This window comes from Lucilia sericata, unplaced genomic scaffold (assembly GCF_015586225.1).
Source record: "Lucilia sericata isolate MDLA Ls3-8-SP2 unplaced genomic scaffold, ASM1558622v1 Contig000004F_arrow, whole genome shotgun sequence".
In the NCBI taxonomy this organism is placed as follows: domain Eukaryota; kingdom Metazoa; phylum Arthropoda; class Insecta; order Diptera; family Calliphoridae; genus Lucilia; species Lucilia sericata.
This window is the reverse complement of record NW_023994045.1, coordinates 308,490-380,578: the sequence shown is the minus strand read 5'-3', so window position 1 is coordinate 380,578 and position 72,089 is coordinate 308,490. Positions and strand designations below refer to the sequence as shown.

At 33.2% G+C, this 72,089-nt stretch overlaps 1 protein-coding gene across 1 annotated transcript; it reads left to right on the top strand.

Moving 5' to 3' along the window:
- The first annotated feature begins 29,700 nt into the window (after positions 1–29,700).
- Positions 29,701–61,365, top strand: LOC119600408 (probable serine/threonine-protein kinase mkcB). The gene is made up of 2 exons (XM_037950615.1): positions 29,701–30,099; positions 61,321–61,365. The coding sequence occupies exons 1-2, from the start codon at positions 29,701–29,703 to the stop codon at positions 61,363–61,365; spliced, it is 444 nt and encodes a 147-aa protein (XP_037806543.1).
- The last annotated feature ends 10,724 nt before the right edge of the window (positions 61,366–72,089 follow it).

Sequence of the window (72,089 nt, the reverse complement as noted above, 5' to 3'; positions counted from 1 at the left end):
ATTCTAAAGCTATAGGGGTAAAATTCGACTTGAATAAGTTTTGTGTACATATAAATCATTCTACCACTTTTTTCTCGGGTCGGTCCATTATTGGTCATAGCTTCCATATAAGGTCCACTTCTGAGAGTCACTTAAACACACATATTTCATTGTCAAATAAAGTTAATTTGAGAAAATTCAAATAGGTCTACTTCAAAAAATCCCTTAAACGCACATATTTAATTATCAAATAAAGATATCTTGATAAAATATGATTTGTGCACATATGAATCACTCTGCCCTTAATTGCTCATAGCTCCTATATAAAGTCCACTTCCTAAAGTCACCTAAACTCACATATTTCATTGATTAATAAAGCTATTGAAGTAGAATTAGATTTGATCTTTTTCTGCATAAAAATCATTATACTAAATTGTTTCTTGATCAGTCCATAATTGGTCACAACTCCCATATTCTGTGTATAGCTACATCATTCTATTAAAATGTTTTCGAACTGGCGTATTAATATACATTTTTTTGGACCTAATCAAAATTAGTTCGACAAAAATTTTGGCAAGTTATCTAAAAATTAGATAGTTAGATGGGTTTCAATAAAAAGTAGCTGGTGGAGGGTATTTAAGATTCGGCATAGCCGAATATAGCACTCTAACTTGTTTGCATTACATTTTATTTTTATAAATAAATTTGTTACCAAATTTATTTACAGACATTTTTCCTAATAATTATTTTATTTAAAATTGCTTTTCAACAATTATTAAAATTGTGAAATTATTGTTTTTTAATAAATCGCAAAAATCCACATAGGTTTGTTTTGTACCCAATTTAAGAACGGAAACAAAACACACTTATGCTTAGTAGGCAAAACCGACTTTAGTTAACAAACATAAATCAATATGTAAATTAGTATATAAGAAACAATTTTGAATTAATAAAGCGCATTTGATAATTACACCTCATCAAGCCGTGTTTTTTTTATTGTTTTAAAATTACGTTCTTTTAATTGGCGCAGTCGGTAGGATTCGCGATATAAGTACAAAAGATCTTATATACGTTAAACGTTTAATCGCGAAAAGGAAAACAATAAAAAAAATAAAATATTCTGCGATTCCCACGGGACCCTCCAGAATAAGCGACAAAGTAGTCGAAAAAAAGGACTAATTCAAAAGCTGGATACTTTTAATTATGTCCTATAATTTTTAAGTGAAATTTAAGAAAAAGAACAATTTTGTAATCCCAAGGACTTTGTAAAAAGAAAACTGAATATTTTCTGCTACAACCGGGAGGAATAAATAATAATAAAAAAAAAGATAGTAAAAAATTAAATTGATAATTATAAATGTGAAAAAATTGAATAGAATTGAAAATAATTAAAATTTAAAATTATAAAACTAATAAAAAATTTCCTCAGGACTTTGTAGATAAAAAAGGTTTAACATTTTTACTACAACCAGGAATAAATTAAAAAAAAAATAACTGAACTGAAAAAAAAACAAGTTAGAGTGCTATATTCGGCTATGCCGAATCTTAAATACCCTCCACCAGCTACTTTTTATTGAAACCCATCTAACTATCTAATTTTTAGATAACTTGCCAAAATTTTTGTCGAACTAATTTTGATTAGGTCCAAAAAAATGTATATTAATACGCCAGTTCGAAAACATTTTAATAGAATGATGTAGCTATACACAGAATATGGGAGTTGTGACCAATTATGGACTGATCAAGAAACAATTTAGTATAATGATTTTTATGCAGAAAAAGATCAAATCTAATTCTACTTCAATAGCTTTATTAATCAATGAAATATGTGAGTTTAGGTGACTTTAGGAAGTGGACTTTATATAGGAGCTATGAGCAATTAAGGGCAGAGTGATTCATATGTGCACAAATCATATTTTATCAAGATATCTTTATTTGATAATTAAATATGTGCGTTTAAGGGATTTTTTGAAGTAGACCTATTTGAATTTTCTCAAATTAACTTTATTTGACAATGAAATATGTGTGTTTAAGTGACTCTCAGAAGTGGACCTTATATGGAAGCTATGACCAATAATGGACCGACCCGAGAAAAAAGTGGTAGAATGATTTATATGTACACAAAACTTATTCAAGTCGAATTTTACCCCTATAGCTTTAGAATTCAATGAAATATATGCGTATAAGTGATTTTCGGAAGTGGACCTTATAAAGGAACTATGACCAATTATGGGCCTATTCGGGAAACATTTCGCAGAGTAATTCATATTTGGACAAAACATGTTTGTGTCGAATTTTATCAAGATAGCTTTATTTGATAATGAAGTATGTGCTTTTAAGTGATTTTCGTAAGTGGACCTTATATGGGAGTTATGACCAATAATAGACCGATCCGTAAAAAATTTTGTAAAATGATTTGTACGTACACAAAACATATTCAAGTCGAATTTTATCCAGATAGCTTTAGAATTCAATGAAATATATGCGTTTAAGTGATTTTCGGAAGTGGACCTTATATGGGAGCTATGACCAATTATGGGCCTATCCAGAAAAAATTTCGTAGAGTGATTCATGTTTAGGCAAAACATATTTGTGTCGAATTTTATCAAGATAGCTTTACTTGACATTGAAATATGTGCCTTTAAGTGATTTTCGGAAGTGGGCCTTATATGGGATCTATGACCAATTATGGACCGATCAGTAAAAAATTTTGTAGAATGCTTTGTATGTATACAAAACAGATTTGTGTCTAATTTTATCCCGATAGCTTTATAATTCAATGAAATATATGCGTTTAAGTGATTTTCGGAAGTGAACCTTATATGGGAGCTATGACCAATTATGAACATATTCGGAAAAAATTTCGTAGAGTGATTTATATTTCGACTAAACATATTTGTGTCGAATTTCATCAAAATAGCTTTAGTTGACAATGAAATATGAGCTTTTAAATGATTTTCGGAAGTGGGCCTTATATGGGAGCTATGACCAATAATGGACCGATCCGTAAAAAATTTGGTAGAATGATTTGTATGTACACAAAACATATCCAACTCGAATTTTATCACAATATCTTTATTCATCAATGAAATATATGCGTTTAGGTGATTTTCGGAAGTGGACCTTATATGGGAGCTATAACCAATTGTGGACCGACTGAGATCTGCGTTGACAGTATAATTTCTGTTCATATTATATTTACACGTACAAAATTTCGTGTTGATACCGATATATTTGAGGGAGTTATTAACGATAAACTAATTTCCGGGAATATATAACTTTGTATGGGGGCTATGGGAAATATTGGATCGATTGTAAAGATTTTGAATATAATTGATCACTACCCTGAAAAAATAATGTGCGACAAAATTCATCGAAATATCTTTGGTAGTTTCTGAGAAAACTTCAAAAGAATTATGAAAAAAACGTAATTTTTTTCGAGGTAGTCTGAAACTTTTACTCATAACTTTTTACGATGTGAACTGATTTTGCTCATTTTCAATACCAAACTGCTTAAGATAATAATAAATATTTTGGGTGAATTTGGTTTATTTCCTTTGCTTAGTTTTAACGTGAGCGTGTTTTACACAGACAGACAGACAGACAGACAGACAGACGGACAGACGGACAGACGGACAGACGGACATAGCTAAATCGACTCAGAATTTGATAAGGACCCAGAATATATATACTTTGTTGGGTCTTAGATGAATATTTCTTGGTGTTACACACGGAACGACAAACTTATATATACCCTCTATCACCACTGATGGTGGTGGAGGGTATAAAAATATATGTAATTAAATAGAATTGACAAAACTGAAAAAGAAATATATATAAACGTGAAAAAAAAACAAGTAAATTGAACAGTGAAATTAAATAATATTAAAAAAAAAACTAGAACCCAAAGGAAAGCTTAATAGTGAAGGAAGGCTCAAATCAACAATCAGCTTACAACATTGCATAGACGGAATAAAGAAGGAACCAACATAAACAGACAACCAAGAGGATCAACTTATCACCATTTAAAAAGTAAGACTAGTTCCTAAGAAGAAATTAAAATATCTAATTAATATAAGAAAATTATTTAAATGAATGTGATAGAGGAATTCGAAAAGGAAATCGAATTTCTCATTGAATTGTACATTGTAAATGAAAAAGATAGGGACAGTTTAAGAGGACTCTTAAGACAGTTAACACTTATTGAGATAAAATCACGGAATAAATATCTAAGGAATAAGAAAAAATCAGGAAGACCAATAAGAATATAGTAAGGGTAAATAGGAGACTCATTTTAGAAAAGTTTGAAAAATTTATTCATAATGACAGAAGAAAATCAAAAACCTTCAGTTAGGATTGACCCATTAAAATATTTAAACCAAATTCCGGAATTTAGCGGTGATTATCGTGATTTACAAACCTTTATTAACTTGATAGATAGGGTCTATCCCATACTTACTGTTTACGACGAACCTTCACAATTACTTTTCTCAGATATAATTAAAAGCAGACTTACTGGAAAGGCAAGAGAAGTTATAGAGATCAATTGCCAAGTACAATCATGGAGAGATATAAAGACCGTACTACATAATAATTTCGGGGACAGATGTGGACTTGAGGAACTGTTCGATAAACTAAAAGGTACAACCTTCAAAACTAACAGTGTAGAATTTTATAATGAAATAAAATAAAGACTTATAAGTCTTAACAATAAAACAATTATGACAATCGGTTCCGGACCAGCGGCAAATGAATGTGCCAGAAATAACATGAAAACTGCCTTAAATGTGTTTAAGGAAAAGATTCCCGAACCTATGCGTACAATTCTAACATGTAGGAACCCCCAGACCCTTGAAGTAGCAATGGAAATACTATTCCAAGCTGGCTATGCGTACGTCACATCAACAAACGAAATATTTCCCAGCTATGGAAAACCACCGAACAAAATAGGACATAAAAATCGACAAACATACCGACAAGTTGGTAACAACAATTCTAATAATACAAAGATTTTTAACAATCGAAACACGCAACCACACTTTTCATATAATCAACCAAACCCTCGAAATCACTATCGGAATGACATTCAAAATATCTCAAATAATTGGGAAAGAAGAGACTATCGGAACTCTAATCATAACGGACAAAATCAACAACAAAATAACTGGAATCCTTTCAGACAACAGGACAGACAAAATATACAACGTGACAACTATTTCCCTAGACCTGAACCCATGGACGTAAATAACATTGAGACACCAATTAATCGCAATCATCCTCAAGGTGAAAATTTTCGATTTTCTGCCTCAAGGTAGCTCCTTACATAAAAGTGGAAACTAAATTAGGACACCTCAAACTAATTATAGATACAGGTGCAACTAATTCAATTCTGAATCCAAATATATGTCATCCTAAATGGATACAGAAAGTTCACCCTATCCCTATAAAAACATTGCAACACCAAATAAATATTAATGAAAAAGCAAAAATCCCTATTTTTAAGGAATTCGGTAGAGGAATTGACACAATGGAATTTTATATAACTAAATTTCATGAATATTATGACGGACTTATAGGAAACGATTTACTTAGACCATTGAAAGCTAAAATTTGTTATGAAACAAATACGATAAATGTAGGAGGAAACACATTACCTCTTCTTGTTAAAAGCGAAGATGAACAGGAAACCCAATATAATAAGGACGACGAGAATTATATTAGGGAATTAAATGAAAATGAAATAACAAAAACGGAAACCTTGGAAATGGAAATTAATTTTGCGTCAGATTTTAGATCTATTAATGATCAGATTCGAGTAGAACACCTAAATGCTGAAGAAAAATTACAATTGTTAGCAATGATAAATAAGTACCATGATCTTTTCTACCAAGAAAATGATGGACTTTCATTTACATCCGCTATAAAACACAAGATCAGGACGACAAACAACGTTCCTATATTTAGCAAATCATACAGGTATCCATATATTCATAAGAATGAAGTAGAAAAGCATATCAAGGAAATGCTCGACAACAACATAATTAGGCACAGTAACTCTCCTTACTCTGCACCTATTTGGATTGTACCCAAAAAGTCAGATGCAAGTGGAAAAACAAAATGGCGACTTGTCGTTGATTACCGCAAACTAAATGAGGTAACTATCGATGATAAGTACCCAATACCTAATATAGATGAAATTCTAGAAAAACTGGGAAGATGCCAGTATTTTACAACTTTAGACCTTGCAAAAGGATTTCATCAAATAGAAATTGATGAAGAGGATATTCATAAAACTGCCTTCAATGTAGAAGGAGGACATTATGAATTTTTGAGAATGCCTTTTGGACTGAAGACAGCCCCAGCAACATTCCAAAGATTAATGAATAATGTTCTTAGAGAATACATCAATAAAATCTGTCTAGTTTACTTAGACGATATAATCATATTTTCCACATCACTGCAGGAGCATATGAATTCTATTAAACTTATTTTTGACCGTTTAAAGGATGCAAACTTGAAAATCCAATTAGATAAATCTGAATTTCTTAAGAAAGAAACAGATTTCTTAGGTCATATAACAACGTCAGAAGGGATTAAGACAAACCCAAAGAAAGTTGAGTGCGTTAAAAATTTCCCTATTCCAAAAAATACTAAACAAATTAAACAATTTCTTGGCCTTACTGGCTATTACAGGAAATTTATCAAAGATTATTCATTAATCGCGAAACCCATGACGAAATATTTGAAAAAAGACACAAAACTTAACTTGAATGACCCTGAATATGAGAAAAGCTTCAATACCCTTAAAACTTTACTAATTAATGACCCAATACTAGCATATCCTGACTTTACAAAAACATTCACGCTCACTACTGATGCCAGTAACTATGCGCTAGGAGCTATTCTTTCACAGGACAACCACCCAATATGTTTCGCTAGTCGTACTCTCAACACACATGAAATAAATTATAGCACAATAGAAAAAGAATTATTGGCCATTGTATGGGCTACAAAATATTTTAGGCCATATCTTTTCGGACGCAAATTTCTTATAGAAACAGATCATAAGCCGTTAACTTGGCTTTTTTCAATAAAAGAACCCAACTCCAAACTTGTAAGATGGAGATTAAAATTATCGGAATTTGACTATGAAATAAAATACAAGAAGGGAACTAAAAATGGCAATGCCGATGCCTTATCTAGGATTGAACCGGAATCTGTGAGCATAAATGCGTTAGAATCCAGTAATGTAACAATAAGGGAAACATCATCACCAATCAACATATTTAAAAATCAGGTTATTATAACAAAGGCAACATCAGGATCACTAAGGATTAGAAACAAAACAATTTTTGGAAATAGAAGAAAACATATTTATATGAAGGAACTGGACAGTGAGACCGCTATTACATTACTCAAAAATCATTTTAATCCATCAAAGTTAAATGCTATTTTAATTGAAGAAGAGTTTTATCCAATTTTCAAAACAACGTTTGACGAATTATTCGCAAATAATCAAAATTTTAGGATCATAAGATGTTTCATCCTTACAGAGGACGTGGAGAATGAAGAACTACTTACGGAGAAAATAAAAAGGGAACATCTTGATAAAAACCACCGAGGTATTCAAGCAGTATATAAAGAATTGATAACTCGCATATACAACCCGCATTTGAAAGAAAGAATTACGCAGTTCATAAACAACTGTGAAATATGTAACCTGGAAAAATATGATAGGAAACCTCCAAAAATACCATATAAAATTACGGAAACCCCATCTAAGCCTCGCGAAATTATACACATAGACGTATTTTACACTTTAGAGAAGAAACTTTTTATGACAGCAATTGACAAATTTTCTAAATTCGCACTAGCATTCCAGATAAATGGAAGGAATTGGACAGAGTTCAAATCCAAATTATTACAAATAATTAACACATACGGAAAAATAAACAAAATTATAGTAGACAATGAACTCGGATTCAAGGCTATACCAATGCAACAGTTCTTAAAGGACGAAAACATAGAAATCCATTATACCTCTAACAGTAATCACACATCAAACGCAGATATCGAACGACTACACAATACCATTAATGAACACATACGGTTACTAAGACACAATAGCAGAAATAAAGACGAAACTATGGAAGACAAAATGACAAGGATAATAGGGTTCTACAATAATACAATACACAGCACTACAGGTATTAAGCCGATTGATTTCCTAAATGGTAAAATACATGAAGACAAATATAAGGAAATTCACGACCTAATAAACCAGAAAAAGGAGAAATATATACAGAAATTGAATGAATCTAGAAAAGATATAGAATTAGAAGACGGAACAAATTATATTAAGGAGATAAGAGGTGGTAAGAACCACACAAAATATAGGAAAGTTAACGCAAATAAGATAGATAACGACCACTTACAAACTGTAAAAACTGGACACAAATATTACAAAACCCATGTTAAACCTAGAAAAAAATATCAAGACAGAAATAACCCAACCATAATATCTAAAAAATAATTTATTTTCAGATGACGACTTGGATCATAATACTTACACTAATCATGACAACTAATGCACAATACTTAGATATTCAAGACTTGACATACAATAATGGATATATCCCAATCAAACTGGATGAAATTAGACCAATAGAAACATATTCTAAGATAATACACATTATTAATGTTACCATGTATGAGGAAACCCTTAGATTAATTGCTGACAATGTAGCGATACTTAAAACAACCACGACAGATACAAAAACACTACTGGACACTGTTGACAAAAACTTTGCGATACTTAAAGCCAAAATTGCTAACTTAAGCCCACAATTTAGAAGAAAGCGAGGACTAGTTAATTTGTTAGGAAAAGGTTTGAAAATTATAACAGGAACAATGGATAGCGAAGACGAGGAACATATAAATTATTCATTAAAACAACTTTATGAAAATAATGGGCTCTTAACCAACACTATACATAACTTGACTCAAATAAATAACTTCTTTTCGGATCAGATCAAAAATATAACAGACCATATCAACATACAACAAATTCACGTGGGAAAATACTTAAACCAATTTAAGAACATTTTTCAAAATAAAATAGCAACATTAGAGGACGAAATATTGTTCATGCAACACATTTACCAAATTAATAATGATATAGCACTTTTACGTAATCATATCGACGACATAGGACAAGTGGTATTTTCAAGTAAATTAGGAATTATTCCGACAGACATTTTGACCCCAAAAGAAATGGACCTTATAATAGACTTTGACAGTTACGTTAATATAAAAACTTCCGTTGCATTACATGATGGAAATATATTATTAATTTTTAAGATACCATTATATTCACAGAACACACTTAGTAAAATAACTTTCGAACCGATTCCAGATCCTAAAAATAAAACACTAGCTTTAGAAACATATACAGTACTTATTGATCATAACAAGAATATTTATCAATCAATTTTTAAAGATAATTTGGAGAAAAATTTGATTAGAATTGAAAATAAGTGTATACAGAATATTTTAGAATTTAAAGAGGCAAATTGTTCAATGAAAAATTTTGAAAACGAAGATGTAACAGAAATACTTCCAGGATTATTAATATTTAAAAATTATGAACAAAATGTTAACCATAACTGTAATAACAACAATAAACTACAAATAAAAGGAACCTTTTTGATAAAATTTGAGAATTGTAATATAATAACTAAAAACAAAAATTTTACTAATGTTAATTTAAGAATCAAAGATAAAATAATCCTTCCAAACATTATAACGAAAATTAGAAGTAATGAAAATGTAACTATTAATGATTTGAAGCTAGAAACAATATATCTTAAACAAATAAAGTATGAAGAAAACCTAAACAATATACTGTATCATGATAAGAAAACAAAAACTATAAGTTTTAGTATTGATATAATAATTATTTTATGCATTATTATCTTAATAAATATATATATGTTAAGACCAAAACAAATATTTAATGTTTCGTCGGAGCCTCAAGCTAACGGTGGGGGTGTTATAATGTCTCCCATTATTCCCCTAACACGAGCCAACATAATATAAATAACTACTTACATTGCAACTTTTTATTTTTTGCATTACATTTTATTTTTATAAATAAATTTGTTACCAAATTTATTTACAGACATTTTTCCTAATAATTATTTTATTTAAAATTGCTTTTCAACAATTATTAAAATTGTGAAATTATTGTTTTTTAATAAATCGCAAAAATCCACATAAGTTTGTTTTGTACCCAATTTAAGAACGGAAACAAAACACACTTATGCTTAGTAGGCAAAACCGACTTTAGTTAACAAACATAAATCAATATGTAAATTAGTATATAAGAAACAATTTTGAATTAATAAAGCGCATTTGATAATTACACCTCATCAAGCCGTGTTTTTTTTATTGTTTTAAAATTACGTTCTTTTAATTTTTAAACTCATTAAGTTTTTCCAAAAATACGTTAAAAACATTGATATGTGAACATAGTATTATACATTAAAGTTAACTAAACTAAATTTATATAATAAACGTTTAATACAGGGGTGCCCAAAAGTTCCTTAAGGAAAAGTAAATTCCAAAACATTTAAAGAAAAACATATTTTTATACCCTCCACCACCATCAGTGGTGATAGAGGGTATATATAAGTTTGTCGTTCCGTGTGTAACACCAAGAAATATATTCTGGGTCCTTATGAAATTCTGATTCGATTTAGCTATGTCCGTCTGTCCGTCCGTCTGTTTGTCTGTCTGTCTGTGTAAAACACGCTCACGTTAAAACTAAGCCAAGGAACCATCAGTGGTGATAGAGGGTATATATAAGTTTGTCGTTCCGTGTGTAACACCAAGAAATATATTCTGGGTCCTTATGAAATTCTGATTCGATTTAGCTATGTCCGTCTGTCCGTCCGTCTGTTTGTCTGTCTGTCTGTGTAAAACACGCTCACGTTAAAACTAAGCCAAGGAAATCAACCAAATTCACCCAAAATATTTATTATTATCCTAAGCAGTTTGGTATTAAAAATCAGCAAAATCGGTTCACAACGTAAAAAGTTATGAGTAAAAATTTCAGAATACCTCGAAAAAAATTACGTTTTTTTCATAATTCTTTTGAAGTTTTCTCAGAAACTACTAAAGATGTTTCGATAAATTTTGTCACACATTATTTTTTCATATCAGTGATCAATTATGTTGAAAATCTTTAGAATCGATCCAATATTTCCCATAGCCCCCATACAAATATTCCCGGAAATTAGTTTATCGTTAATAACTCAATCAAATATATCGGTATCAACACAAAATTTTGTACATGCAAATATAATATGAACAGAAATCATACTGTTAACGTAGATCTCAGTCGGTCCACAATGGGCCATAGCTCCCATACAAGGTCCACTTCCGAAAATCACCTAAACGGACATATTTCAATGATGAATAAAGCTATTGTGATAAAATTCGAGTTAAATATGTTTTGTGTACATACAAATCATTCTACCAAATTTTTTACGGATCGGTCCATTATTGGTCATAGCTCCCATATAAGGCCCACTTACGAAAATCATTTAAAAGCTCATATTTCATTGTCATATAAAGCTATCTTGATGAAATTTGACACAAATATATATAATCTAAATATAAATCACTCTACGAAATTTTTTCCGGATAGGTCCATATTTGGTCATAGCTCCCATATAAGGCCCCCTTCCGAAAATCACTTAAACTCATATATTTCATTGAATTATAAAGCTATCGTTATAAAATTCGACACAAATATGTTTTGTATACATACAAATCATTTTACAAATTTTTTTACGGATCGGCCCATTATTGGTCATAGCTCCCATATAACCCCACTTCCGAAAATCACTTAAAAATATATATTTCATTATCAAATAAAGCTATCGTGATAATATTCGACATAAATATATTTCGTATAAATATAAATTATTCTACTAAATTTTTTCCGGATAGGCCCATAATTGGTCATAGCTCCCATATAAAGTCCCCTTCCGAAAATCACTTAAACGCATATATTTCATTGAATTATAAAGCTATCGGGATAAAATTCGACACAAATATGTTTTGTATACATTCAAATCATTTCACCAAATTTTTTACGGATCGGTCCATTATTGGTCATAGCTACCATTAAAGGCCCACTTCCGAAAATCACTTAAAAGCACATATTTCATTGTCAAATAAAGCTATCGTGATAAAATTCAACACAAACATGTTTTGTCTTTATATGAGTCACTCTACGAAATTTTTTCCGGATAGGCTCATAATTGGTCATAGCTCCCATATAAGGTCCACTTCCGAAAATCACTTAAACGAATATTTTTCATTAAATTCTAAAGCTATAAGGATAAAATTCGACTTGAATATATTTTGTGTACATATAAATCATTCTACCACTTTTTCCCCGGATCGGTTCATTATTGGTCATATAAGTCCCACTTCCGAAAATTACTTAAACGCACATATTTCATTGTCAAATAAAGTTATATTGATAAAATTCGACACAAATATGTTTTGTCTTTATATGAATCACTCTACGAAATTTTTTCCGGATAGGCTTCCATAGAGGGTCCACTTACGAAAATCACTTAAACGCACATATTATAATAAAGCTATCTGGATAAAGTACGACTTGAATATGCTTTGTGAGCATATAAATCAATCTACCAAATTTTTTCCGGATTGTTCCCTATATGGTAATATTTCCTTCAAAAAAATCACTTAAACGCACATATTTCATTATCAAATAAAGATATCTTAATAAAATTCGACACAAATATGTTTTGTGTAAGGTCATAGCTCCTATACATATAAAGTCCACTTCCGAAAATCACCTAAACGCACAAATTTCATTAATTAATAAATCTATTGTAGTAAAATTCGACTTGAATTTTTTTGGCATATAAATCATTATACGAAATTTTTTCCTTATCGGTTGATAATTGGTCACAACTCCCATATAAGGACCATTTCCGAAAATTACTCAAATGCACATTAACAATCAAAATTATCGGGATAAAATTCGACATAAATGTGTATTTTGTATATATAAACCATTCTACGGATTTTTTCTTCCGGATCGGTCCATAGGTTGTCTTAGCTCACATATAAGGTATACTTCTGAAAATCACTTAATACCACTTAATTCGTAATTAAATGATTATATCCGGATAAAATTCAAAATGAGTATGTTCTGTGTACAGATAAATCATTATATTAAAATGTTATCAAACTGGCCTATTAATATACATTTTTCTAGACCTAATTAAAATTAATTTGCCATATGCATAAATGTTAGTACTAGGGTGATCGACTCGATTTTTCAACCGGTTTTTTCTGCTTTACCAGTGTCGGTTTTTTCTTAATGTTGATTTTTCGAATATCGAATAACCCGGTTTTTTCACTTTTTAAAAACCGGTTTCGGATACTTTTATTTGCTTTGTATTCAAAGATTATTTAAATGAAATTTTTAACTAAATAATAATACAGCTAAATTTTAAAAATATTTGAGTCGAGGAACTAGCGTATATTTTTCTAAAGCTCCTTTGGTTAAACTTTTTTGATTTTCCTAATTTATTAAAAAAATTTATTTGTAAAATTGATAACTGTTTGATAAAATTTTATCAATCTTAAGATTATATTCCAATTACAATAATTAATTTACGGCTGAAATTTTATGGAAGTGTTGGAATGCCTATGCAAATTTCCTAAACAGGGCTTTTAAAATAAGCTAGGATTTCATAGTACCTTATGTTTAACAGAAGTGTCCCACTTTTTTCCTAATTTTTTTATATTAATGAAATAATGTAAATCAGACGACTAGATCTACAGTTATAATCTTTTAAACTGTTAAAAATCATTTCGGGCCATGTTTTATTAATCAAATTTAAACATAAACATTAAGTTTTTCAAATTAAAATATATTTTTTTATTTATAATGAAAAACCGGTTAACCGGTTTTTTCTGAATTTGAAAAATATCAACCGGTTTTTTTTAAATGTCAACTATTCGAACTATTCGAAAACCGGTTTTTGGAAAATGTCGAATAATCGATCACCCTAGTATTTAGTTACACACCCATTTCGACAATTTCAAGAATGCTAGTATGCACCCAAGTTGGACAGCTGACAGATCAGATAGATCAGAAAAGTGAGACGAACCCAGCGCCTGATGACGGAGCGATTCCAGGGCCGGGCAGTTACACAGAAGATTAGTAATTGTTTCCTCCTCTTCTTCATTTTGACAGCTCCTACAAAAGTCATTATATGGAATACCAATACGTCTAGCATGGTTTCCGAACTTTGAATGACCGGTAAGAACTGATAACAGAGCGCTCAGATATATTCTATTTAGCCCTAAACTGTAAGATGTTTTATGAGAATCCATACGAGGCCACAGTAACCTAGCGATCGAGCAAGTGTGCTCCTGAGACCATCGTTCCTGAGCTGAATTAAAGCAATAATCAAGTATTTGTTTCTTGATGACCGCTAAGGGGACACCACAGAACTGGTCTATATCCATTATGGTCATCCTCGTGCCGGCTTTTGCCAAAATGTCAGCAGTAGTATTGCCAGTTATATCCCCGTGTCCTTTGACCCAAACGAGGGTAATTCTTGAATGTCTCGCCATCTCGTTTAGAGACGCACGGCATTCTTGGACAAGTTTTGATGTAGAATACACACCTATCAGGGATTTGATAGCGGCTTGACTGTCAGTATAAATTCGGATATCTCTGTTGGATATCCGATAGTACCTAAGCCAATTAGATGCCTTTTTTATAGCTGAGATTTCAGCCTGTAAAATAGTACATTCGTCGTTGAGTCGAAAAGAGATTTTCGTCCCGAATTCTTCAATGAATATGCCACCGCCGACACCTTTAGTTGTTTTAGAGCCATCTGTATACACGTTAAAGCTTTCAACACTTTCAGGTGCTAATTCATTATAATCACAGATTAAACTATACCGGAAGTTCCTCGAAATGCACGGTTCCGGAATATGGTAGTCAATAGCATGATGTAGGTTTGGTAGAAGATCTACAATCTTTGCATGACCTCTGGAACCGTAGTTCCATCTATTTGTAATACTTAGTCTGGCTGCAGTATTCATTGCCAGTTGTTTAGCAAGAAGATCCACAGGCAGCCAGGTCAGCATGGCAAACAACGCTTTACTGGGCGTAGTCCTTAGTACACCTGTTATAAGAAGAGCAGATTGTCTCATAACTTTTGTGAGAATATTTCTGTTAGATGTTTTGTCAAGTGCATACCACCAGACAATTACACCATAAATCATTATCGGCTTAATCACCGCCTCATATAGCCAATTCACATTTCCTGGGTTGATACCCCAATAGCCTTTCTACAAACGTATAACGCCGTAATGGCTATGGAAGATCTGGAGATGATATTCAAGCTCCAAGACAATTTTCTATCGAGAATAACACCTAAGTATTTTGGGCTATCCGACAGCGTAAGAACCTCGCCGTTAAGACGAGGAAGGGAGAATTGAGGAATTTTGTATTTGTTCGTGAATAATACTAGTTCCGTTTTTCCTGGGTTAACGCTGAGACCGCATATAACACTCGCTGAACTTATAATTGATCAAATTTTAAAAATCAATAATTTTTAATTTAGGGATTTCGGTCCAAGTTGGATTAATCCTCTATCAAGAAGAAGAAGAAGCGACATACACAAATCTTGTACAAAAGCAAAATAAAAAATAAATCCTATCAAATTACATAAACTCTATCATTTTGCATGGAAAAATACCTATTATTCTTCATCTGAAAAGCAAAGATCTAAAGGGCTATCTCAGTTCAGTTCAAAATCAAAATAAATTAAATCCAAATATACAAGAAAATAAGTCAGTATAATTAAGTACCTATTTTAAGTTTTTATACCTAAATGAATCCTAATATTAGTCACCATTTATTAAGTATTTTACGTTTTTAGATTTTAAATATACCTTAGTTGTATACATAATTTCTAAAATATTGAATAATTAACTTTAACCCATTCGTTCCCACTGTTCTGGCTTAGGTACAAAAAAAGAACCGGTTTCGTAATGCAAGATTATCCATATTACTGAGTTTTGTAAAATTTGATTTTGGAATTTTACTATAGGATCCAAAGAGTAAATGTACCGAATTATATAGCCATAAAAACATAAAGGTAAATTTTAAATAATTTTTTTGTCAACCTAGTTTTTGAATTTTTCGATTTTTTGAACCTTTCATTGCAACTTGATGTCAAAGTCTTTCATTTTGAGTTGAATGGATTAGAATTTTACTGAAAAATAAAGTAAACAGATCAGCCCATTATTAAATATATATTATAAACTATAAAATAATTACAACTTTGTTTTTAAGATTATTTTTATAAGCTTAAATATTGGTGTACTCGCCTATTTTTTCATATATCTTAATTATCTTTTAAGGATGTTTATGTCCTTTTTGGTAAAAATTTTAGAAGGCTTGAAGGTGCTACTGATTATCTTTATAATAAAATCAGTTCACATTTAGATTTTTTCTTTATTTTTCCAAATATTGCCAAGAAATAGACAAAAAAGGATTTTATAAATGAGTTAATTATTGGAGGATCTAGCAGACAACATTTTCGGTGAATGGGAATTGTATGACAGTAGTGCCAGTGAAGAATACATCCCATTTGATGCGTTTTAATTAATTTATTTTAGCACAAATATCAATAAAGTGTCGAAAAAGTGCACTGAATACGGTAATTCACAGAGAATTTCAATACATTTCATAGTAAATCTAATAGAAAAATTCTCAATATTAATTGATTCTAATTTTTATGTTTTAAAGTACCAAAATATTAAAAAAATAATAATAAAAATTGCTTTTAAATTTTTTTATTTATTTGTATTTATACCCATATTGTCCCGTTGTACCCATCCGAGTACAGCCCAAAAATCGCATTTCCAAAATTTAAAAATTTTTTGTTCTTAAATTTTATTTTAAATTAACACATAATAAGATAATTTTGCAACAAATAATTTAAATTTATTAATTTTAAGATGGTTGGGATCTAATGGGTTAATTAATAACAATTTTAACGTCAATTTTGATATATATATTTTTTCTGTAAACTTGTTCTCCAAAAATGACTACACGATCTCCAACTCGCACTAATACGCATTCACAAACTAGTTCAATTACAACAAATAATAATTCAAACTCGTTTGGCAATCAATCGATTGATAGAATACCTCAAGTAGATTTAGACATATGTGCATCCTCTGTTAAACTTCCTCAATTTTGGACAAATTGTCCAGAAGCATGGTTTAACACGCCGAAATGTAATTTGCAACTAAAGGCATTACCACAGATCAAACCAAATACGAATATATTATAACTGCTCTTCCACAAGATGTTATAATAAAAGTGTTGGACATTATTCAGAATCCATCTACAACTGATCGATACCTCAATCTCAAAAAAGTTTTGATTGAACGTCAATCATTAAGTGATAAAATACTATCTGATAGCGATATGGGAGATAGGAAGCCATCGGAATATTAAAGGGGTTTATCTTTACTTGCTGGCTCAAATTTTACCTCAGATATGCTAACTAAACTTTGGTTACGTAAACTTCCAATACCATAATGAGTTACTTCAACTAGCTGATAGATTGTGGAAAGTTATTTACAACAGAGAAATTTGTAGTGTCGGACAAGTTCAGACAACTTCAAATATGGAACACTACCTTCTTCATTATGTGAGAATATTAATAAATTAACACTCGAAGTAAGAGTTAGAAACTCGGAATTCACGCCCTTTTGATAGAAAATATAATAGAAGTACTTCACGTTCTCGAGGTCGTTCACCAAATAGTGGTTATGTGTTGCCGCGACGAACAGTGGAAAGATTGATTAGTCTTCAAGTCGCCTTTTCATTTTCGATAAATATAATAAAATTAAGTTTTTAATTGATAGTGGTGCAGAAATTTCAGTGTTATCATCTTCAAAAATCAAAAGTAACTAGACACACTAAAACACCGGTAGTGAAAATTAAAATTCCCAAAGGAAGATTCGAACATATACATTTAGATATTGTTGGACCTTTACCTATATCTCGTGAGCACAGATATGCCTACCTGTTTTAAGAGAATTTTGTTTTTTGTTCATAAATAAAATTCAAAAAACAGGTAAAAAGTAAATTTATGTTTTCCAATTAAAAATAGAGATTGTGTAAAATGGGAAAACCATGAAAAAATAATAAAGTACAAATTTTGGTGCACTGATTCAGGTCAATAAAGTATTTTGCATTTTAGAATTCCAGTTAGTTTCGTTGGGTTTTTCAAATTATTTTTTAATTACTTTTTGGAATTTATTGTTTTATTGTTAAAAGGACCCGTGTTAAGTATTTTTCAATTGCAATTTGCAAACAAGTCAGAAATTATAGTCGGGCGAGGCCGACCATATAATACCCTACACTGTTACAAAAATGAAATGTGATTTTGTTTTCATAATAAAGCATTGTAGTTGAATTGTACCTTGCCTCAGATATACTTAAGCCATTTATTGTTGAATAAAATTGTGGACATTTAAGTCAAATTTTGAAGGCGGCTTTGTATAGGTGCTATGGTCAAATGAGACCCTATAATTATACAATTCATGAGAGTCATCAAGGCTAGTATAGCACTTGGTTTTGCAGCTTTTTGTTGAGATACGAGTATATTAAACATAATTATGAATTTAAAAGCCCTATTCGTCGGGTTGGGGGCTAGGTGAAATAATGGACCGATGTTAACCATTTTTAATAGGCTTTGTCTCCGGTGAAATAATGGACCGATGTTATCCACTTTCAATAGGCTTTGTCTCCGATTCCATAGAAGATCACGTGCCAAATTTCATTGAATTATCATCAAAATTGCGACCTGTAGTTTGATTACAATGTTTACAAGCCCTATTCAGGGGTTCAGTTGTATGGGGGCTAGGTGAAATAATGGACCGATGTTAATCATTTTCAATAGGCTTTATTTCCGGTACTATAGAAGATCATGTGCCAAATTTCATTGAATTATCATCAAAATTGCGACCTACAGTTTGATTACAAGGTTTACAAGCCCTATTCAGGGGTTCAGTTGCATGGGGGCTAGGTGAAATAATGGACCGATCTTAACCATTTTCAATAGGCTTCGTTCCTGGGACAATAGAAGATCATGTACCAAATTTCATTGAATTATCTTCAAAATTGCGACCTGTAGTTTGATTACAAGGTTTACATGGACGGACGGACGGACAGACGGACGGACATAGCTAAATCGACTCAGAAAATGATTCTACTTTAAGGTGGGTATAGGACCAATATTATTGTGCGTTACAAACATCAGCACAAACCCAATATACCCTCCCCACTAAAGTGGTGTAGGGTATAAAAACATATCCTCATTGTGTGAAACTATGAAGTTATTTGCGTTAAAAATGTTTAAAAGAAAATAGTAAGGCAATTCCAATATAAAAAATTTGTTTGGATTTTTAGAACAAGTGTAAATCGATGAAATACAATTATGAGATGTTTAATAAATATCATTAAAAAATATAAAATAGAGTAATTGACGAAATTACCCAAAGAATTATTTGAAAAAACGCACTGAGCGGTCTTTCAAAATCTTTAACTACCAAAGGGGAGCGGCTTATATACAAGGAAAACCATTAAACTCCTCATTTATTTTCTCCAAAGTCCAAAGTAGGAAGAACACTGTTTAAATTTAGACCTCTAAACAGACCTTAAGTTACTTGGAACCAATATAAAGTGAACTGTCGTGTGGTATAGGAAAAATACTTAGATATTTACAGATAGAGGTGATTATCATCACCTAAGGTCTACAAAAGCAATATTTTTCAGCTAATACATACACTTATATAAATTTAGAACCCAAATCAAGAATAACTACCCAGATCCAAATACGCCTACTGTATTTTATTCATAAAAGAAAAGATTCAAAAGAAAAGATGTAATAGTTCTATAGAGGTATACGGTGGTGTCCCCGTACTTAGAGTGGTTAGAATGGAACAAAGTGTTAGCTTTATTGAATAAGAATCAATATTATAAAATTCTAAATAAAATTCATACAGTACTCCCTAAATAGATTTATACCCCACTAAACATATAGTAGGGATATAGGCGAACCTGAAGGGGTTGTCAAACAAAATTTGTTATTCTCTTCACACAGACGAGTTCTGAGAGAATAAAACACACTTGAGAGAACTAAACGGACTCACAAAACTTAAAATTTTCTTCGCGAAAATGCGAGGATATTAACACTTAAAAGTTTTTCTTATCACTTAAACTCAATATTTATTATTTTTTGCGACACTTTTATTGTATTTAAAACCCCGAAAATAATTTATATTTTACAAACGAAAAAAAAAAATATTTTTTATTCTTTGACATTTCATTTTAATTAAAACTGAAAAAAAGAAAAGTTGTAAATTTTCGTATTGAAAATTAAAAAGTATTTCATATACTTTTTTTCTCTTTCCATAAGTGCAGAAAAAAATAACAAAATGACGTGTTTATAATATGTTTTAAGATGAAATATCTTCTGAAAAAATTAATTAAGTAATATTTTCATACCCTAGTATATGAAATCCCAATAATAACATACAAAAAATAACGTATCAAAAATACATTTATAATTTAGTACATTTTGAACAACTGTGTTTATTTTTGTGCTTCTTCTAATACATTCTCACCAGTTAGGTTTTTGACAGGGGACTTAGGTCTTTGACAAGCCCTTTCGCCTACATGCTACTATATGTAGGGTGATCGACTCGATTTTTCAACCGGTTTTAAAACCGGTTTTTTCTGCTTTACCAGTGTCGGTTTTTTCTTAATGTTGATTTTTCGAATATCGAATAACCCGGTTTTTTCACTTTTTAAAAACCGGTTTCGGATACTTTTATTTGCTTTGTATTCAAAGATTATTTAAATGAAATTTTTAAGTAAATAATAATACAGCTAAATTTTAAAAATATTTGAGTCGAGGAACTAGCGTATATTTTTCTAAAGCTCCTTTGGTTAAACTTTTTTGATTTTCCTAATTTATTAAAAAAATTTATTTGTAAAATTGATAACTGTTTGATAAAATTTTATCAATCTTAAGATTATATTCCAATTACAATAATTAATTTACGGCTGAAATTTTATGGAAGTGTTGGAATGCCTATGCAAATTTCCTAAACAGGGCTTTTAAAATAAGCTAGGATTTCATAGTACCTTATGTTTAACAGAAGTGTCCCACTTTTTTCCTAATTTTTTTATATTAATGAAATAATGTAAATCAGACGACTAGATCCACAGTTATAATCTTTTAAACTGTTAAAAATCATTTCGGGCCATGTTTTATTAATCAAATTTAAACATAAACATTAAGTTTTTCAAATTAAAATATATTTTTTTATTTATAATGAAAAACCGGTTAACCGGTTTTTTCTGAATTTGAAAAATATCAACCGGTTTTTTTAAATGTCAACTATTCGAACTATTCGAAAACCGGTTTTTGGAAAATGTCGAATAATCGATCACCCTAGTTAGTACCCTCAATAAGGAAACAAAAATTTTGCCAAGTTATCTAAAAATTATATAGTTAAATGGGTTTCAATAAAAAGTAGCTTGCTGGTGGAGGGTATTTAAGATTCGGCATAGCCGAATATAGCACTCTAACTTGTTATACAATATTTTTTGTTGCAAAAACCAAAAAAATTGAATTGCATTTGTTGTAATAATAAAATAATTTTCTCATTTACTTTGCAAATCTATTTTGTAAAGAATACAAGAAAACAAGTTAGAGTGCTAAATTCGGCCGAGCCGAATCTCAAATACCCTCCAACAGCTACTTTTATATTAGTACTTTTTTAATTGAGCAAATATTTGTAGAAATAAGTTTTCTCATGTCTTAAATAGAAAAACCCCAAGATTTAAACAGCTTAATTATGTTACAATTGCAAGATTTATTGAACATTACAATCGCCATTTTCTTTTATATTTTTAAAGCGCTCTAAAGGTGGAAGCAAACAACACGCATTGTACGCGGCAACGCGTTATATGCTTCTGTCAAAAAAAGTTGAAATAGTTTATTTTCATTTAACAAGTTACACATTGTAGTTTGTAACCCCATGTCTATATTAGACATTTATTTATTATGCTAAACGTCAAATTGTTATCATGATAAAAAATTAGCAGATACAGACGGCATTTATTAGCGTTATAACGTCGTTATGACAGTGTTGTCTAAACAATTGTTTAGACAACGTTGTCATGATAACAAACGTAATTTTATTGTAAAATTTGTTTAGAACTTTGTTTTTGTGCAATTAAAATTAATGTTTAACATAAGTTTTCGAGAAATTAGTGTTTATTTACAAAATTTGCATTTAATTTTGATTGTTTTTATAAAATATAGCATTATTTCAATAAAATTATCTGTGAGTTGTCGTGATAAAATCAGCATTTTGTTACCCTATGCATTAACATAAACAAAAAACTGATAATTTTTCTGCCGACGTTTGTCAATTGCCGTGATAAATATTTGTCTAATATAGACACGGGATAACGCGCTGCCGCGAAAAGTTTGAAAAGTGTGAAATGCGTTGCCGGTTCAACGCGTGTTGTGTACTTCCACCTTAAGATATGCTTTAGCGATATTAAGTAAATTGTGTGAACGATTTAAGGAAATTAAAATTTTCGGGGCAGGACCTAGTATGGGAGATATGACCAATTATGGACCGATCGTAAAAAATTTTTGAAATAATATTTCTGTGTACAAAAATAGTATTTATGACAAAATTTTTTATGAATATCACTATTTGGTAATGAGTTGTGTGCCTGTAAGTGTTTTGTTTATAACATTTCTGCATATAAGGGCAATACTTGTACCAAATTTTATATGGATATCTTAATTAAGTAAGTAAGTTATGTGCGTTTAAGTGATTTTCGGGAGAGGACCTTGTATGGTAGCTATGTCCAATTGTGGACCGATCTAGAAAATTGTTTCTCTAAATGAATTCTATTGACATATAATTTTAATTTGTAAAAGTTTGTGAAGATATCAACATTCTGACGGAAGTTATTAACAATAAACTCGTTTTCCGGGAATATGTACTTTTGTATGGGAGGTATAGGAAATTGTGGACCGCTTCCGCCAATTTTCAACAGGAATAAAGTCCTCGTGAATAAACAAATGTATGATGATTTTCATGGAATTATATTGCATAGTTTTCGTGAAAATTACTCCAGAATGTTTAAAAAAGCTTATTGTTGTTTTAAATTTTGATTCATAACTTTTCCCGATGTGAACCGATTTTGCCCATTGTCAATACGAAACTAGGACAATAATGAATTTTCTAGCCAAATTTCAATAATTTATTTTATGTACTTCGTTTTTACGAGAGCGTGCTTTACACAGACAGACGGACGGATATAGCTAAATCGACTCAGAATTTCATAAGGACCAAGAATATATATACTTTGTTGGGTCTCAGATATATATTGACAAAGTTATATATACCCTCTATCACCACTCATGGTGGTGGAGGGTATAATAACTGAAACGTTTTCAATTATATGAGAGTAGATTGTGAGTGATCATAAACCAATTTTTTCCAAGTGATCATAAACCAATATTTTCATTTAACAAGTAACACACTGAAGTCGCGTCTGCCGCGAAAAGTTCAGCAACTTTCAACTTTTGTTTTGAGTAGAATAAACTAATATTAAATACATTTCACCAACAATTAAGAAAAAATATTAAAAAATAAACAAAAACTTAAAATTTCGATTTTTAAAACAGTAATGTCTTAAAAAGAAAGATCAAAATTGCGCGTGGTGTGTAACTTGCCGCTTATAAAGGGCGAAAAGTTTGAAAAGCGTTGCCTTAACGCGTGTTGTGTACTTTCACCTTTACAGCTTAATTACAATTGGAACCACAACCGCTGTCGACAATGAGTTTTGATACATTTTGTATGGAGAGCAAAATATCGTCTTGTGGTTGGCGATATTGTGGTTGAGATAGATTCTATTTTTATTGCGATCCTCTCATTGTTCTCTTATTTTTATGTTGTAATATTTTGCTAAAAATCATGCATAAATGCAAAAACAGGGTTCAGTCGCTTAATTTTAATTTGTCGCTCGCTTTTTTGTGAGGTTTGTCAAAAGCGGTTTCAATTGTAATTAAGCTGTTAAGGTGGAAGTACACAACATAATTTTAATATAATTTTAGTTTATTTTTATTCTACACAAAACAAAATATAACCCTAATCAGCAGCCGACGCGTCAAAAGTTGCGGCAGACGCGTTGCAAACTATAGTGTGTAACTTGTTAAATAAATATACACTATTTCAACTTTTTTTGACAGAAGCATATAACGCGTTGCCGCGTAAAGGTGGAAATACACAACACGCGTTGTTCGCGGCAACGCGTTATAGGCTTCTGTCAAAAAAAGTTGAAATAGTGTATTTTCATTTAACAAGTTACACATTGTAGTTTGTAACGTGTCTGCCGCGAAAAGTTCGGCAACTTTCAACTTTTGACGCGTCGGCAGCTGATCAGGGTTGTATTTTATTTTGTGTAGAATAAGAATAAACTAAAATGAAATAAATTTCTTCAACAATGGAAGAAAAATATTAAAAAATATACAAAAACTTAAAATAGTCTTAAAAAACATTAAAAGAGAGATTAAGCACGAAAAGTTTGAAAAGCGTTAAACGCGTTGCCGCCCCAACGCGTGTTGTGTACTTCCACCTTAAAACGCGTGTTGTGTACTTCCACCTTTATGCTCTTGTTTTTGAAGTTGTGTTTTTGTTTTCACACATTGCGTTTGCAATTTCTGAAACAAAACGACATCCTTCTACTTTGTTGAATTTTGTCAAACAACTAAATATAATATTTGTATTTTTGACGCTCTTAATAATTTCGTATGCGATCGTGTTGTATACATGTAAATTGCCGTATTCAGAACAATACTATTGCCCAAGGCGAATTCAGATAAGGTGGTGGCAGTTCGGCAACAGCAAAATTTTCCATGTAATTTGTTTTTGCATTTGGTACGCCCTGATGTCAAACCAATAATTCATTTAATTTTGTGAAATTTTTATACATATTTCTTAAAAAATACACATAAAAACATTTACATTTGTGAAGAATAATGAGTGGAATAATGTTTGTTCCAAATGAAAAATTCTACTCCGGCAGATTAATTTTGCAAAACTTAAGTTTGTGCCCAAAATTATGTAAAATTGATATTTTTGTGAATAATAAACATAAAAATGTAAAAATTTATGGAAAAATTATATACCGAATTGAAGAATCTTTGTTGTAAATGGAAAATTCTACTCCGGCTGAGTAATTTTTAAGATTTGTAGTCAACTGCCGCCGGACAGGTAAATACTTCATATGGGTTTTGTTATAAAAAGCGTTCCGGAACAGAATTTTGTTAGTTAGTCATATTATATACAAGTGTAAATATAAAACAAATGATTACATTTTTTTAGAACTGAAAATTTGACCATAACGTAGAAGACAGCTGCCTCCGGTCGGATAAACACCTCATGTGGGTTTTTTATATAAAATGTTCCGGAACAGAATTTTTTAGTTAAACGCGTTAACTACAAAGTGTAAATATTAAATATAAAACAATATTGTCTAATTTGTTAACATTTAATAGAAAAAAATTATTGTTATATTAAGTCGGCACATGTGTACCAATTATTCAATATTTATATAAAAAAAGGTTTGTTTACAAAATGCTTGGCATTTTTAGATTTTTGCATAAATTATTTAAAATACCAACGAAGTTTTTCTCTGTTTTAACGGACATTTTTAAATATACAAATGTAAACAATAACAAACTATGACATCAGCACAAAGTATTCAGAGGTGTCATTTTCGACAGTTCAAAAACACTGAAACCAATTTTTTTTGAAATGGTCTTGGTAGACAGAGAAAACAAATATAAGGCTATTTTGTAAACAGAACAGCAAAGCAAAAGAAAATAAACAAAATTAAAATAAATTTTGTGCAAAATTTTAAAAAGTTTTATTTGCATTTAAATTATGTGTTTTATTAATATACTAGCTATACCCAGTGTGCTTTGCTACCCTAAAATCAATATAAATAAAAAATCTTCTTAATAATTTTGAAGATTCTAACGTTTTTTCCGAACGTTAAGATTTTAATGTAATTGATGACAAATTAAAAAAAAAAATCTAATATTTTCCCAGATATATGAAATTTTGTATTTAATTCGTATAGGGGGTGCCAAGACCCCATTGAAAGTCCGCCCGTTATTCTCTAAATGTTCAGATTAATGTCAAAGATCTTCATGCAGAATTTGAAGATTCTAGCTCTAATAGTTTCTCAGATATACGAATTTTTCTATTTAATTCATATGGGAACTCACAGCCCCCAGATGAAAGTCCGGCCTTTTTTTCTCCAAAATGTTCATATGTATAATAAAGTTCTTCTTGCAATATTTGAAGAATCTGGTTTTATTGGTTTCCCAGATAAGCGAAATTTTGTATTTAATTCATATGTGAGGTGCCAAGCTCCCCATTGAAAGTCCGCCCGTTACTCTTTGAATGTTCACATGAATGTCAAAGATCTTCAATTAAAATTTGAAGATTCTAGCTCTAATAGTTTCTCAGATATAATAATTTTCCTATTTAATTTATATGGGGGCTCCAAGCCCCCCATGACGAAAGTCCGCTCTTTTTTTCTCCAAAATGTTCAGATGACTATTTAAGTTCTTAGTGCAAAATTTTAAGAATTTAGTTCTATTAGTTTCCCGGATAAACCAATTTTTGTATTTTATGAATATGGGAGGTGCTGCTCCCCTCATGGGTAGTCCGCCAATTTATTTCCCAAAATTTTTACATGGATGTTAAAGTTACTCGTGCAAATTTTTAATATTCTAACTATAATAGTTTCCAAGATAAACCAATTTTTGTATTTAATTTATATGGGAGGTGCCACGCCCCCTAATGCTAATCCGCCCACTTTTTGTCTTAAATAATTATATTGATACTAAAGTTGCTCCGACAAAATTTGAAGACTCTAACTATTATATTATCTCAGATATACTAATTTAATATTTTCTTGATATGGGCGTGGCACGTCGCCCACATGAAATTTCAACATAAAAAGTAGCCTATAGGTCCTTCCAGACTTACATGAAGAAACTGTGAAAATCTCAGGAAAATCGGTCCAGCCGTCTATAAAGCACAAACAAACAAACAAACAAACATACATACATACATACATACATACATACATACATACATACATACATACATACATACATACATACATACATACATACATACATACATACATACATACATACATACATACATACATACATACATACATACATACATACATACATACATACATACATACATACATACATACATACATACATACATACATACATACATACATACATACATACATACATACATACATACATACATACATACATACATACATACATACATACATACATACATACATACATACATACATACATACATACATACATACATACATACATACATACATACATACATACATACATACATACATACATACATACATACATACATACATACATACATACATACATACACACATACACATACATATCCATGACACAATTCAGTCGTTAAAGGTGATAACCCAACGCAATAACGAAGTGATTTGTAAAATTTACTTTTTTTGATAAAGCGTTCACTTTTGAATGTGAAGTGTAGGTGATGCGTTCAATACGGGGGATTTGCGAAATAACCCCCTAAACCACACAGGCTATAGCAAGGCGAATTCAGATAAGGTGGTGGCAGATAGGCAACAACAAAATATTCCATGTAATTTGTTTTTGCATTTGGTACGCACTGATGTCAAAAACAATAATAATTTATATTTTATAAAAAAATACACATAAAAATATAAAAATTTGTGAAGATAATATACCCTGAGTGGAAGAATCTTTGTTCCAAATGAAAAGTTCTACTCCGGCAGATTAATTTTGCAAAACATAAGTTTGTACCCAAAATTATGTAAAATTAATATATTTGTGAAAAATAAACATAAAAATGTAAAAATTTATATAAAAATTATATACCGAATGAAAGAATCTTTGTTGTTAATATACACAGTGTAATTATAAAACAACCCAGTAAAAACTTTCATTACCATGTAAGGAGTTAAAAGCTAAAATTTACTTACACAATAGCATTTTAAGTCATTATTTTAACACGGTGATGTCATTGGAGGCAAGTACTTACCACAAACGATTACAAGTAATTAGAAAAAGTAGTCATTGTAATTCGCATGAAAAAACGTATACAGCTTCTATATCTTCACTGGCAAGATGACTAATGAATTAGAAAGTATTTATATAACACATTATTAGTAAGACTTTATTAAACTACTTCTATGTAATCCAGACGATATGTAGTAGTCATTGAAAAGTATGTAGTTGGGTAAGTAATTACAATTGAAAGCCATTACCTAGTTTTTGCTGGGAAGTTATTAATTTTTTTTAGATCTCAAAATTTCACCATAACGTAGAAGACGGCTGCCGCCGGTCGGGTAAATACTAGGGATGCCAAACGGGAATTCCCGATTCCCGAAAATCCCGGGATTTTCGGGATTTGAAAGTACCGAAAACCGGGATTTTAAAAAATGAAATCCCGGAAAATTTCGGGATTTTAAAATCCCGAATTTTTAAGTATTTTTCCGCTATTTTATACATTATAAAGTACTAAATAAGAGAATTTTAACAGTTTTTGGACTTAAGATGACTCTACTAACTTACAAGCTGAAATATCAAAAAAAAACAAGTAAGAGTGCTATATTCGGCTATGCCGAATCTAATATACCCACCATCAAACCGTATGCCGTAAAATAAATGCTTTCCTATAAACATCATCAAATTTACTGATAGGACCTAATATGAGAGGTAGGGTGAATTATTGACCGTTTTTATAAAATTTTTCATAATTTTTCATGTATATTCATCTATAGTGGATAGACGTGTTTTAAATCGCTCTCACAGGAAAATAACATTGTGAATATAAATTCTTAATAAAAATATAAAAAAAGATAAGTAACAGCGAATGGACGCTAATTAAATACATACTTATTTATTTTTAATATTAAAAATACATTTAAATTAAATAAATTGTCGTTTTTGTTAATGCAATTATTAACAAAACAATTTATAAAAAAGCAAAAAGTATACAAAAAGAAAAAATAACAACAAAACCTTAAATAGAGTGTAGTGTGTGTTATTGTGCATGAGTTTCTCTAACTCTCCAACAAGTGAAAGGAGGCTCAGTAGCAATGGAAAAAATGCATACTTTGTTATGAGCTCTCCATGCAACAACAACAATAATTATGATCCAAAAAATCATAAAAACTATTTAAGTGTAAGAACAACAACAAACGAGAGATCTCCTCTCTCAAGTGCGCCAAAACAGAACAATTGTGTAGATAATAGCGCAAAAGAAAAAATAAATAAACAAACAACAGATTCAAAAACAACAACAAACGAGAGATCTCCTCTCTCAAGTGCGCCAAAACAAGACAATTGTGTGGAAGACAAAGCAAAAGAAAAAATAGATAATCAAACAACTGATTCAATGGTTGATGTAAATAGTAATGCTAATGTGAACAATATCACAAATAGTACCAATAACAATATTAACACTGTGAAAACCATTAATGATAAGGAGGGTCACTCAAGCCCAATGTCAAAGAATACTGGTGCCATACCAAAAAATACTCCAAATTTATTGAGCTCGCATAAAACGCAAAAGATCCAAACGGGAATGGACCGTTATGTCACATATGCAAAACGTAAGTCCAGCCCTAGGACTTCAAATTTGGAACCAAATCCAAAACAAGCGAAAACAAATTCCGTAAGTCAAAATCGTTTTGCACTGCTTGATAACCAAGAAAGTGAAAAAGTACCATCCATGACTTTAAAAGACCAAAAGCCACCTCCCCTCTATTTGCGCGAACCTACCACCAATCTATTGGTAAATAAGTTGTCCCAACTTGTAGGCAAAGAAAATTTCCATGTAGTCTCTCTACGGAAAGGAAATATTCAGGAAACAAAAATACAGACTTATTCAGAAAAGTCTTTTAGAACAATAGTTGATAGTTTTGATTCTGAGAAAAGAAATTATTACACGTATCAACTAAAAAGTGCAAAGGGTTTGACAGTAGTTATCAAAGGTGTAGACAGCTCTGTACCAACTGATGACATTAAAAAGGCGCTAGAGTCTGAAGGTTATGAAGTGAAGTCCATTCACAATATATTTAACAAGGACAAAATTCCCCAACCAATGTTTAGAGTTGAAATTACTTTTAACTCTTCACAATTGAAAAAAAAGGGTGATATTCATCCAATATACAGTTTAAGATATCTTCTCAATCGCAAAATAACTGTAGAGGAACCCATTAAGCGCAGAGGTCCTCCTCAATGCCTAAATTGCCAAGAGTTCGGTCACACCAGAACTTTCTGCAAATTACCATCTGTTTGTGTGAGATGCGGAGACATCCATAAGAGTCAAGATTTTCCTTACCCAAAAACAGATAACAATAAAAGAAAATGCAGTAACTGTGGTCAAAATCCCACTGCTAACTATCGCGGATGTCCAGTATATCTACACATCCAACAATCAAATAAGGCCAGAAGACCTTTATATGCTCAATATAAAGCTTCTAACTTCCCAAGCCTTCCTAATACTTCTAGTGCTCAATATAGAAGTATCACAAATAAAAGCAATCAGAATAACTCGTATGCCCATACGACAAAAGAGGGTTCCGTTACCCAAATGAATGCAAATCAAACTTCTAGTGCCCAATATAGAAGTCTTACAAATAAGAATAATGAGAATTTGCAATCAAACAATGAAAATAATGCCCCATTATTTTCATATGCACATAAATAAAAAATGAATTCTCTAAGAATTTGTTTTTGGAATGCTAACGGCCTTAGCCAACACAAGAATGAAGTAGAACAATTACTGCTACTTCAGGAAATTGACGTACTACTCGTCTCTGAAACACACTTTACCCTAAAGAATTGTTTCAGAATTAATGGATACTACACTTACGATACAAAACATCCAAGTGGCAGAGCCTGTGGTGGAACAGCCATTTTAGTGAGAAAAAATATTAGACATTTCCCAATGCCAGAATACAAAAAGGACCATATCCAGGCCACCTCTATAAATATACCTGATAGTCGAGTTACAATATCTTCAATATATTGTCCTCCTAGGTATAATGTTAATCGAGAGCAGTTTCTCGAATACTTTAAAACTCTTGGCCCAAGATTCATAGCAGCTGGTGATTATAACTCAAAACATACATTTTGGGGCTCTCGCCTCATTACTCCCAAAGGCAGACAATTGCTAGAAGCAATATCGAACAACAGACTAGATGCCATATCTAGTGGCCAACCTACCTATTGGCCTACAGACCTCAATAAGATTCCCGATCTAATTGACTTTGCTGTAATCAAAAATATAAAACGAGAATTTATTTCAGTGATCCCTTCATTGGACCTCTCGTCAGACCACTCGCCTACAATTTTAACGTTATTAGAAACCCCAAATAAATTGGAAAACTATTGTTCTTGTTTCCCTAACAAGAAAACGAACTGGTTAAAGTATAAAATGTATGTTAGCTCACACCTGCCACAAAACATTTCATTGAAGAATGACCATGAAATACAATTCGCTGTCGATATATTTACGGATATCTTACAAGATGCTGTCAAAGTGTCTACACCCCCAGTCACCTTGGGAGACTTCAAAAAATCGAAATGTCCTAGGAACATTGAGTCTCTTATTAAAGAAAAGAGAACACTCAGACGTCAATGGCAACAATCACGATCTCCAAACATAAAGGTTAAACTTAATCAGTGCCAAAGAAGACTTCGCATCGCTTTAAAGGATAATAAGGAATCTAATCTGAGAAATTATCTCAAAAACTTAGACCCTACTAAGAAAACAGAATATAGTCTCTGGAAAGCTGTTAAAAATATGCAGTGCCCTATTGCATATGAGTCACCTATACGCCTTCAGAATGGTCAATGGGCAAGAAATACGTCAGAAAAAATTGAAGCATTCGCCAATCACTTGGAGAATGTGTTTACTCAAAATGATACAGATTCTTCTATTAGTGCTAACATTATAAATAATGTGGTTCCACACCCAATAAAATTCCGGTTCTCTACCGTGAAGATGACAATCAAAGGTCTAAAGGCAGGAAAATCACCTGGTATAGATAAAATTACTACCACGATGATAAGTAACCTGCCCAATTCAGCACTGAGAATTATTTTGTTCATCTTTAACTCGATGCTACGTATTGGATACTTCCCTAACTCATGGAAAGTATCCGAGATTGTTATGATACCAAAACCGGGGAAAGATGTCACTCAAGTGACATCATACCGTCCCATAAGCCTGTTGTCTTTATTCTCAAAACTTTTTGAAAAGTTATTGATTGAAAGCCTTTTAGTACACTTTAACGATAATTGCATTATTCCTGGCCATCAGTTTGGTTTCAGAAGAAAGCACAGCACTATCGAACAGGTACATCGAATAACAACTCTTATTCGGAAGGCCTTCGAGAGCAAGCAATATTGCTCTGCATTATTCATAGATATTTCTCAAGCTTTTGATAAAGTCTGGCACGATGGACTAATACACAAAATTATCACATTACTACCTGCGAATGTTCACAAACTGCTTAAAAATTACATATATGAAAGATCTTTTCAAATCAGATCTAAAGATGTGATCTCTTCACGTCGAAAAATATCTGCTGGAGTACCCCAGGGGAGTATTCTAGGTCCGCTCCTATATATTTTATATACTGCAGATATGCCAACGAGCGCACTGACTCACACATCTACATTTGCGGATGATACCGCTTTTGTAAGCATGCATGCAAACCCTTCAATAGCTTCTGAACAACTCCAGTTTCACATCGGCGAATTGGAAAAATGGCTGGACAAATGGAAAATAAAAGTCAATGCTACAAAATGTACTCACGTTACATTTACTTTAAGAAGGGAAAATTGTCCTCCCGTGCAGATAAACAATATAAAAATTCCTGAACAAAGCCATGTGAGATATCTTGGTATCCACCTTGATCGCCGCTTAACATGGACTCACCACATTGAAGCCAAGGTTACACAAATAAAATTAAAGTCAGCTCAATTGTACTGGCTAATTGGACCACGGTCTGCTCTAGACTTGGAGTACAAAGTGCTTTTGTACAAAACAGTTATAAAACCGATATGGCTATACGGCATTCAACTGTGGGGAACAGCCTCCTCATCTAATGTTGAAAAATTACAAAGAAAGCAGTCAGCACTGTTAAGGTCAATAACAGGTGCCCCGTGGTACATTCGCAATAGTAATATTCATAGGGATCTCAATGTCCCCATAATACGCGAGGAGATCAAACTCTCTTGTTTAACCTACCTGTCGAAACTAATGGATCACCCAAATCCCCTTGCCAGGGAGTTGCTGTCATTTGAGGGTCATAGACGACTGAGAAGAACGGAAACATTGGATTTTGCCAGATAATCAAATTATCGAGAACTTTTGTTGAAATTGCAGTGGCAATAACGACGTTAGTTATAGTTTAGGTTAAGATTTCAATACTTATTGTAAATTTCTATGTAAGAAAGATTCAATAAATAATAACTAAAATGAAAAAAAAAAAAAAATAATAATAATTTTTTAGACCAATTTTGGTTCATATAAAACATGTTTACATCGAATATCAGTTCCCGACACTTTCCGGTAGGAAGATTTATACGTTCCTATAAAAGTTTCATAGCTTTTGGCGAGTAAGAAACTTACTTATGTCAAATTTCATCTCTACACTCGTACTTGTATGCCAGTAATGAGGTGGCGTGTCATAATGTCCAATGTCATAATGTCCATAGACGTTATGACGCACTAAATTGAGTCATAATGTCCATGGACGTTATGACAATTTCAAAAGTGTTACAATGTCCATGAGCAATGGGACATAAAGTCCATGGATTTCAAAGAGTCCATTTATCAAAAAAGGCTTAATTTAGCGAAGCCGGTGTTCGAAATACCCCAGAGTTTGAAACCCCTGCGCCCGGCCGAAGGCCGGCTATCCAGGACACTTTTTAATAGGAGTGCAAAATGTAAAAATTACCAAATTTAGGAGCAATTCTTTTCGGGATAAGAGCGTCCCTATCTTAAATTTTAAACAAATTTTCCAATACATTTCTGATTTCAAAGTGTCACAATTGGACATTATGACATGCCACCCAGTAATGAGCGTTAAAGTATTTATCTGGAGGGGACCTTATGTGGGGGTAGGGTCAATTATGGACCGATCCACATACAATTTGCTAGAGATGATTTTGCTTGTTCATTGCTTTACTCGTATTCAAGTATTAATAATAATAAGAAAGTAATGAGAGTTAAGGACGTTTTTTGAAGGGGACCTTATATGGGGGTGGGGTCAATTATGGCCCGATCCACATAAAATTTGATAGAGAGATTTTGGCTCGCATGGAACTTGTGTGTGTCGAATTTCATTGCTATACTCGTATTTTTAAGACAGTAATTAGCGTTAAAGTCATTTTCTCAAGGGGATCTTATATGGGGGTAGGGTCAATTATTTACCGATCCACATAAAACTTTGTAGAGAGATTTTGACTCGTATGAAACATATATGTGTCGAATTTCATCCCTATACTCGTTTCTAAGCCAGTAATGAGCATTAAAGTAATTTTTTAAAGGGGACCTTATATGAGGGGTATTGTCAATTATGGACCGATCCACATAAAATTTGGTAGAGAAGTTTTGGCTAGTCAGGGACTTACTTATGATAATTTCATCGCTATACTCGTATTTTTAAGCCAGTAATGAGCGTTAAAGTAATTTTTTGAACGGGACCTTATATGGGGTAGGGTCAATTATGAACCGATCCACATAAAATTTGGTAGAAAGGTTTTGGCTCGTCAGGGATTTACTTATATCAAATTTCATTTCTATACTAAATAGGCATAGATACTATCGGATATATAAAAATAACAAGTACGAAATTATAGGCGGGCAAGGCCGACCATATAACCCCATACACTAGTTATGAGAGTAAAATGTAATTTAGTTTTCATAATAAATTTATACCTCGCCTCCGATATATTTTAGCAGTTTATTGTTAAAAAACTATTTTTTCTGAAATATGCTTGGGGGAAGTCTTCATATGAGTCGATCCTCATAAAATTTGGAAGACGAATTTACGGTTACATAAAATGTATTTATGCTGAATTTCATTGCGGCACTTCTCTTTGTAAGCGAATTGTGGACAATAAATTCTTTTTTAAAGTTGTGCTTTGTATAGGGGCTCGGATCAAAAGCCCGATTATTTCAAATTTCATCTGGGTATTTAATAGGGTGATCGATTATTCGACATTTTCCAAAAACCGGTTTTCGAATAGTTCGACTAGTTGACATTTCAAAAAAACCGGTTGATATTTTTCAAATTCAGAAAAAACCGGTTAACCGGTTTTTCATAATAAATAAAAAAATATATGTTAATTTGAAGAAATTAATGTTTATGTTTAAATTTGATTAATAAAACATGGCCCGAAATGATTTTTAACAGTTTAACAGATTATAACTTTGGATCTAGTCGTCTGATTTACATTATTTCTTTAATATAAAAAAATTAGGAAAAAAGTGGACACTTCTGTTAAACATAAGGTACTATGTAATCCTAGCTTATTCTAAATATTTCAGCGGTAAATTAATTATTGTAATTGGAATATAATCTTAAGATTAATAAAATTTTATTAAACAGTTATCAATTTTACAAATAAAATTTTTTAATTAATTAGGAAAATCAAAAAAGTTTAACCAATGATGCTTTAGAAAAATATATCATAGTTCCTGAAAAAACCGTGTTATTCGATATTCGAAAAATCAACATTTAGAAAAAACCGACACTGGTAAAGCAGAAAAAACCGGTTTTAAAACCGGTTGAAAAATCGAGTCGATCACCCTAGTATTTAAGGACAGTATAAAACAAAAGCAGTACTCCGAAGAAACCCAATATACCATTCCCACTAAGGGTATAAAAAGGGCAATAAATAGGCATTGATACTATCGGATATCTAATGGGTGTATTATAATCTATAATAGAAGTCAACCTGTCAAGAGAAGATAATTCCCTTATTTGGGTTAGTGAACACGGGATATAAGGTGGAGGAGATATAGGTGCAGTACAGGTGCTCTATATAGCCTCGTATGGATCCCCATTACACATACTATTTAAATATTAGGTTTCATCAAATTGTAAATTTGGAAACCATTGTAAATTTGGATATCATGGGTATTATTTTATATTTATAAGATATAAGAAGCTTTTTCTCAGAAGTAGGTTTTTATTCTACTATTCAGTACCTGGGATGGAAAGATTTTTATTCTAAGTATGTACTTTGAATTAATTTGAATTAATATGAAATAGAAAATTTTATTTTTGTCGGTAAATTATTAAGATTTTTCGATTTTTTTATATTTTTCGGGATTTAGAAATCCCGATATCGGGATTTATTTAAAAATCCCGAATCCCGGGATTTCTAAAAAGCTGTCCCGATTTGCATCCCTAGTAAATACTAAACATCTGCATGGGTATACTTGTTTTTAAATTCACAGTACTGTACCATTGATTATTTGCATTTTGTCGATTAAAAGTAAACTCTAAATTATACTAATTGTATTTTATTCTTGTAACAATGCGTTTTGTTTAAATTAACACAAATTCTATAAAATCACTCATAAGTTGTCTCGAAACATTTCGAAACAGATCATACATTATTCCGATTGGTTTTTCACTCTAACTCTATTGTCTCTATTTCTATTGTATTTGTTTGCTTTTACACTTTTATTGTTGTGTGTGGATGATCAACTGCTTTTTTAACTTCGGCCGCACTACAGACAGTATTCATAAAATAAACGAGTGACTTGTAAGTCATTTTTAACGCACTCGTGCAGATGTCTAGTAAATACCTAATGTGTTTCTTTATATAAAATGTTTCGGAACAGAATTTTTTTGGTTAATCGCGTTAACTACAAATTGTAAATATAAAATATAAAAAATATTGTTTAATTTGTTAACATTTAATAGAAAAATAAAAAAAATATTATTGTTATATTAAGTTTCTCAGATTTTATTACATAAATTATTCAAAATACTAACGAAGTTTTTCTCTGTTTTAACAGAAATTTTTAAATATAAAAATGTAAACAATAACAAACTCTGACATCAGTGCGTACCAGTCAAGTGGAGAAAAAAATAATCAGCTGATTGAAACCTCTTCAAGGTGTTTCCTCTGAGCTTACTCGTTTTTGATATTCGAATTTTCGAACAAATCCCGTCATTTTATTTTGATATAACGACAGTAATGTTAATTTCTTTCAAATTTAAACATTAAAAATACAAAATTACAGTTGTAAAAGTATAAATTTGTTTATTAAATGCCACTAATTTTAAAATTATAATTTATTTTCTTTTTATTTCGAAATGAAAAGTCACTTTATCGATGAAAACATTCAACTTGAATGGATAGCCTATAGTTATATTTGCTTATCCTAGACACAACACAGTGTTGTATAAGCAAATTTTGTTCGAAAAAATACATTTTCGACATGTTTTAAATTAAATCTAGTAGATTAAGTAGATTTGGATTTGTCAAAACTGTATGGCAAACCTACATGATTTCAACTAGTTTTGTCCAAATCCACTAGATTTGCTCAAAACGCCTCAGTGGAAACATAGCATAAGCGCTTTTACAAAAACAAAAGCGCACCAAGCGCTTACGGCTTGGGCACCCTTGATTTAATATAACAGACGAAAGACTGACTGATTTTCAAGATACATGTTGTTAGAACTATATTACATTTGGGGCTGGTTTTACAGTTATCCCAAAGGAAGAAATAACACGTAAGTTTTGAAAAATATATGAAATTTTTAAAGTAAAGCCGACCCTTACACCCCGGATATTAAGATAATGCGACTGTTTCTAACCATAAATGTGAGAAATATCTTCTCGAGGCCAACTTTGTAATTCAAAACAAATTGTCACATACATATGTATTTCTATAGGAATTTTAGTGAAGGATTTGAATCAAACGTTAAAAACCAATAATTACTGTTTTAATTCCTTTTTGAGGGCTTTTTAAAAAATATTCGTATAATGTGTAAAATAAATTAAAATCATATTCTTGGTCAGAATCATATCCACTCAAGGATATTACAGCGTTGACAATAGCATAGACATTTTGCATGAATTATATAAGTCGTTTTGGAATACCTAATAAGATAACTAGGGTACCCAATATACATCGAAAATTTTTACGAAACAACATTAATAGGTAGTCATAAAATTATAACCACTCCTTATCACCCACAATCCAATGGTATAGTAGAAAGATTCCATCGACAGTGAAAGGCAACAATTATGGCTAATTGAAACTCCGGTGGCTTTACTCGGTTTCAGATGTTCAAAGAAGATTTAAAAGGAACTTCTGCTGAAATGATGTATGGTCAAAACATTAGATTGCCTGGAGAAGTAGTAGTTTCGAACATGGAAGAAAATTCTTTTGATTTTTCTTAAATAAATTAAAAGAATATTTTAAAAATGTTCCTTCTAGTTTATCACATCACAAAAGTTGTAATAATAATAATATATACATATGTACCTAAAGAACTTTCTCTTTGCAAATATGCATTTGTACATGTTGATCAAAAGATGTCCTTACAAACAACATTTGAAGGACCGTACAAAGTAATTGAAAAAGAAAAAAGTTTAAAGTAAGATGTGGATGGCAAAGTAACGATTTCTACCGACAAGCTAAAACCTGTGCCTCGTTTCTGTATTTTTCTCGAATCGAGAAAAAATAAAAATATCATAGTCTTCCAATCACCCAGTTTATTTTCAAAATGTACGCATTAAAATTTAACAACAAATATTTAAATTTCTTGTGTACGTCCTATTTTATACAAGATGATCATACATTTTCCGACAATTTTTCTCGATGCGAAAAAAACAGAAACGGGGTACTACATACATAGAAAACACTAACATGGATAATACTATACAAAAACTTAAAAAAGTGTTACATTTAATTTATTAAACGTTAATCTTTCCGGAGGGGGAGTATTGTTGGGTACATCCCTTTTTTTAATATTCATTGATTTTAAAATAATTTTATTGTTTTATTTTATTGAAATAAAAAACACAAATTTATTAATTAGATATAAAGACTACAATACGTATGTATGACAAGGTTTTGATTGTGGGTATATAAGATTCTTGTTAAGGTGAAAGTACATAACTCGCGTTGTACGGGGCAGTGCGTTATAGGCTTCTATCAAAAAAGTTGAAAAGTGTGTTTTCATTTAACAAGTTACACACTGTAGTTTGTAACGGTTCTGCCGTCAAAAGTTCAGCAATTTTCAATTTTTGACGCGTCGGCAGCTGATCAGGGTTGTATTTTGTTTTGTGTAACGTCTTACTCATATATCAGCTGTTACAATCTTGTCCTTCACTCTTTTGCTCCGGCATACGTTCCAAATCAGATTCAACAAATTTTAGCACGACCAATTACTTTTTACAAAAAGCACGTTTAATATGTAAAATTTGTCTTCCCAATAGTTAAAGTTATGATTTGCAGGCATTATACGTTTAATTAATTTAATATATTAATATTAATAATTAAAATTTAAAAAAATTGCTAAAAACTCATATTTTGATTGTGTTTATCTGTTGCTTCTTCATTCTCCGCATGTAGTTTATTATACCCTACACCACTACACCACAGAATCACTTTCTGAGTCGATTTAACGATGTCCGCCCGTCCGTGTGCCCACACAGAACCAAAAATTTACCTAAATACTGCAAAATGGGGTGTAAATATGAAGAAATTTTGTTATTATACAGCCAACGAAATTTTTATTCCAGATTACAGATTTTTTTGTTAATTTTTTGTATTTTAGTAAATAGTTAATATGAAGAAATTTCTTCATATTTACAAAACTTTCTTACAATCCAATACTTAGATTTAGTTCTATCGCCTGATATCGCCCTAATTGCCTTCTGGATATTGGTAAATATATTAAGCGCTGTAAGCGCCATATTTATTCTAATCCAATTTACGCATTCCGTTATTGCTCGTACTTCTGCCTGGAAGCTTGTGTTATGATTTGGTAAACGGTGGTATATTTCTGTTTCTGGGTCTTAAATATAGAAACCCAGCCCAACTTTAGAGCCATCCGTGTAACAACGGATTCCTAATGGTATTTGCTCTAATGTTCCGCTTGACCAAGACATTCTATCTGGGATCAGCGTTTCAAAGTTTCCGACATATTCTGTGTCTGGTATACGATCAGGTACGTCCGATGATTGTGTATAACCTTCCAATGTGTCCAGTATACATTGATGACGGGACCTATAACCGCTTTTGGCCAGTTCGCCTAAAGTAAAGAGCCGTTCGGCTGTAAGCGCCGCCTCATATCTAAAAAATGTTTCAATGGGTGGAATATCTAGCAACGGTTCCAGAGCCTTGGTTGAAGTAGTACACATGGCACCACTTATACCCAAGCAGCATGTAAGCTGAACTCCCTGTAGTAGTTTGATATTGCACTTTTTGTCTAAAACAGACAGATTTCCGTTTTTACCGGGTTAACTTTGAGGCCTCTCGGTTGAGCCCAGCTCAAGGCCATATTCAGAGCCTCCTCAGCTCTTCTACACAAGTAATTTGGATCCTTTCCCTTTAAAAGTATTACGACATCGTCTGCATAGCAGACAGGTCTTAGTCCTTTCTCGGTTAGGGTCCATAGGAGGCTATTAATCGTGGTAACCCAGAGTAAAGGTGACAAAATGCCACCCTGTGATATACCGCGTAATACTTTTTTCCTGATAGTTATATCGAACGTCTCGCAGCTTATCCATCTGTTCCTTAGCATGTTGTTGATCCAGTTACGGAGCACCCGGTCAACATAAAACTGGTCTAGGGATTGGATATGAGTGCATACCACCAGTGTATATAGTTTGTTATCAAAGGATGCACCTATGTAGTGGACAACTTCGTTTAAAACGGTTTCCACCGATCGTCCCTTTACATAAGAATGCTGCTTACATTTTAGGTCTTTGTTGGGTATACTGCTTTTAACCATACATCGACTATCCGTTCCAAGATTTTAAGTAGGAAGGACGTAAGACTTATCGGTCGATAAGACTTAGGTGCCGAATAGCTAGGTTTTCCTGGTTTAGGTATAAATATTACCCTTGCAACTGGCATTTTATGGGGGTATGTGTGAATTTCAAGCATGCAGTGAATATCTGAGACAGATGTACGGAAACCAGTCCCGCCTCCATCTGTAAGAGTGCCGGGAAAATGCCGTCCGGCCCTGCAGCTTTATAGGGAGCGAAGCTCTTGATTGCTCCTTTAACCATATCAGATGTAATTACAATTTCCGTGTTAGCCTCCCCTTCCTACAATATCGGTTCATCTATGTTATTCGATATACCGGGTGGGAAATGAGAGTCCATTAGGAGTTTCATTGTCACCACCATAACCTCCAGCCTCCTGCCCGTATCATCGACCATAGATTCCGGTTGGGCATGAGTTTTGAATAGGAATTTTTTTATCTTCGATACGTCATTTACGCTGTCTACCTGTTAACAGAAAAGTTTCCAGGAGTCTCGTTTGGCTTTGCGAACAATTTTCTTATATTCACCAAGTTTACTACGATACTCATCCCAGTATACTGCGGTCTTTTTACGCCGTGCTCGGTTAAAAAGTTTGCGAAGAGTCTTACCAAGGTTCCGGATCTCCCCGGTTACCCTGGTTATCCTGGGCAGATCCCCGCTCTCGTAGAGGGCAGCTGTCCTCGAACGATTCAACCAAGGCACTTGTGAGCATTTCTACTTTGGCGTCTATGTCCTCTTTATTTCGACATTGAAAAGTGTTCTGACATAAGCGGTTCTTTAGTAAGGAACCAAACATTGTCCAATTAGTTTTAGACTTATTCCGAAACTTTATCGGCTTTGGTGGCGGCCGTAGTATTTTGAATCTTATGTACCGATGGTCAGAAAAGGAGTGCTCGTCAGAAACTCTCCAATCCTGAATTTCGTTCATAAGCTCTTCTGAACATATAGTTATATCTAATACTTCTTCTCTGATTCTATTGACGAAGGTAGCTTTATTACCTAAGTTCGATGTGATCAAGTCTTTAGTATTAAGGAAATCCATAAGGGCTTGTCCCCTGCGATTGGTGTTTGTACTACCCCAAGCTTATTTTGCCTTTGTGCCTCTTCGACCAGTTTCATCAGCTCCGACGTTGGTGGTAGTGTCGGAGAATCGAAAGGCAGGTAAACAGATGCAAGGTATATGTTGCCACGACCTTGCTTCAGTGCCGTTGTATCCGACGTGGATAATCCTGTTGAGAGGAGAAAACATAAATTCTTGTGACATAAGATACATGTTCTCGGTCGAGACCCTGTATCAGTGTAGAAAAGTTGGAAATTTGCGTGATTTAATCCAGAAACCTTGTTGCGAATCGTCCAAGGTTCCTGGATTAAAGCTATATGTATCTTACCTGTGTTAATTTTAGCCATCAGAGCGTTGGTAGCTGTCTCGCTCCGATGGAGGTTTATTTGGATAACCTCAATCATTGTCATCCATTTAAACTGTCTTCCAGCGAGCTTGTGATCACTTCCCCGCTCATTGGATTTGACTCACCCGGGTAACCTGAAGTGGCTATTGATGCAGTGGGTACCATTGATGGCACTGCGGTGTCCTTTTCAGGCATAGGAAGAGCAGTCTTTTTAATCGACACTTTCCCAATTTTGGACATCACTGCTGTTCTGTCTTCCTCCTCGCTTTTAGGATTTGACTCCTCAAAATTACCTGTACTTTCTAATGATGCTTTGGGTAGCGTCTTAGGTGTTTTAGTGTCCTTATCGGGGCCGGTTTTGACATCCCTTTCAATCGGCATCTCCCCAATTTTGGAAAGGTCAGCTGCACCTTCTATTGGCGAGTTAGTGGTATTTTCCTCGCTTTTAGGATTTGACTCCTTAACGTTATCAGTAGTTGCCACTGATGCTGTAGTCTTAGGTATTTTAGTGTCCTTTTCGAGGCTTGTTGTAACAGCCCTTCCAATCGGCACCTTCCCAATTTTGAATATGACAGCTTTAGAGGTAGGGATGCCAAACGGGACTGGCTTTTACAAATCCCGGGATTCGGGATTTTGAAAATTGCAATCCCGGGATATTTCGGGATCCCGGGATTTTTTGGGATTTCGGGATTACATAAATACTGTTACTGTTATCACTCAGATTTGTAGAAAGCATCCCAGCAAAAATAAAACGAAGTACTTCCAAAAGAATACCATTTATCACAACTTTAAAAGTAGCACTAAGTGAATTTTTTAACCTTCTGAGGAAGTGATGTTTAAAGGCTTCCGAAGATTGGAAAATAATTATATTTTTTCAAAGCTGAAGATATTTGTTTGTTCTTACATTCTTGGGAGATAAAAAATTTTACTTTTGGGCTTCTGTTTTATTATATGTATCTATTACCCTCATTAATGTTAAAATTATTTAAGCCAAATTAGTTGTATTCTATAATAATACAATTTCACTTCCGAATAACTTCCAAAAAAAGATCATAAAAATTACTTCTTGAGAATGACTTCAAAAGTAGTGAATTTGGAATCAAATAAAAAGGACATCCCTCCTATGACAAGCCTGTGTTAAAATCATCACTTCTTCAGCTATTTTTCAGTACTTCCATGGAGTAAATTCTACTTCTTTTTCGCTTCTTTGGAAGTTCTTTTTTGCTGGGTTGTAATGCAAAACCTTCTAGATATCATTCAAACATTTATTTTATATTTGACTGTGCCGAAATAAAATAAATAAATATGGTATGTGATGGAATTCGAACGATTTGAAATCAATAGATTTGAAAAGGTATGATTAATTTCAATCGAGGAATGGTTTATTATTGCAAAATACTACGCAGACAACAAAATACTCTCCATTTAAGAGAATCAATTTAAAAAAATATGATAATTTGTATGAAAAGCCGCAGAAATTGAATATTACACAATTTTTGTATTATTTTTATACCCACCATCAAAAAAGATGGGGGGTATATTGATTTTGTCATTCCGTTTGTAACACATCCAAATATTGGTCATAGACCCACAAAAGTATATATATTCTGGGTCCTCATTAAATTCTAAGACGATCTAGCCATGTCTGTCCGTCTGTCTGTCTGTCTGTTGAAAGCACGATAGAGTCCGAATGGAAAGAGCTAGAGGATTGAAATTTCACATAAATATTTCTTATAGGTAAGGTTTGTTTGGTATTGAAAATGGGCAATATCGGTCCACGTTTTCGGATAGCCCCCATACAAGTGGCCCCTCGAAAAGCAGCTTTAACAGCCATAACTTGTTTAAAAATACGAATATAGCGATGAAATTCGATATAAGTAAGTTTCTTGTGATCCAAAATCACTATGCTATGAGGATCGGTCCATAATTGACCCTACCCCCCATATAAGGTCCCCTTCAGAAAATGACTTTAACGCTCATTACTGGCTTAAAAATACTAGTATATAGATGAAATTCGACATAAGTAAGTTTCATACGAGTCAAAATCTATCTAAAAAATTTTATGTTGATCGGTCCATGATTGATCCTACCCCCCATATAAGGTCCCCTTCAGAAAATGACTGCAACGCTCATTAATGGCTTAAAAATACGAGTGTAGCGATGAAATTCGACACAAATAAATTTAATACGAACCAAATTCTGTCTACCAAATTTTATGAGGATCGACCCATAATTGACCCTACCCCCCATATAAGGTCCCCTTCAGAAAATTACTTTAACGCTTATAACTGGCCTAAAAATACGAGTATATTGATGAAATTCGACATAAGTTTCATTCGAGTCAAACGAGGTTTGATGGTGGGTATATAAGATTCGGCATAGCCGAATATAACACTCTTACTTGTTGTAGATTCAAATCGATTCTATTTTAAAAATGAATCTCATCAAATAGCTGATTGTAATGTATTGATATTAATATTGGCATCAAATTGGTTTTCAGAGGAGGTGCTTTTAGGATTTCTTGTGTTAATTTTGGTCTAAATTTGTGTCTACTATAGACAAAGAATGTGTATACTTTTTGGGTCTACGACGAAATGAAAAAATAAATTTGTATGTACTATATTTGGTATCATACAACTTTAAAAAATAAAAGGTTCAAAATGTACAGGAATAGCTGTGCTGAATTTTGTTCTGCATAAGTCAAAAATAAACAAAGAAGCGAATTGAATGAAATTATGGCTCAAAAAAGAATTTAAAAAATTTTTTAGTAATAAATCCCGGGATTAATTTTGAAAAATCCCGGGATTCGGGATATCCTAATCCCGAAAAAATCCCGGGATTTATTTTGCAAATCCCGGGATTCGGGATTTTCTAATCCCGAAAAATACCGGGATTTTCGGGATCGGGATTTCGGGATTGGCATCCCTATTTAGAGGCGAAGTAAGCCATATCTTTATTCTTGGCAAGACTAGCCATAGATTTCTGGTCGATACCTATTACAAATAAAGTTACGGCTGGTAAATATGAAGAAATTTTAGTTAAATTAACTAATATTTTTTATTCATTATAACTAATTGAGGTAGTTAATTTGAATAATTTGTTAGTTTTTTTTGAAGAAATTTCTTCAAATTAACTAATGAATTTAGTTCTCATGACTAATATTTTTATTCATAATGAAGAATTTTTCTTCATTTTAACTAACCTATTTTAGTGAATTTCTAAATCCCAGTAAAAATTTTCTTTCACTATCTGAGACAATGTTTATATAAATTATAAACAGTAAAGTATGTTTTAACTTTTTTTTAATACTTATAATTTTCTTTACTGTTTATAAGTTATATAATGTTGTCATTGATAGTAAAAGGAAATGTTTTTGACAAAATAAAATTGAACAAAGCTAAATTATATAATTAAATTAAAAATACAAATTTATTATAAGAATTAATATATTTAAGCAAATATTGTGAAACAATTTTTAAAGACGTTTTAAGTAATAAGTAAAAAAAAAATAAGTTTTTCAGAGTTTTTTATCAAATGTTTTGATAAGTGTGAACTAAATATGTTTTAAACATAAGACATCAATAATAAGGCTTCGTTGAGGGTCTCGTATGGTAAATCTTGTACACGTTTTTGTTGGCGGTATAAAAAGACGGTTGTAAAAGTTTGACGGTAAAATAAGGTAAAACAAGTTAGAGTGCTATATTCGGCTATGTCGAATCTTAAATACCCTCCACCAGCAAGCTACTTTTTATTGAAACCCATTTAACTATATAATTTTTAGATAACTTGGCAAAATTTTTGTTTCCTTATTGAGGGTACTAATATTTATGCATATGTCAAATTAATTTTAATTAGGTCTAGAAAAATGTATATAATAGGCCAGTAATTTTTTGATAACTTGGCAAAATTTTTGTTTCCTTATTGAGGGTACTAACATTTATGCATATGTCAAATTAATTTTAATTAGGTCTAGAAAAATGTATATTAATAGGCCAGTTTGATAACATTTTAATATAATGATTTATCTGTACACAGAACATACTCATTTTGAATTTTATCCGGATATAATCATTTAATTACGAATTAAGTGGTATTAAGTGATTTTCAGAAGTATACCTTATATGTGAGCTAAGACAACCTATGGACCGATCCGGAAGAAAAAATCCGTAGAATGATTTATATATACAAAATACACATTTATGTCGAATTTTATCCCGATAATTTTGATTGTTAATGTGCATTTGAGTAATTTTCGGAAATGGTCCTTATATGGGAGTTGTGACCAATTATCAACCGATAAGGAAAAAATTTCGTATAATGATTTATATGACAAAAAAATTCAAGTCGAATTTTACTACAATATATTTATTAATTAATGAAATTTGTGCGTTTAGGTGATTTTCGGAAGTGGACTTTATATGCATAGGAGCTATGACCTTACACAAAACATATTTGTGTCGAATTTTATTAAGATATCTTTATTTGATAATGAAATATGTGCGTTTAAGTGATTTTTTTGAAGGAAATATTACCATATATGGAACAATGCGGAAAAAATATGCTCACAAAGCATATTCAAGTCGTACTTTATCCAGATAGCTTTATTATAATATGTGCGTTTAAGTGATTTTCGTAAATGGACCCTCTATGGGAGCCTATCCGGAAAAAATTTCGTAGAGTGATTCATATAAAGACAAAACATATTTGTGTCGAATTTTATCAATATAACTTTATTTGACAATGAAATATGTGCTTTTAAGTAATTTTCGGAAGTGGGACTTATATGGGAGCTATGACCAATAATGAACCGATCCGGGGAAAAAGTGGAAGAATGATTTATATGTACACAAAACATATTCAAGTCGAATTTTATCCTTATAGCTTTAGAATTTAATGAAAAATATTCGTTTAAGTGATTTTCGGAAGTGGACCTTATATGGGAGCTATGACCAATTATGAGCCTCTCCGGAAAAAATTTCGTAGAGTGACTCATATAAAGACAAAACATATTTGTGTTGAATTTTATCACGATAGCTTTATTTGACAATATGTGCTTTTAAGTGATTTTCGGAAGTGGGCCTTAAATGGTAGCTATGACCAATAATGGACCGATTCGTAAAAAAATTTGGTGAATTGATTTGAATGTATACAAAACATATTTGTGTCGAATTTTATCCCGATAGCTTTATAATTCAATGAAATATATGAGTTTAAGTGATTTTCGGAAGGGGACTTTATATGGGAGCTATGACCAATTATGGGCCTATCCGGAAAAAATTTAGTAGAATAATTTATATTTATACGAAATATATTTATGTCGAATTTTATCACGATAGCTTTATTTGACAATGAAATATGTATTTTTAAGTGATTTTCGGAAGTGGGGTTATATGGGAGCTATGACCAATAATGGACCGATCCGTAAAAAAATTTGTATGTATACAAAACATATTTGTGTCGAATTTTATAACGATAGCTTTATAATTCGATGAAATATATGCGTTTAAGTTATTTTCGGAAGGGGACTTTATATGGGAGCTATGACCAAATATGGACCTATCCGGAAAAAATTTCGTAGAGTGATTTATATTTAGACTATACATATTTGTGTCGAATTTCATCAAGATAGCTTTATATGACAATGAAATATGAGCTTTTAAATGATTTTCGGAAGTGAGCCTTATATGGGAGCTATGACCAATTATGGACCGATCCGTAAAAAATTTGGTAGAATGATTTGTATGTACACAAAACATATTTAACTCGAATTTTATCACAATAGCTTTATTCATCATTGAAATATGTCCGTTTAGGTGATTTTCGGAAGTGGACCTTGTATGGGAGCTATGGCCCATTGTGGACCGACTGAGATCTACGTTAACAGTATGATTTCTGTTCATATTATATTTGCATGTGTTTGTGTTGATACCGATATATTTGAGGGAGTTATTAACGATAAACTAATTTCAGGGAATATATAACTTTGTATGGGGGCTATGGGAAATATTGGATCGATTCTAAAGATTTTCAACATAATTGATCATAATTGCCATGAAAAAATAATGTGTGACAAAATTCATCGAAATATCTTTAGTAGTTTCTGAGAAAACTTCAAAAGAATTATGAAAAAACGTAATTTTTTTCCAGGTAGTCTGAAATTTTTACTCATAACTTTTTACGTTGTGAACCGATTTTGCTGATTTTCAATACCAAACTGCTTAGGATAATAATAAATATTTTGGGTGAATTTGGTTGATTTCCTTTGCTTAGTTTTAACGTGAGCGTGTTTTACAAAGACAGACAGACAGACAGACAGACAGACGGACAGACGGACATAGCTAAATCGACTCAGAATTTCATTAGGACCCAGAATATATATACTTTGTTGGGTCTTAGATGAATATTTCTTGGTGTTACACACGGAACGACAAACTTATATATACCCTCTATCACCACTGATTGTGGTGGAGGGTATAAAAATACCAATACAACGACCATCTGGAAAACAATATTATATTATTTTTAAATTATATATGGATAAAATATTTGAACACTTTCACTCACACAGTAGCCTCCGGTAGGTTTGTGGTTAGTGTTGAACTGGTTAAGGAGCGTACAACAGGCCCGATAGTGGCCTAGGTGTATTTCTTCGGATTTGATATACATTCTCCTTTCAAACTAACTACTTTCATTTATGTTATCCATTTACTTCATAATTTGGGATAAATGTTTACAAGATTGCTCCTTTATGTTATCTGCAAACACGGAAATAAACAAACATGACATTATATGTATAAATATGTTGTTCAGTTTTAAAGAATAGCTTACCTGGGACCATTTGTTTAATATGTCAGAAGTACATTACGCGAGTGACACAAAGTGGAGCCGGTCATTTTTTGTTGCACCCAAATAGAATTTAAATTCGTTTGTATGTATCCAGTGTTTCATTGAAATAAGGCCTCTCTTGGACAACGTCATATTATTCCAGCTTTCGCATTATATTCAAATATTTGTTGTACAATTTATCTTGGGGTTTCCTTCCAGATTGCTTTATGTAGTAATATTCCTAAATAATAAAACAAATATCAGTGCTATATGTATGTATATTTATATAAAAATACAACGAGGTCTTACCAGAGATTCACAATACTTTCAGCTATTTTTGTAGATAAATTGGCAGAATATGTTTTTACATAAGTATAAAACACTTCATATTAAAAAACATTTAAAATTCGTATTTATATGCACAATATTTACACGTACATACATACATACATATATATTATATTATATATTTTGTGCAATCAAATTTTCTTAACTTTCAATCTTATTTATTAAAATAATTATTTAATAACACAAACACTTTAAAGAGAACTACAATGTGAAATAAAATACACAAGTATTCTTTTTAATTTTTTCTTTTATATTGCGAAAAAAAAACTAAGAAATTTATTTAGTTTTACATGTCTTTATTCAATTCGAATAAAATAAAATAGTTAAATTTAACAAAATTTCTTTAAAGCTACAGCCTGTAACGATTAACTTTGTTTGCTAATTAAGCAAGTTCTATAGTTTAGCCAGCATGCAATAAACCTCCGGCTCCTATCTCGTCGGCAAGTGGTGTAGGTTCTTTCAATTCGCTAAACTCTTTTGGAAACATACTACAGATATTCACTATTGTTTACATGCATGTAAACGTTGTTATCAAAGTACAGGTCGCAATTTTCAAGATAATTTGATGAAATTTGGAATACACGTTGCTCGGTCCATTATTTCACCTAGCCCCCATACAACTGAACCCCCGAAAAGGGCTTTTGAGCTCATAATTATGTATAATATAAATGTATCTCGATGAAAGTTCGCACAACTAAGTTTTATGCAAGCCTTGATGACCTTGACGAATTTCGAAATGATCGGACTTCATTTGACCCTAGCCCCCATTTAAAGCCCCTTGATAAAGTGTCTTGAATATCCGCAATTCATTTATTAGCACTGTTATTGCAATGAAATTTAGCACAAATAAATACAAATATATCCAGCCCATATAAAGCCTCTTTTAATAAATAAGTTTTTCGTCAATAAATTGCTTAAATCGGAATCAAGGTAATATTTATTATGAAAAATAAATTACATTTAATATTCATAACTGGTGTAGGGTATCATATGGTCGGCCAAGTCCGACTATGGTAGGTAGGTAGGTTGATAGGAGGATGTATACTAAATCAAATCCTAAGAAATACACCTAGGCCACTAGGCCACTCGTGCCTGTTGTGCGCTCCTTACCATGAAAAAAAAACTGAATGAATTATTTTTCAGTGTTCATAAACTCAGTTTCCTGAACGTAATTCCTAAGAATCAGTGTTAGTCAGGAATGTTATTTCCGGAATAACATCACTTCCAAGATACTTGGATCTAACTTCGACGAATATGCTCGTAATCCTTACCTCTGGGAGAGTATTCAGTTAAAGCTTTCTTACAATCCAATAAGGTCTTAGATTTAGTTCTATCGCCTGATATCGCCCTAATTGCCTTCTGGATATTGGTAAATATATTAAGCGCTATGGGCGCCATATTCATTCTAATCCAATTTACGCATTCCGTTATTGGTCCTACTTCTGCCTGGAAGCTTGTGTTATGATTTGGTAAACGGTGGTATATTTATGTTTCTGGGTCTTAAATATAGAACCCCAGCCCCACTTTGTCCCCCAATTTAGAGTCATCCGTGTAACAACGGATTCCTACTGGTATTTTTTCTAATATTCCGCTTGACCAAGACATTCTATCTGGGATCAGCGTTTCAAAGTTTCCGACATATTCTGTGTCTGGTATAAGATCAGGCACGTCCGATAATTGTGAATAACCTTCCAATGTGTCCAGTATACATTGATGACGTGTCCTATAACCGCTTTTGGTCAGTTCGCCTAAAGTAAAGAGCCGTTCGGCTGTAAACGCCGCCTCATATCTAAAAAATGTTTCAATGGGTGGAATATCTAGCAACGGTTCCAGAGCCTTGGTTGAAGTAGTACACATGGCACCACTTATGCCCAAGCAGCATGTACGCTGAACTCCCTGTAGTAGTTTGATATTGTACTTTTTGTCTAAAGCAGTCCACCAGATTATTGAAGCATAAGCTAGAATTGGTCTAATTTCACCTCTATGTGGTGTATCCATTTTAATTTCCGGTCGACACCTATGTACTTAACTTTGTCTGTCACTGGTATCTTCTTGCCTAGGAAGCAAGGTTCAGTATACGTAGAAATTTTTGTCTTTCTTGTGAAAAGACAGATTTCCGTCTTTACCGGGTTAACTTTGAGGCCTCTCGGTTGAGCCCAGCTCAAGGCCATATTCAGAGCCTCCTCAGCTCTTCTACACAAGTAATTTGGATCCTTTCCCTGTAAAAGTATTACGACATCGTCTGCATAGCAGACAGGTCTAAGTCCTTTCTCGGTTAGGGTCCTTAGGAGGCTATTAATCGTGGTAACCCAGAGTAAAGGTGACAAAATGCTACCACAGCGTAATACTTTTTTCCATGTTGTTGATCCAGTTACGGAGCACCCGGTCAACATAAAACTGGTCTAGGGATTGGATATGAGTGCATACCACCAGTGTATATAATTTGCTATCAAAGGATGCACCTATGTAGTAGACAACTTCGTTTAAAACGGTTTCCACCGATCGTCCCTTTACATAAGCATGCTGCTTACATTTTAGGTCTCGACTATCCGTTCCAAGATTTTAAGTAGGAAGGACGTAAGACTTATCGGTCGATAAGACTTAGGTGCCGAATAGCTAGGTTTTCCTGGTTTAGGTATAAATATTACCCTTGCATCCTGGCATTTTATGGGGGTATGTGTGAATTTCAAGCATGCAGTGAATATCTGAGACAGGGAAAATGCCGTCCGGCCCTGCAGCTTTATAGGGAGCTCCTTTAACCATATCAGATGTAATTACAATTTCCGTGTTAGCCTCCCCTTCCTCCAATATCGGTTCATCTATGTTATTCGATATACCGGGTGGGAAATGAGAGTCCATTAGGAGTTTCATTGTCTCCTCCATAACCTCCAGCCTCCTAGATTCCGGTTGGGCATGAGTTTTGTATAGGAATTTTTTTATCTTCGATACGTCATTTACGCTGTCTACCTGTTCACAGAAAAGTTTCCAGGAGTCTCGTTTGGCTTTGCGAACAATTTTCTTATATTCACCAAGTTTACTACGATACTCATCCCAGTATACTGCGGTCTATTTACGCCGTGCTCGGTTAAAGAGTTTGCGAAGAGTCTTACCAAGGTTCCGGATCTCCCCGGTTACCCAGGGTTTCTCCTGTGCAGATTTTTGCTCTCGCAGAGGGCAGCTGTCCTCGAACGATTCAACTAAGGCACTTGTGAGCGTTTCTACTTTGGCGTCTATGTCTTCTTTATTATTTTGTATTTTGAATCTTATGTACCGATGTTCAGAAAAGGAGTGCTCGTCCGAAATTCTCCAATCCTGAATTTCGTTTATAAGCTGTTCTGAACTTATAGTTATATCTAATATTTGCCATCACAACCTATTACAATTTTCTTATTTTTCTTTGTGCCTCTTCGACCAGTTTCATCAGCTCCGACGTTGGTGGTAGTGTCGGAGAATCGAAAGGCAGGTAAACAGATGCAAGGTATATGTTGCCACGACCTTGCTTCAGCACCGTTGCATCCGATGTGGATAATCCTGTTGAGAGAAGAAAACATAAATTCTTGTGACATAAGATACATGTTCTCGGCCGAGACCCTGTATCAACGCAGAAAAGTTGGAAATTTACGTTATTTAATCCAGAAACCTTGTTGCGAATCGTCCAAGGTCTTGGATTAAAGCTATATGTATCTTACCTGTGTTAAATTTAGCCATCAGAGCGTTGGTAGCTGTCTCGCTCCGATGGAGGTTTATTTGGATAACCTCAATCATTGTCATCCATTTAAACTGTCTTCCAGCGAGCTAGTGATTACATCCCCGCTCGTTGGATTTGATTCACCCGGGTAACCTGAAGTGGCTATTGATGCAGTGGGTACCATTGATGGCACTGCGGTGTCCTTATCAGGCATAGGAAGAGCAGTCTTTTTAATCGACACTTTCCCAATTTTGGACAACACTGCTGTTCTGTCTTCCTCCTCGCTTTTAGGATTTGACTCCTCAAAATTACCAGTACTTTCTAATGATGCTTTGGGTAGCGTCTTAGGTGTTTCAGTGTCCTTATAGGGACCGGTTTTGGCATCCCTTTCAATCGGCGCCTCCCCAATTTTGGAAAGGGCAGCTGCACTTTCTTTTGGCGAGTTAGTGGTAGCTTACTCGCTTTTAGGATTTAACTCCTTAACGTTATCAGTAGTTGCTACTGATGCTGTGGTCTTAGGTATGTTACGAGGCTTGTTGTAACAGCCCTTCCAATCGGCACCTTCCCAATTTTGAATATGACAGCTTTAGAGGCGGAGTTAGCCCTACTTTTATTCTTGGCAAGACTAGTCATAGATTTCAGGTCGATACTTATTACAAATAAAGTTCCCTCAGGTTCTTCTTTCATGTAAAAGGCATCCCATTTTTCCACGGCCAGCTCAGCATTTTTACCACCAAGAATTTCCAGTATACGTTCATTAGCCAGTTTACTGCCCCATCCTTTTATGTAGACAGTGGACTTTAAGAGCACCGGAAGCTCGCTCTTCTTTGTCAGTCCCAGCTTAGCGCCGTCCCAGGGAGGAGGGATACTTTCCACCAATTTCTTAGGGTGCTAACACATTGGTGAGATGCCAACCTCATCAACATCACGCCCATGCTGAACTCGCAGCTCACGCTCTCTATTGGTTGTTTGCCCTTTGAAGCGATTGCATGGTCCACTATCTTATTGTTCAACAGATCTTCTACCTTACTCTGTTGGTCTATTGGAATTTTGCCTGTTGGATTACCGGCATCGTAAACTGCATAGCAGATATCGTCCCGGTGTCTTCTTCTGGCAATATTGGCGTAAGATGGCGGCTCTTTTCCTTTTCCACTGTCTAGCCTCTCTTTTCTCGCTTTTCGGGGCTTCTTTAGAGATACCCGTACATTTGAGTTTGAGTTCGCCGATGTGATAGTCTTCGGAATATCTATCTTGGCATTGTCACCCTTATTCCCAAGATTCTCACATGAGGTTCCTTTGAGTGAAGATTGGCTTGGCTTTGGGGAGCTCTTTTCTTCTTAGGTTTATTCTCAGTTGTCAACTCTTCGGGAGACCTGATCCTCTTTGCCTCAGATCTTGTGAAAGAGTCCGATTTTTCCTTTGGAGTATCGTTGGATTGACTAACTTGATTTCCTGAAGCATCTTTTTCAACTTCCTCCTCTGTGCTCCAGATAGTCTTTTCTTAGTAATAGGTAATTTAGCTATGCTATCACTCACCTGTTTCACCATTTGCTCAACTTCATCCTTTTGAGATTTGCTATAATGGTGTTGTTATTATCATCTAAGGATTCAGAGTCGGAACCCTCACCTATATTTAAAGGCTGAGGTAGTTTAGAGCTCTCTCCGAGTACATCTTTTTCTTTCACCCCTATGTTTTTGCCAATGGCATGCTGTACACTTGACGCATTGTCCGCCACGGAGGCCAAGGTACCCACCTCCGTAGTAGTATTTTGCTCACGATTGCAGGATGACGACGACACGTGACTCGAGAGTGGATCAACACTTGCCGCCGGTACTGGGTTATTTAGGCCCTGCACCGTAACTTTCATCCTTTTATTTTTATTTTCCATGTTGTTTTTTTTTCAGTTTTTTAGTCCGCGGGGAATATAATATTCCCAGGTGGTGGACAATCTGCCCTCCCTCAGCTTGAGTCAAACTAAAACTGGGGTAGTACAGATGGTCCATCACCACCCCCTATCCGCCACCCGGGGACGCGCTCGGTAGGAAAAAACGGGAAAACTCCACCGAGCCCGACTATACTTTCTTACTTGTTTTGACAGATGGGATTATTTCACAATAACAAATCGCCTGCTGTTTTTGTATTGTTGTATTTGTTGTAGCGACGAGGCTACCTTATTATGTATACACTGGTCTTACTTCTCGTATATTTTTTCTGTATATTCATATTGTTGATTTTCAGTTTTGCTTGACGTAACCGATGAAAAACTTCTAGTTTTTTACAAGTGACGACGATATCATCTAAGTACGCAAATGCAAGAGGTTCCATTACTGGATCAGTTATTTGATACAGAGTACGTTGAAATGTTGCCTCGTCCTGGCACAGTAAATGCGGTTAGCGGTTTACTATGGGTATCTGCCATATATTTGGCTTCTCTTGGAACATCATTAATTTGTGTAAGTGGATATTAAGACGCCAGGATAAGCACTTTAATAATTATACAAGTTTACAAATTAATACCTTTTTGTTTTCTCATGAAATGAATCATATATTTTTGGAAAGGGCTATGTGCAATGGATAATTAAAAATTTTTATTTTTTTCCAATACGTCGAAATTTTGAGATAAAGGGTTTTAATTTAGCATCTTCCTTTAGTAGTGCTGGAAAAATAATTAAAAGTGAGCATTGATTTTTGGGTGCTTGCAACTGTTTTGGGAACCTAACAATCAACCCACTTTTTACAATTTTTTTCTTTTTTGCCTAATTTTTCTTAATTTTTTCGATACATTTTTTTAAATAAAAAAAATAAATTTCGAAAATATTTATATTTTATTCCAGAATTACAAACTTACGGATCTGAGTTTATCCCTCATAGTTCATTTTTTACATTCTCATTTATATTTTTCCGAAAAACTCTTGGAAGAGTGAATGATAAATATTGCATCTATTCATCAAGATTTAAGATTATTTCAACGTAATTTTAATTTTTTTTGTGACAGAAAACCATTGTTAGTGTGTTGTGAGGAAGATTAGTAAAATTATTTTCTTCATATTTTAACCCTTTTCTAAAATTTTCTTTTTTTATGAATAATTTAAAAATTTTATGTCTTAGATTTTTTAATATTTTTTCTGAACTTAAATGGCCTATATAAAGAAATCCATATATATAGGTTTCATATCATGAGCAAAATCATTGTAAACTAGTGTTATTGAAGGGTTATTATTTTTAAATAGACCCTACAAACATTTTCTATTGCGGAAGTTACCCGTGTGAAACTTCCAAACGTGTTAAAAGCTCGCCAGCGATGTTGTGGAAGTATAAGAATTCTTGTCATCAGTCGGGAAGAACTGATGCAGAGCTGGGGAACGTCTAAGAGTAACGTGGAAGATACTTCTGGAAGACCCGCAGAAGAAACTTTTAGATGACTCTTGGAGGTAAGATATTCTTCTAGAAGATGAGTATTCTCGTCTTCTAGAAGATGAGTTTTCTCTTCTTCTATTTGTATACTCACCAAAATAAAATCTATAAAAATAAATCTAAATAAAATGAAATTTTATAGTTTTTATTGAAATAATTGAAATTAAAATAGTAGAAAAAATAACTGATTTAACAACTAATCTAAAAAAAGTAATATTTGTATATTAGACCGACTCACAATAAATGGTGCTTGAGTTACCCCCTCAAAATATTCGCTGTTATGTAATATGATGTTACCCAAAATATTTTCGGTTAAGTGTTGTCCATTCGTGAGCTGGACAGTTTTAAAGAAAATATCGTATGGGAACACGATTCTTCGTGTTAATTTAATATTTTACCCAGCTTAAAAAAATCTTTGTTATGTTTTATAATGGTTCCCAAAATATTTATAGTCGCGAGCTGAACCGGTTACAAAAAAGTCCCTTTTTAGTTATTTTTTTTAAATTATACAGCATTTCTTAAACAATATATCGTCACCTGAAACGCAAACGGCCCTAACTAACCAAAAATTCAAAATCGATTTTATTGTTGATTATAATGTATTGAATCAAAACAAATGTCTACAGAAGAAATTGGAATCCTCTGACCGAAATTAGCGAATTTATTGACAAAAAACAAAAGGCCCTATCTACAAAAACATTTAAATATTAAAGGTAAAAAGTCCAGTTTATCCATTTTTATATACGACATTGTCACATATCATAACAACTGATAGGTTTCACTATTAAACAATTTGTTTATTTACTAAAAATAAATCGCGTTGATAGAACAAACTTTTCAATTTAAATAGTTTTTTGCTTCTCCTGTAAAATTTTCAAAATGTTAGATAGGGCCGTTTGCATTTTAGGTGACGATATACAGTATGTGGTATCATTTGAAAGGTTTTTTGAAGCCAAGTCTAGTGGTGAGCAAAATTGTGCATACATTTTATTTTTCTTAGTGAAAAACCTAACAATTTTAAATATTGTGGAATATGACAATTATAAGCAGACGGTTATTTATGATTAATAAATACATCACTGGACGCGTCTTCAAAATACCTTTTAAACGACATTAAAGCTATTTGTTTCAAAACAAACAAAATTAAAAAAAATAATAAAAAAAATACCTTTTTTTAATTTGGTCCAGCTCACGAACGGTCATCGCTAGACTTAAAATATTTTGGGAATCATCATAAAACAAAGCAAGGTAAATTTTAAGAGTGGTAACAAAATTATTACCTTATAATAAGATAATTTTCAGGAAATTTGTATTAATATTCCAACTGTTGACTGGTATACTTCCAAAAATTGTAAAACGTTGGACTCTAAAATATTTTTGTAGTTCTTCATAAATTTTATGATCAATCCATCAAATTTTAAGAGTTTTATTTTAGGTTAGGTAGGCAGTTCTTCCACGCGATGTCATCATGGGGACACACTTGGGTCCAATATTTTGATCCCTTTGTGATACCTGAAACGAGAGAAGCGTATTAGTACACTTCAACCTAATCACTCTGGTTTCCTAAACCGAACCAATTTGTCGCACGAATATAGGAATCTATCTTCCGGATGTTGACCTCCGATAGATCCGCTAAGTCATGCTACCTAGCAGACCCATTCTGTGATCAGCTAGGGCGGGACAGTGACAGAGGAAGTGAGTTATACTCTCTTCTTCCTCTTCATCCTGGCAGCTCCTGCAGAAGTCGTTACTGGGTAAGTTCAGAATTTTTGCATGGAGTCCGAAAGGCCAGTGGCCAGTTACCACTGCCGTTAAGTCCGTAGATTAACTCTCGGAATGTATAAAAGCGCTTGGAATCTCTGTGGGTTGTAAGATGGCCACATGATCCTTGCCTGTCTACAGGTGGCTTCATTCGACCATCTGCATTGCGCAAGCTCATATAGTTTTTCACGTATCGAGCGTTTGCAGGTTGAAAGCGGTATACCGACAAAAGGGTCGGTATGCTCTCTTGCAAGCGAGGAACCTAACTTAGCAAGAGAGTCCGCGATGGTATTACCAGGAATTTGTTGATGTCCTGGAAGCCAATACAGTCCTATTGTGGAATGTTTCGCCATCTCGTTAAGGGATACCCGGCATTCTAGGACTAAGTTTGATGTCGTGGGGTTTATGCCCCATGATTTACCAATTGCTCTATTACACGAGTATAAGGCAGCAGCCGCATTTGACACCCTAGATTGAGTGTTCAAATGCCATGATAGTTTTGAATCCAGGATTACTCCCAGATATTTAGCACTATCCGATAACTTCAGCTCTACCCCATTCTATCGTGAGAGAGTGTACTTCTTAGTGAAGAGAACAAGTTCCATTTTCGATGGATTTACATCAAGGCCACTGACGCTGCTCCACTGACTTGAGTGCAGTCTCCATCCTTTGCGATATTGTATCCAGATATTTGCCAGATACTACTACAGACACATCGTCTGCATACGCTATTACCCTGATCCCATAGACCTAAGATCCATGATAAGTGGGTTCAGCGCTAGGTTCCACAGAAGAGGAGATAGAACTTCACCTTGTGGGGTACCGCGATTTGCCACTTTTGTGACATTTGCTGCTCCCATTTCGGAGATAATGATCCGTTGGGTCAATAGTCACTTGATAAAGCTGTTATTGGTTGGTTTATTCCCAGACCAGTTAGGGCCGTTGTTATCGACTCAGGGTGAACATTGTTGAAAGCCCCCTCGATGTCCAAGAAGGCAACAAGTGTATATTCACCTTGCGCTATTGTCTTTTCAATATGACATACTAGCGAATGCAATGCAGTCTCAACAGATTTTCCCTTCATGTAGGCATGTTGAGATGCTGATAGATGGTTATGTTTAATATGCATTCTGAGATGTAGATCAATTATCCTTTCCAAAGTTTTGAGAAGAAAGAAAGATAGACTAATTAGTCTACAATCCTTTGGCTTCGTGTGAGAGGTCTTTCCACCTTTTGAAATGAAGACCACTGTGCACTTGGTCCAAGGTTCGGGTATATAAGACCATTTTAGACAGGCATCATATATCTGCGTTAGCCAAGGCATGAGATGGACAGTATTGTATTGCAAATCCGCAGGTATTTGTAGGGGTCGAAATTGTTTATCGCCCAGTTGATCCTATCTTCGTTTATGGATATTCCTGTATCAGCTGGGAGATCTGTAAACTGCATGTCAGTCCCGCCTGGAAAGTGAGTAGCCATTAAAACTTCTAGGGTTTCTTGGCTACTGGTCGTCCAACTGCCACATGGTTTCTGAATGAAACTTGGGACAGGAGGAGTAGATAATAAGATTTTGCGCAGACGGCTGGACTCAGAAGAACCCTCCATGCCGCTACAGAAGGTTCTCCAGGATTTGCGCTTTGCATTTCTTATCAGGTTTTTGAAACGATTTACCGAGGTCTTGTAAGAAATCCAGTTTCCTGTTTTCTTTGCCTCGTTAAACAGAGATTTAGCAATGTCAGCAGACCACCATGGTGGCCTGCATCTGCCTTTGTGCATGTTCTGTTTGCAAGACAGTGAAGTCGCGTGTTTGAAAGCTTGATTTATGATTTCAACCGCGTTTTCTATGAGTGAACGTGAGATTAGCCTCATTTGCATTTCCCAATCTGTTCGTCTCCTGTTTGTAAAGGGCTTTGGGGCCACTTTATCAACTACGATATCAAAATCGACTAAGTTGTTTGGTGGTTGGTCGCTGCGGTCGTGAGCCATGTACGCCGCGATATCCAATATAGCACCTACACTGGTATCCCATATGGCTACTACGGTGTCTTCATCACTGAAATCAGAAACAATGAAGATATTGAGACTGCTTTTGGCTACTATACAGGATCGAATCTTACCGGATACTTTTGCATACAGTAGCTTATAGTTTTTCATGCCTAGCCCACTCAACCTTTCTTGGTGAATCCAGGGTTGCTGGACTAGGGCGAGCTCCTCCCCACTATCGCTCATTCGGAGGAGCAGTGCAGCCGAGGCTGCTTTGGAGTTGTGGAGATTAATGTGAAGATATTGAGACTGCTTTTGGCTACTATACAGGATCGAATCTTACCGGATACTTTTGCATACTTTTGCATACAGTAGCTTATAGCTTTTCATGCCTAGCCCACTCAACCTTTCTTGGTGAATCCAGGGTTCCTGGACAAGGGCGAGCTCCTCCCCACTATCGCCCATTCGGAGGAGCAGTGCAGCCGAGGCTGCTTTGGAGTTGTGGAGATTAATTTGGGTTACTCTCACCATCTCCTTCTTTGTCAGAGGAAAGGAGATCGTCCTCGTCAACTGACTCTTCCCCATCCTTAACCAACTTAGAAGTTGATTGACTCAGCGAAAGGTCAGTTTTGTCGAAAGACATATCCGCAGCGGATTGTTCAGGATCGGGATCATCCTGTTCCAATAGTCCCTTGTCGTCGCCCCGGGAGACACGAAGGAAGATCGACTCGAAACCGTAGTAGATTTTCCCTTGTCTCTCACGAAGCGGCGCCAATGCCTCTTAGTTCAGGATCACAACAATCCTTCTGGAGCTACCTACAGGTTGAGAAACCCTGACGACCTTCCAGTCTTGAGTTGGAAGGTCCGGATTGCCGACCTGTAGAAGTTCCAGAATCGCTGCCTTTTTGTGTGGTTCCGCAGGAATTATGGCGGTGGATCTAGGCCTTAGTGGGATCTCGTCCACAGAGACCACTTCCAGCATAGCGCCTTCCCACGGATCCAGCTTTGGAGCCAGATACTGTTGTTGTTTTGCGACTGCTGGATCCAGGCTTCCCTAAATCCGCAGACGCTTTTGGTTTGGGTTTGGCGCCGGTAGCATTCAGACTAGCCCGACCCAGACTAGCACTCGACTCACCACAGCCTGTCGCCTTCGCCGTGGGGTAGGGTCTCCGGAGATTGTTAGGTCCCTTACCGGATACGCGGGGCACGGTTTCTTGTCGGACATTGGACATTTTAAAGGTGTGCATTTTATACTTGCTTCCAAGTATATGATTCTGCATATAATGTAGTTGCAGACCACCAAGCCGCCCAATGTGGGAACAGACGCTGGTGGATTTAGACGGACTGTCGTGGAGTTTAGGGATCTAAAGATCCCGAACGGACTGTACTGTCAAAAGATACGCATCCGAGGGATGAGTAGAGATCTTTTGACAAGTACTAGGACTGGTAGTCGCCCCATCGGGGAGAAACAGACGCTACCAGTCATAGGAGGGGTAGTTTTTAGTATGTGCTCGTCATGAGCCCCTCTGGCATGGGTAGCCCTATCAACACGGCCTGCATGAGTCATCACACATAAGCCTTCGCATCGCGTCAAGATGACTACCCGTCGCGAAGGAGTTATATTTTGGAACACATTAATCCTTCAACGAAATAAACAAAAATAATGTTATAATTAATATTGAATATACATACTTTTGTATTTATTGAAATTACCTGTTATACTTTAGGAAGCAATACAAATAGGATTCTCTTATGATCAATACATTTCCCACCTAAGTTTAAACGGTCAGATCCATTTTTTACATTTTCTGCAAATAATCGACATTTTTAATGGATCCGCGTGGTGAAATAAGCATATATAAATTACCAGATCCCTTTTTATATTTGAATTCGGTTAGAAGTATTTTAATAATAAAAAATTAATTAATTCATTTATTTATTGTTTTGAATCAATAAAAACATTACCTTTCATGAACATTTTTTAAATAACTTGGAATTAAACCGTCTATAAAGATCTGAAATTATTAAGTCATGGATTATTTTTAAAATTATTTACAGTCACTAACGATAGAAACACCTTTACGACCCTAAACGGCATATTGCTTTTGACACTAATACTGCAATACTATTTTTTGTTTGCTCTCTTCTACTTAAGGAGTTATACACTTTCAAAAATTTAAGAATATTAGTATCATATAAAGGTCATAGAAAGACCTGGTGTTAATAACTAAAAAAGTACCTATAATTAGAATAATTAAATCCAAAGCTATATGAAAATTAATAAAATTGTATTTAAAAAGGGTGGGTTTAAAAATATTTGATTTTAATATTAAATATCTTATATGGGCAATTTCGTGCCAAGTGACCCAAGTCAAAAAATAATTTATGTATAAAACAGTAGTATTAATTTGAATATAATGATTCCAGCTAGCGTTTATATACTTCAAGTAAAATTTTAATGTATTTTTTTTTTTTTTTTTTTTGTTACGATAATAAAATACAAATAAAATTTTAGCTCAAAGTGATCATAGGTAACCTAGAAACAGGACCTAAACGCGCAAATAGTTTAAAAAATATTGAAAGTTAAGATTTAACTCAAATAAATCTAAATAGGTTAAAAATGCAATGTTCATCAAAAGAAAGTCGAAACGTAAAACTTGAAAAAGTCTTTAAATGCTTATAACTGCTAAACCAATTAAGAGAGAGACGAAATTCAATATAAAAACATTTTTAATTAAACATATTAAAAATAATGGAAATGGAAGCCGTTTAGAGTTGTTAACTTATTCCTAAAATAGTATTTTAATGTAAAATATGACAACTTACTTTTTAATTTTATTTATATAATCCTTGAATTACTTTTTGGTATATATTTAATAAACTTCACCAATTAACAAAACCTTCTTAATTGTTTATTAACAGTTGACTTTTAACACAACACTGTCATATTGTTTTTATACCCTCCACCATCATCAGTGGTGATAGAGGGTATATATAAGTTTGTCGTTCCGTGTGTAACACCAAGAAATATTCATCTAAAACCCAACAAAGTATATATATTCTGGGTCCTTATAAAATTCTGAGTCGATTTAGCTATGACCGTCTGTCCGTCTGTCCGTCTGTCTGTCTGTCTGCCTGTGTAAAACACGCTCACGTTAAAACTAAGCAAAGGAAATCAACCAAATTCACCCAAAATATTTATTATTATCCTAAGCAGTTTGGTATTGAAAATCAGCAAAATCGGTTCACAACGTAAAAAGTTATGAGTAAAAATTTCAGACTACCTCGAAAAAAATTACGTTTTTCTCATAATTCTTTTAAAGTTTTCTCAGAAACTACTAAAGATATTTCGATGAATTTTGTCACACATTATTTTTTCATGGCAGTGATCAATTATGTTGAAAATCTTTAGAATCGATCCAATATTTCCCATAGCCCCCATACAAAGGTATATATATATTCCCGGAAATTAGTTTATCGTTAATAACTCCCTCAAATATATCGGTATCAACACAAAATTTTGTACATGCAAATATAATATGAACAGACATCATACTGTTAACGTAGATCTCAGTCGGTCCACAATGGGCCATAGCTCCCATACAAGGTCCACTTCCGAAAATCTCCTAAACGGACATATTTCAATGATGAATAAAGCTATTGTGATAAAATTCGAGTTAAATATGTTTTGTGTACATACAAATCATTCTACCAAATTTTTTACGGATCGGTCCACAATTGGTCATAGCTCCCATATAAGGCTCACTTCCGAAAATCATTTAAAAGCTCATATTTCATTGTCATATAAAGGTATCTTGATGAAATTCGACACAAATATGTATAGTCTAAATATAAATCACTCTACGAAATTTTTTCCGGATAGGTCGATATTTGGTCATAGCTCCCATATAAAGTCCCCTTCCGAAAATCACTTAAACGCATATATTTCATCGAAGTATAAAGCTATCGTGATAAAATTCGACACAAATATATTTTGTATACATACAAATCATTTTACAAATTTTTTTACGGATCGGTCCATTATTGGTCATAGCTCCCATATAACACCACTTCCGAAAATCACTTAAAAATACATATTTCATTGTCAAATAAAGCTATCGTGATAAAATTCGACATAAATATATTTCGTATAAATATAAATTATTCTACTAAATTTTTTCCGGATAGGCCCATAATTGGTCATAGCTCCCATATAAAGTCCCCTTCCGAAAATCACTTAAAAATACATATTTCATTGAATTATAAAGCTATCGGGATAAAATTCGACACAAATATGTTTTGTATACATTCAAATCATTTCACCAAATTTTTTTACGGATCGGTCCATTATTGGTCATAGCTACCATTTAAGGCCCACTTCCGAAAATCATTGTCAAATAAAGCTATCGTGATAAAATTCAACACAAATATGTTTTGTCGTTATATGAGTCACTCTACGAAATTTTTTCCGGATAGGCTCATAATTGGTCATAGCTCCCATATAAGGTCCACTTCCGAAAATCACTTAAACGAATATTTTTCATTAAATTCTAAAGCTATAAGGATAAAATTCGACTTGAATATGTTTTGTGTACATATAAATCATTCTACCACTTTTTCCCCGGATCTGTTCATTATTGGTCATAGCTCCCATATAAGTCCCACTTCCGAAAATTACTTAAACGCACATATTTCATTGTCAAATAAAGTTGTCTTGATAAAATTCGACACAAATATGTTTTGTCTTTATATGAATCACTCTACGAAATTTTTTCCGGATAGGCTCCCATAGAGGGTCCACTTACGAAAATCACTTAAACGCACATATTATAATAAAGCTATCTGGATAAAGTACGACTTGAATATGCTTTGTGAGCATATAAATCAATCTACCAAATTTTTTCCGGATTGTTCCATATATGGTAATATTTCTTTCAAAAAAATCACTTAAACGCACATATTTCATTATCAAATAAAGATATCTTAATAAAATTCGACACAAATATGTTTTGTGTAAGGTCATAGCTCCTATACATATAAAGTCCACTTCCGAAAATCACCTAAACGCACAAATTTCATTAATTAATAAATCTATTGTAGTAAAATTCGACTTGAATTTTTTTTGGCATATAAATCATTATACGAAATTTTTTCCTTATCGGTTGATAATTGGTCACAACTCCCATATAAGGACCATTTCCGAAAATTACTCAAATGCACATTAACAATCAAAATTATCGGGATAAAATTCGACATAAATGTGTATTTTGTATATATAAATCATTCTACGGATTTTTTCTTCCGGATCGGTCCATAGGTTGTCTTATAAGGTATACTTCTGAAAATCACTTAATACCACTTAATTCGTAATTAAATGATTATATCCGGATAAAATTCAAAATGAGTATGTTCTGTGTACAGATAAATCATTATATTAAAATGTTATCAAACTGGCCTATTAATATACATTTTTCTAGACCTAATTAAAATTAATTTGACATATGCATAAATGTTAGTACCCTCAATAAGGAAACAAAAATATAGTTAAATGGGTTTCAATAAAAAGTAGCTTGCTGGTGGAGGGTATTTAAGATTCGGCATAGCCGAATATAGCACTCTAACTTGTTATTACTTAAGACTCACAATATATTAATTACACTATTTTTCTATGAATATTAAATTCAATAACTCATTTTACAAGGAATAATTAAAACTGAACATGACTGGACAAAACACAAAACATCACTGAACTGAGCAAAATTTCTGCATTATTTATTTTTATTTTTTTCGCGTTCACCCTAAAAAATGGGGTATTTATATTTTTTTGTTTTTGTACTCTTCTTACTATCATCCGGAAGTAACCTAAAAGTATACTTCCAGACGGCGAAAACTAGAAATCAATGTATTCTGTTTTTGCAAAATGTGAGCTCTCGGCTGACAATCGTCCAGAAGTGACTACAATCCACACTTCCAGATGAATAAAATACAACATTAATGTGAAAACTCTTCAAACTGTCTTCCAGAAGTGACATAAATATACAAATCAAGAAGATACAAATTAGGAAACAATGTATTTTGTTATTGTAAAATGTGTGTTCTCACCCAACTCTCATTCAGAAGTCACTAAAACGTATACTTCCAGATAAAAAATTCAACAGTCATGGTTTTTTGTTTAAGCAAATTGGAGGCACTCTTCTAACTATCATCCGGAAGTAACTTAAAAGTATATTTCTAGAAGACGAAAATTCGAAATCAATGTATTTTGTTTTTGTAAAATGTGCGTTCTCGTCTGACAATCGTCAAGAAGTGTTTTTGACGTGGCGTCTGGGATGATGCGCAATAGTTTTGTCTTCTAAATGTTTGAAGGGGATTTAATAACCCAGCAAGAAAACTGAGTACTTCCAAAAAAATAACATTTATCACCACATCAAAAGTAGCTCTAATTGAATTTTTTTACATTTTTATGAGATAAAAAATGTTATATTTGGGTTTTTGTATTAAATGTTTCTATTACCCTAATTAATGTTAATTTTATTTAAGTCAAATTAGTTGTATGTATTCAGTTTCAAGGGAAAAATTAAATCAAATTCAAACCCGAAAGCTATGGTAGTGCGGTTAAATTTTGAGTTTCTTTATTTATTTTGTTTTATAGTAAAAAAACGTATTACAAATTATCAAATATTCTGAGTAAATACAAATAACAATCTAAGAATATTTAATCATTTAAGAGTTCAATTTTGGTTACTACTGCTTTTTAACGCTATTAAAACTAAGTAAAAGTCAAATTATTTGACACATTACCCTAAATGTAAGTTTTCAGTCAAATCTGAAAGCCATGGTAGTAAAGTTTAATTTTGAGTCAAATTTTTGTTTATACCATATATTAATATAATATATTAATATAATATATATAAAGTAGCATCACTTGAACAGCTGACTATTTTTTTTTTTGAAGTAGATAAATGAAGAAGTTGTCAAAGTTTATTTTGAAAATTATCAACATTGTTTATGTCGCCATTTTCAAGTTGTGTTTTTCTATTTTTTAAAATTTGTGAAAAGTTGAAAAAGTGAATGAAAAGTGGTTTTAAAGTGGTTTAAAAGTATTATAAATTATATAATATATAATAATATAACTATATCCTTAATATTTGAAACTTAAAAGTATTTTTTTTATTTATGTTTTCTTCCCATTGTTGTTGTTTTTTTAAACTCTGTAATTTGTTGGCGGTGTATTTAAAACACTCCAAATGCCACGTTATCCTACGTTGGTTCAGAGATAGCCCTCCAATCGACCTATACTTTTATATATAAATAAATAAGTAAAACGAAAGCACGCAATTAATGCAAACAACGCATAACTTGGAAACAGTTATACGTAGTAATACACTCACTTGGTGCGAGTGAGACGTAACTCTCTCGAAAGCTTGGCAACAAACACAAGCCTGATCGTCCTTAAGAAATAATGGCGATGACGCGAGAGTTGTTCCCCAACTCAGACCTGAATTACGACTGCCATTGTTGTTGAAAGAAATTTTTGTGATTTTGACACAATCTTAAATTATTCCAAAAGCAAAATACATGTGGTTGTTGTAGATGTTGTTGTACACCATGAGATGTCTCTACTTTATTAATATCAGTGGGACTTCGATTTTCCGTGATGGTCGGGACCGGAAGCATTCTGTATAGTCGACTTTCATATATGGACATATTTATATAAAAACTAAATAATTCAAGGATTTTTTATTCATGCATAGAATTTTGTCAGAAAATAGTAAACAGTGGATAAGGATTTCATGTTATGTAATTTCTAAAAATAATCATGTAATGTTGTTTGTGTTTTATTTTTCAATTTTGTATTTTCATTTCAAGGGAATTCCACTTTTCGATTTGTTCCAATTGTGCATGGTTGTTAAAAAATAATATAATTTTGCTTATAAGTACAGATAATAGAGGTAATCACGGTTAAATGATGCAAAAAAGTTTATGTCAATCCAAAATAAAATTAAGTCGATGCAAAAAAAAATATTTTCCCATCCCGGATAATTGATGTTGCCTGATAATGGAATAAGGGATAATCAAGGTCCTACTGTACTTTGGTTTATACCATGATAAAATAATCGAACTGCTGATTATTTTATTTATACGTAAGTAGTATAGCTTATCTGTCAAAGTTTGTTTTTGTCTATTTGAAGTGACAGCTATAATAAATTAATTTGAATTTTAAAAAATTTAAACCATTAAAGTTTTAAATTGTGCAAACAAATTTATAAAAAAACATATATATAATAAATATATTTGCGGCCAAAGTGATAAATTTGAAATGGTTGTTGCCTTTGTAAAAAAGGCAAAGCCTGGAAATGGGACGTTTTTTAACGTTTCCAAAGATGAGAAAAGGAGATTGAAGTGGGCAGAAATATGCCAAAAAAATCCCAGCACGCGTATATGTGTGGACCATGTGTTTCCCGAATGCCGAATGCGGAGCCAATAGTTCCATCTCCAATTTTACAACAAAGGTAAGTTCCTAAAAACGAACAGAAAGAAAAGAACAATATATGAAATTTCTGACTCCATCTGACCTCATCACCTTGCAGGTATTTTTAAGCCAATGATGAGCGTTAAAGTAATTTTGTGAAAGGGAGCAATTTTTAAAAAAATTGGCCTCCTACCAACAACAATTAAACTCCTACGAACAGCAATTGGCCTCCTACCAACAGCAATTGATCTCCTACCAATAAAAATTGGTCAGCTACCAACAACAATTGGTCCCCTACCAACAACATTTGGTCTCCTAACAACAATTGGTCTCCTACCAACTGCAATTGGCCTCCTACCAACAGCAATTGATCTCCTACTAACAAAAATTGGTCTCCTACCAACAACAATTGGTCCCCTACCAACAACAACTGGTCTCCTAACAACAAGAATTGGCCTCCTACCAACAACAATTGGTCTCATTTAGAGAATTCTAATAGAAGAGCTCTGAGCTTTCTGTGAAAAGGGGCTTCATAGCCCTTTCTCTAGCATGGATAGAATTGATGGATGGCATAAAATGTATATGAAAGTCGAAAATTCAAGCCATTTAATTTCGATATTTTTAATGATTGGGGTCGAAACGTTGAAAATACTATGATGCAACTGGATAATTACCCCAAAAATAAGGTAGAACCACTCGAGTTCTTCCAAAAACTGTTAAAATTTCATTACTACAGTGGCCCCTACAGTCGACAGACTTAAACCCGATTAAGAATTCATGGTAAAATCGGGACTACAATTATGTACACTCATGTAAAAACGCAACAGACCTCTGGGAGAGCTGCCATGAAGAATGGCCGTTCATAACGCAAGAAGAGTTTGGCAAACTGATCGAGATTATGACTTTCAGAGTTGAAACTGCCGTGAACCCAAACAGAAGATACAAAATACTTAAAATTTTGCACTAGAAAATGTTAATCTATATACATATATAAAAATTAATGTGTGTTTGTTTGTATGTTTGTTTGAAGTCTATAGCCGCCTAAACGGCTAAACCGATTTTGTTGAAATTTTCACAGTGTGTTCCTGTATGCCTGGAAGGAAAAATAGGCTACTTTTTATTTTGAAATTTCAAGTGAGCGAGGTGCCACTCCTACTTACTAAATAATTAGAGTCCTCAAATTTTGCACGGACAACTTTGACATCCATAAGAATATTTTTGAACAAAATGGGCGGAATGGCTATAGTGGGCGTGGCACCTTCCATATTAAGAAAATATTAAATCAGTATATCTCAGAAAATATAACAGTTAGAGTCCTCAAATTTTGTCGGGGCCACTTAAGTTTCAATATGATTATTTAAAATAGTGGGCGCACTAGCGGCAGGGGGCGTGGCACCTCCCATATTAATTAAATACAAAAATTCGTTTATCTTGGAAACTATTAGAGTTTAAATCTTCAAATTTTGCAGCTCCTCCCATATGAATTAAATACAAAAAATCTTCTATCTTGGAAATTAATAGAACTAGATTCTTAAAATTTTGCACTAAGGACTTTCATATTCATCTGAACATTTTGGGGAAAAAAGCGGACTTTCATCAGGGGACCCTTATGAATTCAGTGTTGCCAACATAGTGTTTTTAGCACTATTTGCGGTGCTTTTTGGTGTGCCAAACGCGGAAAATTTTGCTCATTTTTCAAAAAGGCACTACAGTGGTGCTTTCTAATTTTATGACAGTGCATTAAGTGCTTTTTATACCCACCATCAAAAAAGATGAGTGGGGTATATTGATTTTGTCACTTCGTTTGTAACACATCGAAATATTGGTCGTAGACCCACAAAAGTATATATAATTTGGGTCCTTATTAAATTCTAAAGCGATCTAACCATGTCCAACCGTCTGTTCATCTGTCCGTCCGTCCGTCTGTCTGTTGAAAGCACGATAGGGTTAGAACGGAAAGAGCAAGCGAGTTAAATTTTTCCACAAATATTTCTTATAGGTAAGGTTTGTTTGGTATTGCAAATGGGCAATGTGGGTCCACAATTTCGCATATCCCCCATACAAGTGGCCCCCCGAAAAACAGCTTTAACAGTCACAACTGTTTTAAACAAACGAGTATAGCGATAAAATTTGGCATAAATAAGTTTTATATGCGTCAAAATCTGTACCAAATTTTATGGGAATCGGTTCATAACTGACCATACCCCCCATACGAGTATAGCGATGAAATTCAACATAAGTAAGTTTTATATAAGCCAAAATCTCTACTAAATTTTATAGAAATTGGTCTATAATTGACCCTACCCCCCATATAAGGTCTCCTTCAGAAAATGATTTAAATGGTCATTACTGACTTAAAAATACGAGTATAGCGGAGAAATTCGAAATAAACAACTTTTATACAAACGTAATCTTCCTACCGAATTTAATTCGGATTTGTCGGTAACCTACCCTACCCCCTATTAAGGTCCCCTTAAAAATATGAGTACAGCGATGAAAATTGACAAAAAATAAGTTTTATACAATTTTTTTACACAATTGAACCTATCCCTCATATATAAAGCCTCCATGATTACTTCATCGTTGTAGTCGCAATAAAAAGATTTTTATTATAATTCTTTATTCCGAATTTTATGACGATTGGTCTATAACTGACCAACAAAACAAAATCTATGTACAAAATTTTATGGGTGTCGATATATAATTGTTCCAACCCCATATAAGTTCCCCTTTAGATAATAACTTTTACGCTTATTACTGAATTAAAAATTCGAGAACAATTCGAGCAATGAAATTCGAAACGAATAAGTGTTATACGAAATCTTTCTACCAAATTTTACGA

What these genes read in the sequence shown, in the direction of transcription:
- LOC119600408 (XM_037950615.1), top strand. Translation starts at nt 29,701, where the DNA reads ATGGTTGATGTAAATAGTAATGCTAATGTGAACAATATCACAAATAGT. An exon ending in AACCTACCACCAATCTATTG is followed by an intron (nt 30,100 to 61,320) that starts GTAAATAAGTTG and finishes CTTCTTTGTCAG; the next exon opens with AGGAAAGGAGATCGTCCTCG.